Here is a 59,436-nt window from a genome sequence, read left to right as displayed (position 1 = left end):
TTCTTTCTATTGTTTTATATTAATTTATACAATTTTAAGTTAAGCGGGACAGCTTTCTGTTTAAGAAAGATACTTATTTTATTCAGTTAATTTTGTTATTTTGTATTAAAGTGAATTGCTGGATAATAATTTGTTTTCCATGTGTTCATGGCATTCAAAAATATGCATCTAATTCAATTCAGGTTCGAGTCAAATAGTTAAAAAATCGTTTCACTCACAAAAAAAGGGGCTAAAAAAAATTCACCACGCCAGGAAAGGTGAAGGCAATCAGGTTGGCCTGATGAGGTGTCCCTTATTTATTTTTCAGGGAGTTGGCAACACTAGTGCTGAGTGAGTGAGATGGAGACAGGGGCGAAAATCCTGTTTCATAGTTGGGGGGGACAATAAACAGTAAAATTTTAGAGAATAAATCCAGTGGGGGACAAGGAATAAAAGTTTTAGCCTTCCTTTAATACAGCATTTTGACATTTTCATCTCTATCTCGCAAACAGGCAGAAGATCTTTCTTAGAGCAATACAAAACAATGGTATTAGGTGGAAGGTGGCAATAATATGGCACATCGGACATAATACACTGCAAAAACCCAAAATCTTAACAAGAATATTTGTCTTATTTCTAGTTAAAAAAAATCTCATTACACTTAAAACAAGACTCATCAGTGGAAAAAACAACAATTTTCACCTGTTTCAAGTAGATTTTCACTTAAAATAAGTAGAAAAATCTGCCAATGGAACAAGATTTTTTTGCTTGTAATGAGAAGATAAATCTTGTTCCACTGGCAGATTTTTCTACTTATTTAAAGTGAAAATTTACTTGAAACAGGTGAAAATTGTTGTTTTTTTCCAGTGATGAGTCCTGTTTTAAGTGTAATGAGATTTTACTGTTTATTATTATTTTCGATTTCGGTTTCGGCCACAAATTTTCATTTTGGTGCATCACTACTAAATACTACTGCATTGTTCCAAAATTATTAATTCTGTCTCAAATTATTCTAGGGGGGGACAGCTTTACTAATGGGGGGGGGCTTACCCCCCCTGTCCCCCCCGGGATTTTCGCCCCTGCATGGAGATGTCAATTTCCCAGAGGAAACCTCCAAATTAATAAAGTCGTCTGAATCTGAATCTGAAATTCAGCACGATACAAGTTTAACAGCTCACATTTATCACAAACACACAATTTGTTCTTCTGGAATCTTGACCAAGAACTGCCTGGGTGGTTAATTCAGTTTCAACCCCCACATGCTCTGCAAAAGCCTCCCCTCGTAATTCCCGCCCTCCTCTGCTAAATAAGCAGCAAGGGGGTGGTGATTGACAGGCTGCTCGGCCAATCAGCGGCGGGTAAAGGAGCTTTGCGGCGGGGAGGATTCCAGACGGTTCTGGAAGCTCTGCTCGGGATTTTCTCGAACACTCCGCTAGAGTAGAAAAGCGGGGCTCGCTGAGACGCGCTGGGAGGCTGACAGGACACGACCCATCCCGGAGCTGCGGACCAAGGTACATGCATGACCTTTATCACTAAATTCAGAGAGATGCTGCTTGCAAAAGTTAGGTGTGACACGATTTCGTTAACGCTGCTCCTTTAAACCAGTGTATAGTTATGGATGTTGTTGACAACATATTGTTGAAACTAATTATTACTATGGAGGAACACTTTTTTTTTTAAACTAGAGGAGGGGTTTTTCCTTCCTTGCAGCTTTCTAATGTGCAAAACCTGTAACCACATGGCAGGATGCTTGGATTGCCTTTCAAAGCCAAAACTTGACCCACCTTCTTTTTTTTTTTAGTCAGTTTAAAACAGTGTGAAATAGTTGAGGTTGCACGATGCCGTGTGCAGGATTAGTGAGGTGTTCGGGGCCGTGGATCCCCGTGGAAGCTGCTTGAGCCCCCGCTCGCATCCTGGTACCTTCTAGAAGCTGCGCATGCGCCGCGGAGCCGCCAGGGGGAGACTGTTCATGCAGCATTCACCACACTCTTATGCATGGATCTATTTGTCCTCGGAAGTGGGGATTTCCCAGTTCACAGTCGGAATTTTCAACTGGAACGCCCCTCGAAGTGGGATTTCCCACTGGGAAAGTGGGAGAGTCTTCACCACCCCCGAGTTCACATTCCAAGATGGCTGCCCCGGTTGTAAACAGTGGAAGAGAGCTCCGTAAAAATTCGTAGCACTTCATTCTAGTTTTGGTCACACTAAATCAGTTGTATACAAGTATTGTTAGGCATATATATGCTGCTATAAGTGTAATTTACATTTTTCACGTGGTATATACGAACTACAAATTTGCTACATACTTTGTAACTGGAACGCTGATAACTCGGCTGTGACGTCGTTCCCAGTTCCGAATTCCGACTTCCGAGGTAAATGGAACGCAGCATTATGCCTGATTTATGGTTCCGCGTTACACCGACGCAGAGCTTACGCCGTAGGGTACGGCGTACCCTACGCAGTAGGCTCTGCGTTGGTGTAACGCGGAACCATAAATCAGCCTTTATTTTGAAATCGCACGGCCAACGTAACCGTAAAAAGATAAATAAATACAATGAATGAATGATGAATGATTTTTTTATTTCGAACATGTATATAAAATGAAAGTAAAAAAAATAATAAAAAAGATAAACATTTACATCTTCATATAAACATATGTTCGAAAAAAAGGAGTAGGAAGAAGTCTACACTTTTTCCTAGTTCCTACCAATTTAAAACACTATGGATTTACATTATTGCTATTACAGTATTATATATACACAATATCCATATAAATATAATCTATATAAATACTCTGTAAACATGCCTATTATTACATAATTATCCATATAAGTATATAGACAATATAAATATTACATAAATGTTATATCAATATCTAGAAAATACAACTATTATATACATCTATATAAATATACACTATATAAACTACATAAATATCCCTATAAATATATATGTGCTACATACCCAATAAATATATAACATATATTACATCATTTCAACTATCCCTCTCAATAGATAATATATACTACATAAATATCTAGACATATCTTAAGGAAGTAATAAAATTGGACAATAAAAATAATTAATTAATAATAAAAAAATTTAAAAAAATAAATATAAAATAATAATAAAAAATTAATAATTAATAATAACAATTTAAAACAAATATAAACACATAAAATGTAAGTAAAAAAACTGACAAAGTATTCCGTTTACTTTACCGTTACGCTGAGATCTGTTTTTTATTTCTATTTTTTTTTTTTTTTTAACGGTGAAGTTGGCCGTGCGATTTCAAAATAAGAGTCTCATGAATGATGCGGTCATTTACGGAGGCCTTATCTGCTTAAGATGGGTTGTAATTCGAGCCTACACACGCATCTCCCCTCAGAGCAACTGGGGGGGAGCAGCATTTTAAGCAAACTTGAAAATCTGGAAAGGGTTTGAATGGGAAAACTCTGTTTTCATGTCTTGTTTTTCTGGCTTCTGTCTTCAAACACTGTAAATACCTTTTAAAGGCAGATGCCTGTGGGTTTAGCCTCGTTGAGCCGGAGTGGCTTATAGGAAGACCAGTGACAAACTAAGCAATCTGTCACTCAGGCTTCCTTCACAAGCTTATATGCTTACATAACTGAGTTGATTTAATATATAATGGAGGCTAGTTATAACATTTCAGAAGTATGATTTAATATAAAGATGAGTACTGACATTTTCACCTGTGAGCAGCTTTTAAGATTGGCTCGTGTCATTCCAGCGAGGCTCCTAATCGCACATGAAAACTGGAATTGTTAAAGTTGATGGAAAAGTTAATATTTGAATGTGTTTTCCATTTGTAATTCTTGTAAGCACCCGTTCTTAAAGGTAAATGTGTCTGATTTTACTAGATGCCTGAACTACATGACCAAGCGATGGAGGACGAGGCGGAAACCTTTGCATTCCAGGCTGAGATTGCTCAGCTGATGTCCCTGATCATCAACACTTTCTATTCCAACAAAGAGATTTTCCTCAGGGAGCTCATCTCCAACTCCTCAGATGTAAGTTTACCATAGTAATGTTGAACTGTTTAATGTTTTAATTGAGCCTGGATGGCGTAAGGCAGGGGTATTCAACTAGATTCGGCCGGGGGCCACATCTGCAAAAGGACTGTATGGAGAGGGCCGCACAATTTGAAAATGTGGGGGTTTTCAAAATGTATTTTGCACTCAAAGACGAAGACTTATGTATATATAATACATTTGTATTATACATTTGAATATATCTAGTTTACATATGAATTATGTATTAATTGTCTCCAGATTTAGTAATTGTGAATGTTAAAGATAATATTCAGATAAAGAAATATTATTTTGAATGCAAGTTCATTTTGAAACCATGCATTGTGCAAACTTAATGAAATTGATATTGACCTACTTTTAATAAAACACGCCATAATGACAAAGCACCACTTTCCACCAAGATTTCCTTATTTGAATATTATATTAAGCATTGAGCACAACCATTTTAGTCCATAGTAGCCAGTTATAAAAATATTATTAAAAAAAAAAAAAAAAAAAAAAACATTTTTTTTTTTTTTCAACAAACACCCCCTTTTTTGAAATATGACCAGGGGCCACATAAAAGCTCCTGGCGGGCCACATGTGGCCTGCGGGCCGCCAATTGAATATCCCTGGCGTAAGGTAACTTGGTAGAAATTTTTTGTATCGTAAAATCCTAATAATGGATTGTTTTTCTTTTCTTTTCTTATTACAGGCCCTGGACAAGATTCGTTATGAGAGTCTCACTGACCCCTCCAAGCTTGACAGTGGCAAGGAACTCAAAATTGAAATCAGACCAAACAAAGAGGAGCGCACCCTGACCCTGATTGACACAGGTATCGGCATGACCAAGGCCGACCTGATCAACAACTTGGGCACAATCGCCAAGTCTGGCACCAAGGCTTTCATGGAGGCTCTGCAGGCTGGAGCCGATATCTCCATGATTGGTCAGTTCGGTGTGGGTTTCTACTCCGCATACCTGATCGCTGAGAAGGTCACAGTCATCACAAAGCACAATGATGATGAACAGTACGCCTGGGAATCCTCTGCCGGAGGCTCATTCACGGTTAAAGTTGATACCTGTAAGTAATATAAACAGTATGAGCACTTGTTGGTTATTCGGTGCATTTATTTTAAGGTGGACTAACTTAAATATCCTCCATGTAGCTGAACCAATGGGGCGTGGAACAGTAGTGATTCTGCATTTGAAAGAAGACCAACTGGAATACCTTGAGGAGAAAAGAGTCAAAGAGATTGTGAAGAAGCACTCGCAGTTCATTGGCTACCCCATCACACTCTTTGTACGTATTCAGTTTGACAACAAATGGTGAAGTTCTAATGACTAAATAGGTCTGCAGCTTAGGGATGGACGGTATGGACTAAAAAATGTATCACGATAATTTCTGGCATTTATCCCGATAACGATAAAAATGACGATAGAAAAAATACCAATTCAACTCCACGTTTTTAACTATAAATCTATCAACATTCAGTCTTTGGAGCCCCCAAAACACTGCTCTAAAAGAATAATAAATGCTACTAAACTACACCAATTAAAGTGAATTAATAAAAACCAATTAAATTAGTACACCTGTACTGCAAAACTGTAATGACTCAAATGAAACAAGTTTGAAATGTAAGAACAGATTCAACATTTATTCAAACTGTATGGCTTAAACAGTGGGATAACAGTGCAAACAGCAAAAGTACCATTGTCCTTCAAGTTTTCGTAGCTTATAAAATCACAAAGTAGAAAAAAATACAACCTGAGAAATAAAGAAACAGCACAAATAAATAAAAGCCATCCTTTGCGCTCACCGTACGTTGAGCGTCGCCGCTACGCTGTAGGCTCTGCGTCGATTTAACGCAGAACCATAATTCAGGCTTCACACAAAAACGTCATCAATGAGAATTTATCGTTTTTACCGCGAGATGACAAATTCTTACCGTGGGGAATTTTTTTGACGGTATATCGTGAACGGTAAAATATCGCCCATTCCTACTGCAGCTAATACCTACTTTATGCCTGTCAGGTGGAGAAGGAGCGAGACAAGGAGGTGAGTGACGACGAGGCAGAGGAGGAAGACAAGGAGAAAGAGAAAGATAAGGATGAAGATGAGAAGGATGAGGACAAACCTGAGATTGAGGATGTTGGTTCAGATGAGGAGGGCGACCATGACCATGACCACGACAAGTGTTCAGACAAGAAGAAGAAGAAAAAGATCAAGGAGAAGTACATTGATGAGGAGGAGCTGAACAAGACCAAACCCCTGTGGACCCGCAATCCTGATGACATCACTAATGAGGAATATGGAGAGTTTTACAAGAGTCTCACCAATGACTGGGAGGACCATCTGGCTGTCAAGGTCAGTCTTACTTCTTTGTAATAATAATTAGAATGTATATTTGCAGTTTGACTGTTTTTTTTTTTAATATTTAACAATATAAAACAGTAATTAATACTTAATACTACTAATACTTTTTTTTCCAGCACTTCTCAGTCGAGGGTCAGTTGGAATTCCGCGCCTTGCTCTTTGTCCCCCGTCGCGCTCCATTCGACCTGTTTGAGAACAAAAAGAAGAAAAACAACATTAAGCTGTACGTGCGTAGGGTCTTCATCATGGACAACTGCGACGAGCTAATCCCAGAATATCTCAGTAAGAAAGTTATCCAAGGTTCTCATACAAATAAATAATGCATGGTCTTGGAGAAATGCAGATTTGTTTAAGTTGTTCCTTCTCCACATCAGATTTCATCAGGGGTGTGGTTGATTCTGAGGATCTGCCCTTGAACATCTCCAGAGAAATGCTGCAGCAGAGCAAGATCCTGAAGGTCATCCGCAAGAACCTGGTCAAGAAGTGCATGGAGCTGTTCACAGAACTGTCTGAGGACAAGGACAACTACAAGAAGTTCTACGAGCAGTTCTCCAAGAACATTAAGGTACGTGTACGCACGCTTGAGTCAGTCTTAGTATTTTTCATAAACGTGTAGTCTGATGGGTGAAAAGGAGAATTTGGCTTGTAAGAAATTTAAATACCATCAGAACTGACTGCTGCTTTTTAAAAATGTTCATCACTAACAGATTGTTCTCATTTTAGCTTGGCATCCATGAGGACTCGCAGAACAGGAAGAAGCTGTCAGAACTGCTGCGGTACTACACGTCATCCACTGGAGATGAGATGGTTTCCTTGAAGGACTATGTCACACGCATGAAAGACAATCAGAAGCACATCTACTACATCACTGGTGAGGATTTTTTTTTTCTTTTGAAATCGTCAGTGCTTAAAGGAGCTTGAGGCTCCTTTTAAGAAATGAGACTATCTAGCGCCACCCTTCACCACGACGGCCGTTGGGGGTACTGCAGCCAACAGTGAAGCCGGCACGGGAGAACGGGGAGAACGTGCATGCAGCGTCATGTGACGTCACATCCGCAGCCCAGCGCGGGAAATTCGGGACCGAATTGCAGCACATTTTGCAGCACACAGCCTGTTCAAGGCAAAGGAGAGATACGCTAGAGGGCTCATTCTTTTGGGTTTGGGACGCTTCATCTGACATTACTGACAAAACTTAAAATATATACAGATTTTTTTCATAAATCTTGCCACAATCCGGCCTCAAGCTCCTTTTAAAAAAAAAAACAAAAAAAACATCTTGTCAAGGTTTGGGAAACATTGTGTTGATTTAACTGCTGTCATTTCTTTATTTCAGGTGAAACAAAGGACCAAGTTGCTAACTCCGCCTTCGTGGAGCGCCTTCGCAAAGCTGGCCTCGAGGTCATTTACATGATTGAGCCCATTGATGAGTACTGTGTCCAGCAGCTGAAGGACTTTGAGGGCAAGAACCTGGTGTCAGTGACCAAAGAGGGTCTGGAGCTTCCTGAGGATGAGGACGAGAAGAAGAAGCAGGAAGAAAAGAAGGCTCGGTTTGAGAACCTCTGCAAGATCATGAAGGACATCCTGGAGAAGAAGGTGGAAAAGGTAAGCAATTTATCAAAACACAACTTATGACGTACATTAGGGATGGGCGATATTTTACCGTTCACGATAAACCGTCAAAAAAATTCTCCACGATAAGAATTTCTCATCTCGCGGTAAAAACGATAAATTCACGTTGATGACGTTTTTGTGTAAAGCTGATTTACGGTTCTGCGTTAAATCGACGCAGAAGGAAGGAAGGAAGGAAGGAAGGAAGGAAGGAAGGAAGGAAGGAAGGAAGGAAGGAAGGAAGGAAGGAAGGAAGGAAGGAAGGAAGGAAGGAAGGAAGGAAGGAAGGAAGGAAGGAAGGAAGGAAGGAAGGAAGGAAGGAAATGAGCCTGAAAGAAAGAAAGAAAGAAAGAAAGAAAGAAAGAAAGAAAGAAAGAAGGATAAATTCCTGTTGATTACGTTTTTGTGTAACAAACATGGCGGATCTGAGAGCAAGATAGATTTAATAAATAAAATAAAAACTCCACCTTTGTAACTATAAATCATTTATAGTTACAAAGGTGGAGTTGAATTGGTATTTTTTTTATCGTAATTTTTATTGTTATTGGGATAAATGCCGGAAATTATCGTGATACATTTTTTAGTCCATACCGCCCATCCCTAACGTACATATCCATACACAGAGGGATAATATACAGGTTTAACAATATTAATACTTGAATCTTTCTGCAGGTCACAGTCTCCAACCGCCTAGTCTCTTCCCCCTGCTGCATCGTCACCAGCACCTACGGCTGGACGGCTAACATGGAGAGGATCATGAAGGCTCAGGCCCTGAGAGACAACTCCACCATGGGCTACATGGCTGCCAAGAAGCACCTGGAGATCAATCCTGACCACCCCATCATGGCAACTCTGAGGCATAAAGCAGAGGCTGACAAGAACGACAAATCTGTCAAGGATCTGGTCATCCTCCTGTTTGAGACCGCCCTGCTGTCCTCGGGATTCACTCTGGAAGACCCTCAGACACACGCCAACCGCATCTACAGAATGATCAAACTGGGGCTTGGTAAGTGAAACTGTGCACGTTCATCACGCATGGATGTAAACCAATGTGTGAGTGAAGAAACTTCTCTGGACATATTAACTCATCTGCTGTTTTTTGAACCAGGGATTGATGAAGATGATGTGACACCAGATGACACCACCTCTGCTCCCACTGAGGATATGCCTCCTCTTGAAGGGGATGATGAAGACACATCCAGAATGGAAGAAGTGGACTAGGCCTAATTTAATTTCCTGCTAGTGTTCAGAAGTAGTTAAATGTACAGTTAAAAATTAAATGTTAATGAGTTTGGGATTTCTCCCCTTCAGTACCACCTTTTAAAATTAAGTTATATTTGCACTGGCCATGTGCAGCTCAGATTTATTCCTTTAGGCCTATTTTTATTTTTTGTATGTAAGTTGTATGAATGTGGTTTTTTTTGTTTTTTTATTGACATTCCAATGTTTGCTGTTCTTAAACTGTAAATATATCAGGATACTGTCAATTGGAACGGTGCAATGCAAATAAAAGACTGAATATGTGAACAGATTTGGCTCAAATGTGTCATAGTGAAGAATTAAAGAACGGGAACGTTCTCTCATCTCAGCATGTGATGGATTAAAACAGTTTTAACTAATGTGAAATTGCAACAATATCACAGAAATCAATTGTGACATGGACATTATGAAACAGAACTAGAGGAACCACTGTTATAACCCATAATGCTTCAGACTTCACACCCATCTGAAGTGTAAGCATATTACCATGGCAACAGAAATGAACGGGAACTACCTGTCCTCGGAGAACTGGTTACAATGTGAATTACACTTTACTCCGTCTGCTGCTGGTTTTATATCTAAAATTTGAAAAACAATGTGTACACTGACAATTCATGATTTTAAGGTTGCAGCTTTGCTTTGAGCCTTTAAGTGTCTTTTTTGGAAAAATAGGTTCTTGCCCTTTGGGTGGAGAAACTACAGATGGTTCGAGGGGAAATTGGACAATATAACTGTAATGACACAGCAACGAGGAAGTTGCCAGCAAGGTTTCACTTGTTTACATTTTCTAGGACACTAGCAGAAGGGCGTACACCAGTTAGAGTTGCTACAGAGATGTATACAGTGTTTAAAAACAGGAAACTACATCTACAGCCACTGAGAAATGTCTAAATCCCTTTAAAAGGCTTTGCAAATAAAAATTATGTGAAATCACAGGTGAACTGCAAATTATTTTCTGGATAATTCATTTCAGTTGGTAGTTAAATATCATAATTTCTATATCAGAATCAGAATCAGGTTTATTTGGCCAAGTCAGGTCAAACAAGACAGGGAATTTGACCCTGTTATTTTCGCTCACTGTACAGTAAATAGTCAAATGACAGCTCTTATTAACATATATACAATTTTTTTTTTAAAGTGAAAGCTGCAGCAGTATGAGGTAGACATGGTTATTGATAAATATATATATATATATATATATATATATATATATATATATATATATATATATATATATACCAAGCAAGTTGAGGCAGCGTTCAGTTATTCTGCTCCTCACCGGTGGAACAAACTTCCTGTAGACCTGAGGTCTGCTCAAACTGTCAGCTCCTTTAAATCAGGCCTACAAACATTACTGTTTACTGAAGCGTACTCTTAAATTAAATACTTACCTGCTGTACTCTACTGCCCTTACCTTTGAACAACTTGTGCTTTTTATTATTTTACCTCTTTTCTTATCATTTTATTTAATTGTATTTGTTATTTACTGTTTAATTGTGTCTTGCCGCTTTTAATGTTGATGTAAAGCACTTTGAATTACCTTACCTTGCTATTTCAACATTTAGAGTCATCACCAGAAAAATAACACCAGAAAAATAACTTATTTGACAATTTTCACCTGTTTCAAGTAAAATTTCACTTGACATAAGTAGAAAAATCTGCCAGTGGGACAAGATTTATCTTCTCATTACAAGCAAAAAAACTTGTTCCACTGGCAGATTTTTCTACTTATTTCAAGTGAAAATCTACTTGAAACAGGTGAAAATTGTTGTTTTTTCCAGTGATGAGTCTTGTTTTAAGTGTAATGAGACTTTTTTTTACTAAAATGAGACATTTTAACTAGAAATAAGACAAATATTCTTAAGATTTTGAGTTTTTGCAGTGATCCATTTTACTTGTCCTGTGAAGGACAGAGGCATATTGATAAGTTCAGAAAACTGTTCTTTATTGTTGTATTTTGATGTATTTGATGTAAGCCCAGTGGATATTTAAAGCTTACAGAAGGCTGCATTTAACTGCTGCTATGTCATTCCTGCAGTATTTCTGCAGGTGTTTTGGTCAGTGCTATTATTTGTAATATATTATATTATTTGTAATCAGCACAAATTATCTGTCCCTATATGATAAAATCCACCATGCACCCTGATTTTTTTTTTTACAACTTGAGTACTGGGTATACAAATACACTTGCCTTGCCTATATGCCCAATAAATCGTAAGGACTGTTAATTAGTATAGTATTATACGCCAACGTCAAACATTTGAAAAACAGTTTTGATGCATTGACATATATTGGCATCAAAAGAAAAAAGGGAGAGACAAACGACATTCCCAGTTGTTCCACTCCTGCAGTTTCATCGGGGTTGTCGTCACGCCGGCAGGGAGCTCCTATATCCGTCAGTCTGGGACGCCGCGGGTCACATGACCGACAGCAGCCAATCAGAGCGCGAGGACAGTGTGACCCGCCTAGCAGTTCTGCTGGTGGAGTCAGTGTGCGGGAGAGGAGCAAGGGCGGCTGCGCTGGTACAATGCCGAACAAACCGAAGAAAGATAAGGTGAGAGACGGTAAACTATTCCCAAAGAGGTTATGTTGAAACCAGTAAAGTTTGCACTATGTAAATCGTTGCATTTATTGTTAAACCGCTGTAATAACTAGATAATTACCAAAGCACAGTGTCCCATCATATGGACGTTAGCCAGACAGCAGTCATTACCAGCTAACCGCTATCCTGCCAATGTATTAGTGCTGGCTTAAACTGGACTAAATAGAGAAAAAATGCTAAAGTACAGCGATTTAAATACATATCCAAGTGTGTTTTGTTTAGTTTTGCTGTGAATTTCAAAGTATATATATATGTATATGTGTATATATATATATATATTTATATTTATATATAATTTATATATATATATACACACATAATTGTATATTTGTATACATATATATATAGAATTTATATATAAACACAGAATTATATTTTTTTTATATATATATATATATATATATATATAAATATAATTCTGTATGAATATATATATATATATATATATATATATATATATATATATATATATATATATATATATATATAATTTATATATATATATATATATATATATATATATATATATAATTCTGTATATATATATATATATATATATATAAATATAATTCTGTATATACATATATATATAAATACAGAATTATATATATATATATATTCCCGAAGAGGTTATGTAATTCTGAATCTTATCGTAATTGTAAAACAGTGCAAACAATGATTGGACAAGCATTCGGTCGGTGGGATTTGTAGATCACAGCATTAATTAGTTGTTGTTTTTTTCAAATATAAATTAGACTACAGCCACATTTGAATTTCATTTTTCTCTTGCAGGAGTCTCCTAAATCTGGGAAAGTGGGAAAGGGTGGAGGACATGAAAATTCAGATCATGAGGTAGGCAAATCGAAAGTAAAAAAAAAAAAAAAAAAAATTACAAAGTGTGAAAATAGTATCCACAATCAGTGAAACATCTGTCAATGAACAGGATTAAGATGGATTACAAACACATAAACCTCAGAGGTGGCCTTTAAATAATAATCATGGTGAAACAAACTCGGAGTAACAGATGTTTTACTTAACTCATATCACAAGCTCTAAAGTACATGAGCTTGCTGTAATAACTGATTTACCCGGTCAAAGTAATGCAATATAAAACAATTGCCCCCATGATCTTGTACAGGATCTGTATCATGTACAAGGTGTACTTCTGGAGCAGTAATACACATGTCATGTACGACTCCTGCCAGAACAAATGGAGTCAGCAGTCTTGGGAGACAGATTCACTTCATAGGAAAATAAAATAAATCACAGCTTTGACACACATTGTTTAGTTAACAATCACACATTCTGCTTTTAAAACTAAAACATTTCTTTAATTAATTTCACTTTTATCATTTCAAGTAGAGGATGATATATAGATTTAATAGTGGAAGGCAGAAATGATGGATTCATAAAATACAAAAATTGCAACAACTTTTTTGTTACTTTTTCTAGCTTTTATGACATCTTGAGTTCTCTGAGACTCAGACTTCACAAATTAATAATTATATTCTTGTTGACTGGTGGAAGAAGAAAAGTGTTCAAAATTTCAAAGTACCCATGTGCATTTACTCTAGAGATAATAACTGCTTTCTCTTGGTCCTATTACCTGAAATGCAGATGACAGTTGTCTTTGTATGTTTCACTTGGCCTGAAGTAATCAAAACGTAAAGCATAAACTCCGCACCCAGTGCAGATTTTTGATCTATCACTGCGTAGCATTTTTACCCAGTCATCCACAGTCCATGACTACTGCTCCTTAGCAGATTGTAATCTTGTTTTCTCCTTTTTAAGCATTAATGATTGTCCATATTTTGACCTTTCTGCACACATGCATGTGTGTTTTATATGTCTGCCCTGATACCGTGACTTCTTCCCATAATCAATCTTTGTTACCCTTTTACAATCTTCCCATTTTATTTGTACTTCTGAATTTTTAGACTCATCTGTCTGGGACAGCCAACATAATTTGCTACACTCAGTATTGAATTACTGTCTCGAAGGAGGTTTAAGATCTGTTTTTGTAATCTTATCCTCCACTTGATCTGAATCATTTTATTGATTTTCTTTAGGAAAGACGTAAAAACCTAGAATCTTAAGCTGTTAATTAAAAGTAAAAGTAAATTAACAAGTATTTCCTTCACAAAATTAAACTGTTGAGTCAACATTCTCCAAGAGGGGACGACTCATTATTTCTTGCAAGCGTTTATAGTAAAACAAGGTCTCATACAAAAGACAGGAATGTTCCTGTGGAGTGGAACCATAGCGCCTCCATGAACTTAGGCCTCATATTAATCATAGTGCTGACACATTTGTTCTTCATGACTAAGTTTAGTTTAATAGCCGACTGATTTGTGATGTTTTATTGACAGGTTTCTGCACTTATGTGAACCGTGTACTGGAATTGATTCCTGATCAGAAAATAGTTTCAGCAGCGTTAATGACATTTTTTGACAGAGGGCTTGCAGATTTCAGCATTTTATTTACCACCATGGGAGTTATGGCCGACACCCTGATCGCAATCCTGTATAGATGGAATGTGCTGTAGGTCTGTGGTTGGCTGGTGAGTGAATTGTTTATTGATACAAATTGGGTTGCACTTTGATCTTGCTGCTGTTTGTCCTTAACGCGGTGCTAACTTATAGATTGGTTTAGGGCATCGGGCAGTCATTTGAGTTCATAAATGTCTGGATTATTGCCACACAATTCTTTAACATATAACATTGATAGAAAGTTAAAACATATTACTACACCTTCAAAATCCTTACTCTATTTTTTAGGACACAGTTAAAATATTAAGAGTAGATTTGAAAATTGTTATTTAGTTTTAATATATTTAATCTACCTGGCCTGTCATCAAATAATAAATGACTTAAAAATAAATAACATCATGTTCTAATACTGTACTTTAACTTTTTACCTTTGGGTTGGGTACATCTAGGAGGAAACCTGCTTTGGCCCACATTTCAGACTTTTAAAAATGATATCATAGCACAGATTACCTAATAAGATAAGACATCTTTTCACAGCCAAATGCATCAGGCCTAAAACAAACGTCATGCATTGCCTTCAAAACAACACATCTAAACATTAGAGTCTTAACAGGAATGTACAACTTCCGTTATTCTTCAAAGAACAAGATCTTTGTCATCTCAATGCACTCATGTCACATAGGGTGTGACAGCTCACAGCTGTTAGTGCTACTTGCAAAATGTTGTTTTCACATAGTCAGAACTACCCAGCATCAGTTTGTATTAAACCTGCTGCAGTAAGTTATTCTCATATCCTAAAACAAACTCATGTCAGCTTGAAAATCTACCATTATTTTATGACTCATTTAACACAGTGCATTTCCCTTTAATGTAATATCTCTCAAATGTATCCCTAATGTGTTCTCATGTATTTGTCCCTCTTTGCTTAAATGCTAATAATTCATTTTGGACCTATATAGAAGATCTATTTAGAATTGTCAAATTGGTCTGATTCACCGCACGAATTGTTACAGATTACTTTTGTAATACTGTATTTGACCCAGTCTTTGTACGTTTTGACCGTATAGAAACGTAATTCTTGCCATTGTAAGAATGAGATGTGTACCTGCTGTACTCCACTGCTCTTACTTTTTAACAACATGTGCTTTTTATTATTTTACCTCTTTTCTTATCATTTCTTATCATTTTATTTGTAATTTAATGTTTAATTGTGTCTTGCCGCTTTTAATTTTGATGTAAAGCACTTTGAATGACCTTGTGTTGAATTGTGCTATACAAATAAACTTGCCTTGCCTTGCCTATATACACAGTGAAAAGTATTCAAGATTTAAATTTATTTTCCCAATTAATGGTTAATAATCCTGCATGTTTTTGTTAGCATCCAGCAGCTATGTAGCAAGTGTAGTAATATATATATTGTTTTCAATCAAATTCATTTCGTTTTGCTAAAAAACGTTGTTACGATCCCCGTGTATTTTAACCAGAGGTGTTTCATGGTAAAGTGAGTTTGTGTAATATAAATGTAGGCTTTTTTTACAGTGCTGGTTACGCACCTTATCAAAGAAGTCAGTTAGTTTGTTAGATGTTAGTTTGAGAAGTCATACAAGACAAGTGTTTCCCCGTTGGCTTACCATTCATCCAGTAATATACAATCTGTTCGTGAATCCGTTTTATTTCCCTCTTTCGTAAACTACTTTCTGGTGGAGATTCAGCTCTTGTTTTGCAGTTTTGCACAGACTGTGACCAATTTTAGCCCAATCTTAAATGAATTTGATAAATCCACCCGTGACTCAAACTGACTAAGGTCCACAGCTGCATTCTCTGGAGTCGGCTCTGTGCCATCAGATGCATGTTAACGAAAGGACTCCAGCTCGAAGGCAGGGCAAGCTGTGAGGAATGTGCTGCATTTAGATGATCCCATATCAGGATTAGTCTTATCCTTCAAAATCTCTGTTTTTAGTATTATTGCATACACAGCAGGTTGGTTTGATGATTATTAGAATTGAAAAAAGTATTAACCCCCCCACTGTTAGAGCTTGATATGTTCAGATATACACTGCCTGGACAAAGAAAACAAAAATGAAAAAGGCATTAATTTGGTTGGTAGTATTTTTATTTTTTTAAGTTGGCTCACTAATTGTTTATGTTTATTGTGATAGCTTTCCCATAATTTTCCGTTATGATCCAGGCATATTCCAGGATGACAATGTCAGGATTCATCAGGCTCAAATTGTGAAAGGGTGATTCAGGGAGCACAAGACATTATTTCACAAATGAATTGGCCACTGCAGTCAAAAATGTACTCCATTCAGAATCCCTGGGATGTGCTGGAGAATACTTCACACAGTGGTCCACCTCTCCAGCCACCAGTTCAAGATCTGTGCCAAAAATGAATGAAGCCTTGGACAGAAATAAATGTTGTGACATTGCACAGGTTTATCAAAGCGAACCATTCCTTATGCCACAACAAATATTAGGAGTTTAAAACTGTGTGTGTATGTGTTTATTATTTTTTTTTTTCACAAAATCTTGAAAGGGGGTTTCTGTTTATTCTTCTCCAAGATTCTGTCTCAATGAGTTAGAAGTAATGCACAGACTTCATGCATGAGTTAGCTTGTGGTGACAGGCAAGAAATACCTAAGGAAATGCTTCATTGTTCTTTCATTCATATCTGTATTTTCATATCTCTATTTTTTTTCCCTCTCTTGTTTCATAGAGCTCTAACAGGAAGACTAGCAATAGTGTTCCTCCTACCACTCAGCTGCTAAAGGGGAAGCAGCCAGGTTCACAGACACCTGTCAAAAAGGACAAGAGGCAGAGCTCCACTCGCTTCAGCTTGAGCAACAACAGGGAGCTGCAGAAATTGCCTGCTTTTAAAGGTATTTACCCATGTAACAACCCAGACTCCTCCTAATCACATTAGAAGTAATTAATAAGTGCTCTGTTTTGCAGCTGTTGCATATCTATACAGCAGACACAACATCAATCCTTCAGCTGAGGGACTATTGCCACCTTTTAATGTTTTGTATGTGGTTTAGGAAATGTGAGCAAAAAGAAAACATGATACATTTGGAAGAATTTGCTTTCTAGCATATGGGGAAATACACCATACTTGGTTTTATATATGTTTTATATATTTAAAACCTGTGTAAACACCCTATGCTGTATCCTCTTTTTACGGTAATACTAAGATGAGTATGAAGTTATGCAATAAGTGGAAACAGAGGTCATACATGGCATGGATTTTGTTTTGGATTTAACCCAAGAGTCTATATTTAGTGGTAATCCACAGATAAAGCTTTAACTCCAAGCTCCCTGTGTTTCACAATGTTGCCAGTGACCATATAGAAAAATGTCTGGCAACTATACTGTTGCTTCTTCTTTTTTAAATCAGCACTGTATAGATATACTGTATAATTATATGCTGTGTAGTGTCTAAGGTCAGTGCCAACATAGTGCCAGATGGAAAAGCAAGGAGTAGATACTGCCATTAGGCCTCAGGGCATATTGTCTCTGCATGTTTCTGTTTATGCATGCATGACTGAATGCTCACAGCGGGTCTGTCCTATCACTCCCAACGCTTTAGAATTGATCTGACTTGGTTGAGCCTTAAAAATTGACATTATTTGACTATTATGCTGGTACACATTGGAAGAATAACCTTACAGCTGACTCTAAGTCTCACTTTATAAGTTTGTTTCTCATTTGGATGCAGTTCATTTGGATTCAAAACAATCCAAGGAAGGCTCTTAATACGAACTGCAATGCTCTTAAGTGACACTTTGCCTCGATAAACAAGTAAAGTTGCAACACGTGCCAAAAAGGAGGATAGGGAGGATTATGTCTCCTCAAAGACAAACATTTCCTAGTTGAATTTATTGACGCAACATCAGTGATGTTTGTCAGAACTTTTTTTTTTTTTTTTTCTAAAGTAGGCATGTGTACTTGCATGCAAGTATTAATACATGGACTGATGTATTATTCTGTGTTTGGTACATCCTCCAAAGCTTGACCATTTAATCTTGTGCACAATATAATAGTGTTGCATGTGAAGGGAAGATGACGCAGGTCAAGCTAAAGCAGCGCGCCACTTTAAAGAGCGGGAGTTATGAACTGAGTTAAACTGTCCCCCTTTCTGAAGAATAAATGCAACAGTGCTTATATCTATTGCTGTAGGCAATTTATTCAACACACTGTGTGTTGGAAAGATTAAAATATGATTAAATACACAGATGAGTTGAATCTTTCAAGAAATAATGATAAACAAAAAAAAAGAAATCTTTGTCGCCTGTGCTGTGTCATGAAACTAATACTCATAACTTAAAGTCTGATAAGCGCGATCATTTCCCGCACCCCAGTGTTGGTTTTGATAACATTCTGCTAAACATTATCCCACAGTGGCCTAGTAGATGTTATCACTTGGTCCTGTCCAAACAGGCTGCTCGCTTGGCCTGTTTTCATTCCAGGCATGTTCACACCTCCTGTTGGAAACACATGTCCATGAGCCCGTCCTGCAGAGCCACAAAGTAGGTGCGAGTCTAAAGAGCCTGCCCAAAAACAGCCTCTTCCCGTTAACTCGCCAATATGTATCCTTATGTGTATGTGACCGTGTTAAGTTCTATAGTTTCAGTTTAAGCAGGTTGTTTTAATGATGGTTAAACTGCTTTATACTGAACTCTTTGCATGGTAATGTGGTCATCCATTGCAGGGATTCAGAAAGGTTAAAGAAAAAATGAAAACATTTGTATTTCTAAGTGTGTGTGAGAGACTAAAGTGTTTCTGGGAAACTATATAAAGACAATTTTGCTGTTTTGCTTCTGTGAGCAAAATGGGTGGTTAAATTATTTATTTGAAGGATTTTAACAATAAAAACAAAAGTCAATGTAGGAATTATAAATAAAAAAAACAACAAAATCATGAATTTACTTGAAAGGCTTAGGTGTCTGAACTATGAGACAGAAGGTCTTGAGTTGATTAATTAAGTGGCTGTTAATGGGAAATCTCAATATAATATACAAATGTATATCAGTTTAGTAAAAAATAAAAATAAAATATCTGTATCATTTCATTCTGTTATAAAGCTGGTATGGGATCCTATAATCTTTGGCTTAATGTCATTTTCATAATGGTCTTGCAGTTGTCACTGTATTAAGAAATAAGCTGTTATTTTTTCACCCCACCAGGTGGCAGTGTAACAAACTTTAAATAGGTGTTCATTCGTCAGTTATGACCACCAAAATTAGATTCTCACCTTTTTAGACATAATACTGATCACCCTGCAGTTTTGTAAAGCATATTTACGGACAGCATTTATGATAATCAAACCCATATTTTGTGGTTTTTCTGTAGCACATTTCATACACTAAAGGTACGGTAGCTAAAATGCTTTATAAGTTCATGAATACAACAAGAACAGGATAAAGTATGGATAGTAGGTAGATTTATTAAATAAACTTAACTAAACATCACATTTTAAATGTTATTTTTTTTAAATGAGTCTAATGTGATCGTCAGCTAGTTACTTTAGAACTTTATAATTAATTAATTAAAACTTAAGATATTATTGTAAGTGACAAAAGTATTTCATATATTCACATTTCCTTTTTTTTTGGAAGAATCTCAATTTGCATTCTCAATTGCTTCCAGAAATTGATGGTTAAACATCACTTTTCACACCACTGCAATTAATACTTATTCCTAGACAAAAATACGATGATGCATGACAGAGTTTTATGGCTCATGATTTAGTTTTTTCAGTTTACCTGGCTTCGGGAGATGAGTCAAAAATGTAATTTTGAATGTTGACTGCAGCTCCAACATGAATTTGTAAAGCACTCTCAACCATAAAGGTGGCAGAGAATCTTATCTGATCTTTATATTCACCTCTGATCTGAACCTTTTATACCTAATTTGAATACATTTCTCTGGGATTTCAGTTGGAGCGAGCAGATAAATGTGAGTCTAGAATCTGAACAGAGCTGTGTTTCCATCATCGGTTGCTGCTTAGGGGGAAAATTACGTTCATCCACAGCTAAAAAGCGAGGGTTCTCAGCTGCGTCGATTTGGTCCATTTCTTTAAATAGAACTGCGCCTTAAGCATTGGGAGGATCGTGACATTGAAGATCAGCAGACCTGTAAATGAACTACTCGTCTGTGTATTTTAGGCTGCTCCAACTGTTATCAATGATGATTTAAAGTTCTGCTATAATAAGCGTGCACTCTCACTATTTTATCCCCAAGACTCATGACACTTCCCAAGTTAACTTTCTGTCCACATCATGAAATGACACAGACACGGCGAAAAGTGCATAAGCAGTTGACAGAAAAGTGTGTGTGGAGTATTAACGGGTGTTTAGTGGTGTCTTGGTCCGATTTGATATACATGATATTGGACTTCCTCTTTATGATATACCATAATGTTTTCATGAAATTCCCATTTTGGGTAAAGTATTTTGTTTAAAATCTTTCTAACTTCTTGACAAATGTGGACACTTGCAGAATTGTACATGCTTAAGACTGTGCAAACATATCAGCATTAGTAATCCCCAAGACCTGTGAGTATTACCATCTCAGACACCACCTACACTTCCAAAATAGGAAGTACCAGGAACTGGATGTCCCAGGAGTTGTACTTCTTGGTACTTACTTTGTAATATTTTCTAGTGCTTGATACTTTGTATCAGGAGCTGTAGTAGTTGATTCGTGCAAGTAGAAACAAACAAGTTGTTTGAAAAACCCTGCAAACTTGTAAACTTGTAACTAAGGACTTAGAGGCTCTTTGATTTTAAAACACACTGCTTCGTTTGTGGAACTCTGCAAAAAGAAATTTCCTAACCTAATTATTAACTAATTGAGTTTTTATTGATCAATGCCCTATGCTACAGTCACGTAAACATCATGAGCAACAAATAATGATTTAACTCCTAATGGTACACATAAAATACATATAAATTGGACTTTTCATGTGCAGTAAAGAACAGCTTATTGTTTCTGGATAGTTAGAAAAAAAAACATTCTGTCAAATGTTTTTAGCAAAATTTATTTATGAGAACCAAAATTGACAGTATTCACCACTTTTTTCTTTTTGTTCATTCTTTTTATTGGAAAATGTGTTAGTAGTAAATTATTGGCTTCATTCTTCAATGGCTTTCCAAAACTGCATCCAGTTAAGTCAGGGACATATTGATCAATATGTTGTAGGTTCCAAGAAAGAAACAAAGTTGTCGCAGCAGATTAATACACGGTAAGACCATTTAAGCTCATTAAAGACAGCAGTGTGTCTCTGTTCTCGCTCCAGTGATTGATTTGCTTCGTCTTATCTTGCTTTTTCAAATGGCACATAGATGAGTGCCAGTCATCTTACCATTGCTGTTGTTTTATGTGTTTTTGTTCCTGGTTGTTCTTCCATGGTTCATTATGATCTTTACTGGTTTTAAAAACCAAACACGTTCCACGTTTTGGGTTGTCTTCAGTCAATGCTGCCATGCCAGTGTGTGTTGGTTAACGTTGTGACTGTCTGCCGGTATGACTGACTTCAACCATGCTGAGACAGACTCATGTTTAAATCTGAATCCTATGTTGGTGATATGGCTGTGGCTAATACAGTTGACAACTGGCAGATCTCTGGACCATTAATGGGTTTATCTCAATCTTAAACAAATGGGGCTGCGAGACTATGTGCTTTGCATAAAAGAGGCATACGCCAAGCCTTCTTATAAATAGCTCTTGATAACCTTAATTTGTTGATTACATAGTTTAAATCTTTCTCTACAGAACTGCATCTTTGATGGTTTTGTCATGTTGCAGCATACAAATTATGAACTATATGTATTTTTTTCCTTTTAAAAGATTAAATTGGTATTTTTTCATTGCATCTAGACTGTGTGGTTCTGATAAGGTCTTAACTGGTGAGGCTGATCACATTAGTGGTATCATTGTATCTAAAGCAAATGTGCACATGTGATTTCTGCTAATGTAATTTATTTTAATTTGTGCATGTGCTCTCACAGCACTGAACTGTCTGCATCATTCTAGACCGGTGCTTTTCCTGCACAGCTTGACGGTAAAGGGTTTTGTCGCCAGTGCTGCTGAGACGGAGCGCAGCTTTCTGCACATGCACATCCTGTGCTGTTCAGATTGAGGCTTCCTGCCTTCCTGTTTCTCAGTAACCTACACCTGGGCTTTGGTGGGTTTCTGGAGAGCCAGCTGTCTTGCAGAAACTGACTCTGTGCTCTGTGTTTTTGTTGTGGCAGTGTGGTTTATTGTTTTCAGTTAGTTTGGAAGAGATGAAAACTGTTTTGCAAGCCTCCCAGGCACCAGACAGCAATATAAGTTTGGTATAATTCTACTTGTATACGTTTCCAAACAGGCTGACCTGCAGTCTGTGGTTTGTGTTTCAACACTCTGGACGTATGTATCCGTTTCTGTCCCAATCACAGTAACCGTTCCACCCCTTTCCTCTCAGTCCACCAGCCAATCCCTTCCCTCATGTTTGTTTATGCTGACACCCTTCCCATGTGATTGCAACCAGCCAACCGGGTGGCTGCTGTGGGGGATGACATCACTAACTAGCTGGTTCCCTCCAGCAGCAGGGGAGCTTCATTTTCTGCTCAGTGTTCGTGCTAAAATGGAGGCTGGCTCCTCGCCTTAGCCCGGGCTGCCCTCTTCTCCTCTGTCTCCTGCCTCAGCTCACTGATGTTGACATGTGCTAGACCTGCCACTGGGATGGTTCTAGATACACCGAGCTCTAACGGGCCGTTCCAGCCTGTGGCCCTCATGCACTTCAGAGGTGAGAGTAAGATCTGTGGCTCTTCTGCCGTCTCTATTTGTGTGTATCAGGCAGAGGTTGGCAAAAATGTTTTTGTCAATCAACAGCTGGAGCTACTAAGTTACATTCCATGCAATATCATTAACTTATATAGTATGACTTTTTGTAAAGTTAGTGTAAGAGACTCAGTGGAGTTGTTCTGTTGGTCTTTATCATCTGTTGGCATGAGAATGCTCCGAAGAGGAAGTGGGTGATTGTGTTTGTATGTCAGCGAGGGAAGGGTTTTGCCAAGATGTTGCATAGCCCCCTCAACTCAGCGAGGGAAGCTGAAAGACTGGAACTAGATTAGATTTGTCTCTCCGCCTGCTCCATCTTTACTACTAATGTCTTATGTCAGAAGTCAGGTCAAAGCTTGTTGGTTGTTTGTGTCCGTCTCTATTGTAACGCATTTGGGTGTCTTGTGTAATTTGAGACACAGAAGTAAAAGTGCAGTTTGTTTCTGTGTTTCGAGTCAGATCCTGTTGGCTCAGACATCTTTTTCAATCTGACCTTCAGTTGTGCCGGATTCAGGGAGGAAAACAGAAAGCTAACTGTTTTCTTTGCAATCCGTGTTTCTTGCAGAGCTGATAGAGATGGAAGTGTAAATTTTGCTGCATCGTGTCACTAATTAGCACAAAGCCATTTGCTCCAGTGTGCTTCACTTAGACAAGTTATCTTTCAAACGGGGCTTGTGTGCTGTGTTGTCTTCTGGTGACACCTTGTTTAATAAATTAATCACATATTCAGCAGCAGACAGTTTTGAACCCCTGTTTTGTACTTGGTTGCAATCTGTGTTCAGGACCGACTTCCTGTGTGCAAGCTGGAGCCTTTAGAAGAGTAAAGGTTATGTTCACATCCGTGCAGAGATGCTTGTGTGTGAAGTCTACTGTTGCACAGCATGTCTCTTAATATTTTAGGCCTCCTCAGAAACCCTAGTGCTGTTGTGTAACAGGAGCCAGAATCCTCTGCTCTCATTAACCCACGGTTTAACTTCAGGGGCGGGGAGGGAAGGGGGTCGCTTGTGAAAATGTAAACCTGTAATTGTAACTATACATTGAAGAAAGAAAATTCAGCAGTAAACCACTGTCAAAATAGAAAAAAAATGCATGTTCATAAAGTTAACCGATTTGTTTCTTTTTCTTTTTGAACTTTTGCCTGAGGGGAAAAAAAACAACTATGTCCTTTTGTGTTTGTCTGAGACGTTTTTGAATTTCATTTTACCCAAATTAAAACATACCGAGCTGCAGTTTCTTCCTCTTTATCGCACTGGAAAAGGATATCTATTTTCAGCGTTGGTGCTGTACAGATGGGCCGTCAGCACTCGTTTCACTGCCAGCCAAGCGTGGCTTGGTTTCAGTCTTGATAGTCCGGGTTGATGGATGGCTTGTTGAGGTGAAAATTAGGTTGCAGTCTTTTCTAACTGTTTTATTGGGATGATTCAGAGTTTTATGCAGGATGTCCAGATCTATCAATATTTTTAAGGATGCGTGGGGTTGTGTGCTTCATAGAGAGGCTGTTTTGCGGCTGTTTGTACTGAATTGTACAATACAGTGTAAAAGAAGTGTAGATGGAGATGCTTACTGGAGCTTGGGTGTAAATTTAACCGGTGCAGAAGTTGATATGTCTAAGAGTGATCGATTAGACAGTCTTTATCAGTTGTCAGTTCCTTGTGTTGCTTCACTTTGACACCCAAGAGTTTCCTTTCTCTCTAAAGATCGTATATACAGTATTTCACTTTGGATCACTTTAACATCATACAGAAACATAAAGCAGATCAAGATTTCCAGGATGTGGTTGACAAAAGGTCAAAGGTGGACTAAAAAGGCTACAAGCACTGGTTGAATTTTGTCAGTATCTGATGCAAGAGAATGAGAGGAAATAGTTAAAAACACAGCACAGCATACTTTTTGATCTTATCAATTTAATATTTTAATTGTGAAATGGAGAGGACTGTCTTCAAGTGAAGGAAATGTTCATTGATGAATTTCCAGAGTTGATAAACTTCTGTTGAAGAAGCTTGAACACGTTGAAAAGTGGAATCTTCTGGTTCTTTCACCCAGTTGCAATTTTTTTCCACAATCACTGTGCGGTAAGAGGCTGACGTGCAATATTGGGTGGTTTTTTGTAAGAAAACCACACTCTTAAACGATTTTGTTTATTATGGCTCATGCTAAAATTAGTCACGTTTCCATAACAGTTATGTAAAAGAAAATCAAATCTCGATAAAGGTAGTGCTGCAGGGGGTCGGTGCTTCGATTAATTGCTGTTTTTCGAATAAGCGTATTTCTCGTTATTCCCTATGTCGTCATGCAAGACTTTTCTTCAAAACAATGAAAAAGAAAATCTCAACATTGAAGAAAATGGACTAAAACTACTTTAGTTTTTGACAAATTGTTGCAATTGCTGCACAACTACATCGTATTAATGAGGCCAAAAACGGCTGAAAAACTAGATTTTGAGGACTTTAAATTGACTGGTTAGATCAGATCCTGCGCCTGCCAGAGACGTGGAAATTCGCAAAAGGCGTTTTCATTACACTTTTGCGAGGAGGTGAATTATCAAATCGCCTGAAAAATCCCGGAAGCAAAACATTTTTTTTTTTCAATATTTGGGATTTTTTTCTGAATTAGTGCCGTTTCTATTATAGGATTTCTTTTTGGATATTTGGTGTTTCGCAAATCTAGGGGTGATGGATGCACCTATTGATACATCTGAATTTATGAAAAGGCCTTTATTTGGACTTACTTGGGGGGAGTATGTGGTTTACATTCAACATAACCTCCTTCTTCTCAGCAAGAAATTAAAACTACAGAGAACGTTTTATTCAGTAGACACTAAACTGCCGTGTCTGGTTTGCACTTTGTGCTCTCTGTGTGTATTTCAAGGTTCCAGTAAATGTCTTAACAAATTACTTTCCTCATTGGTCATACAAAAATACACTCAGCGACCACTTTATTGAGTTGTTTAGTCTGACGTCACACCCTTTCAAAATAAGGCTTCCGGGTCCTGACGCTCTGACAGATAAACAAAACGAACGACAATGACGGACCCGGTGAACTTGTTTACAATCACTTCTTTCTTCACTGAGGTACCAGAGAGAGTGAAAAACTTTTGATGTAAACGAAGATGAAAAACTTATGTCAGTAAAGTTATAGCAGGTTTTCTTCAACAAATCCTGCGTTTCTCTCTGTCTCCTCCCTCTTACAGAGTCAGACACGCTGTTTCATTTCCTCATTCACTCAGTCTGTAACGAAGCTCATTCATTAGCGGAGGTTTACTGTCTGTCACAATCTAAATCCTGGCTGGATATTAGTTTGTTACTCGGTACTATCTAAAGTTACCGCTTTTACGCGCAGCAGTCATTTCTTTGAACAGCGGTTCAAATATTAAACAGCGTGAATTCACTCAGCTCAGAATCAAACCTCTGCATGCCCTTCTTTTAACTCTGTGACTCTGAACACAAGACGGCTGTCAGTTTGTTAGAGCAGCTCCTGCACTGAAATGTTTATTACACATGATGTGTTATTTCAGTTTAAATTCAAATAATCGGTATTAAGCTTTAGACACGTAGGATCAATGAATAATGATCTCTATCACTCATGACGTAATTGATCGCGCTGGTGGAACATAATTATTATAATATTGTAGATTATATTGTAGCGACCCTCTCTGCCTGTCACCGGAATGCACGGGATGTCATAATGGTGCGTGCCGGTGGTGGGTAGAGGGGGTGGGGGGGGGGGGGGGGGGGGTTCAGAACTCCGGGTTTTCTTCTTCTTTTGTTCTTGTTAAGGGGTTGTTTTAAGTTCTACCGGAGACGTTAGACGTTAGAGAGTCTGCCGTTGGGATGGTCAGAGAACCTTGTTGATTGTTTTCCTGCTCGGTAATAAACTGGCAAGAAACTACGAGCCGTCTCCTCCTGGTCTGTCACTCTCATTACAATATCTTAATATTTCTGAGTGAGCAGGATCGTGGTGCAGCTGCAGAATGTAGACCTACGTTAGTTTAAAATAATAATTAATATGGTGCATAATCTGAACGTGTTTTAACAGCATTTCAATGACAATGTTTAAATTTACTAAATTTGTTGAAGTTCAGGATTAGGTTCAGAGTTTCTTATCAACTGCAGCCATTTCCTCTTCTCTTTCTCGTCGCAAGGAGAGCGGAAGAATGACAGTGGTATCAATGTCTTAAGACTCAGATCTGTTGTTACAACGGGGAACACAGCACTGTGGCATGTTTGAATGACAAGGAGCAGGACCCGGAAGCCTTATTTTGAAAGGGTGTGACGTCAAGACTAAACAACTCAATTAGGCACAGCTGGTATACCTGATAATGAATTGCCTGTAAGTATAAATTGTGACTCTTGTGTTAATGCTGATTCCTTTTATGATCTTTTTATGATAATTTGAATAATTTGTTTAGGTCCGTTTTGCTTTTGTCATTGAAAAAAGTGCTGTTTTTTAGTCTCTGTATTGTAAATGTAAGTGCTCTTAGTTCTGCTGATGTATAAACATGACACAGAGGGATTTCTTCTCAGTAACAACTGCATTTAGATCCTTGATTGCAGTTCAGTTAAGTGTTTAATGACTGTTGTTGGGTTTTCACTTTACTTCCAATTGGTATTATTCATTTGTACGACCACTCGTTTGCAGCTGATGCGATCAGCAGATCAACATCTTATTATTTTTCTTTTCCTTCTCCAGAACAGCAGTATCCCCATATCATCTCTGATTAGCAGTGGTCACTCCTGGGCCAAAGTCCTATCTGCCTGTGGTTACCATGGTGATGCATGGGACACATGCAGCTTGTTAAGGGAAGATTGACCCGTGACTAACAGAGCAGATTAATGCTGCCCTGTAGGCAAGCTTTATAAGGTGATATTTTAATCCCCATGTTGCATGAAAATAAACGAGCACTTTCTTTGGTTTTACGGTTCTCCTTTTAGCTCGTGGATTAGATCAGCTGTTCTTAATTTGCAAAGAAGCCATTTGTCTTTGAATCGTGTTATTTTGTAGAAGGTGCTGCAGACATTTTATGAATGTCAAGGCAACATTTCCCTCCTAATTTAAAGAGGTGTGTTCTCGTGCATTAGACTGCAATACTGCTGGTTGCTCCATGTAGTAAATATTGATCATGGTGTTGTATGTAGTCTTTCTCACTGCTGATAAGAACTTGAGGCAATGTTATAGCTACTCTGACATAGCAACAATGGCTTTACAGTGCCTGTGGTTTTAGCATTCCATTCTTTCAATTGCATAACTTCATACGTTGTATAAAGTTGTGTGAGTAAGGCCCGTCAGGACCCTTTTACTTGCATAATTGTGGTTAAATCTGAAACTGTTCTAAAGTGCAGAATAAAAATCCACTCCCTGTTGGCTGTTGCTTGAGCAAGTGTTTACACCCGTTACAGCCCGTCTTGAGAAATCTGAAGTCAGCTCCGTCTGCAGAGTGCTCTTACTGCGGAAACTTTGAGGATTTTCTTTTTTAAAACTGGGTTAATGATGGTACGCAGGCAGGTGGAGCTCTCCGCTCCCTGGGGCTGATTTTAGAGCTTGTGCATCATTGATGTCGGTGTGACTCTGACTTTGAAATGGTAAATGGTTGATTTAGCATTTGCATTAGATTTTTGGTAATGAATATCATGAGGGCATGGGAGTCATTACTCCCCTCAGCTACAACAGATCAAGCAGGGGTGCACTTTTATGCATTAAATATATATATTTTTAAATTAAGTCAAATCTACATTCATCTTTATTGTCTTTTGCACTTAGAGCCCAGGTTCTGTTTGGGGAATTGGTGCTTCTGTGCAGAGTTTATGCATGACTTCCTCAATCCGTATTACAGTTTCAGGTTGTATTTCTGGATGCAGCACTGGGTTGTGTTGAGTGACAATAGTTAACTGCAGGTTAAGCAGCTTCAAGTCCGGTACGAGAGGGCCTCTGTCTTGCATGGTTTAGATCAGGGGTCAGCAACCCGCGGCTCCAGAGCCGCATGCGGCTCTTTAGCGCCGTCCTAGTGGCTCCTGGAGCTTTTTCAAAAATGTTTTTTCTTCTTTTTTTTTTCTTTTTTTCCTTTTTTTCTTTTTTTCTCTTTTTATTTATTTTTTCTTCTTTTTTTCCTTTTTTTAATTTTTCTTCTCTTTTTCCCTTTTTTTCTTTTTTCTTCTCTTTTTCCTTTATATCTTCCGTTTTGCTTTCCTTTTTAATCTCGACATTTCAACTTTTTCTCGAAATTTTGACTTTTTTCCTAAACATTTCGACTTTTTTCTTGACATTTCGACTTTTATCTCAAGATTGTACTTCAACATTAATGTTGACATTTCGACTTTTTTTTCGAAATATCAACTTTTTTCTCGACATTCCGACTTTTTTCAAGATTGTACTTCAACATTAATCTGGACATTTAGACTTTTTTCTCAACATTTAATGTGGACATTTTAAAACATCTTCCCCCAGTTCTAACTAATATAGAAACATACAGCATGTGTTGTCTTCATTCTAAGGCTTATAAAAGACTCCAGACATATTTGTTTTTTATGTTTTTGGTCCAATATGGCTCTTTCAACATTTTGGGTTGCCGACCCCTGGTTTAGATGTCTCCTTCCATCAATACTACTGATTCAGATGAATGGATCATTATCTGTTTGTCATCAAGGTCTGCACAAGTCGCCTAATGATAGACATTTGTTTCAAGATATTCTGAAGCAATGAAACATCTCAAGCATGCAGGACAGCGGCCCTCAAGGAGTGAACTTGAAGAGCCCTGGTTCACAGGTTTACCAAAGTCATCCAAAGTCCAGTTGGCTACATTGATCACAGTGATGCGATGGTTTATCACGCAGAGCCGTCTGTATTGTTTTTTTTGTTGTTTTATCCCCCGTATAACAGAGAGGAAGTTGTCTGATGTATGGTGGCAGGTTGACAAACCATTCAAACGTGAGAAACCTCAATTTATGAGGGACAGTTTGTCAGGAACATTTTTCATTATTTAGAACAGTGGTTCCCAAACTGGGGGGCCCGCCCCCTACGGGGGGCGCAGCGCTATTGCAGGGGGGGGCGCGACGAGGTTGGAAGGTACATTAATTAAAAAAAAAAAAAAAAAAAAATTAAGATTTTTTATTTCTTTAAGATTTTGCCTTCTAACATATGTGCAGTGGGAGAGAGAAAGGAAATAGGGGGGATCTGTAACATGAAGCAAGCCCACCGCACTCACTGAAAAGGTGTGGGGATTAAAACTGACATTTCTGCAATTTTGATTATTTGTTTAGCTGTAGCTGCTGGTTTTTTTTCCTCGGGGAGCTCGTTATTTTTGGAAAAAAATATGTTGAAAGTAATGCATACTGTATTGTACAGTAAAAAGGAAAAAAAAGAAATGTGTTGCACACATGAAGCAAGCCCACTCACATCACTGAAAATATGTGGGGATTAAAGGTGTAATTTTTGTAGAGCAAATGTTAAGATTTTGGCTCCTGTTTGTTGTTGTTTCAATCTCTGGGAGCTGGTCAGGTTGAAAATCTATTTTTACAGAGATGGACAGTTTTTTCGCACATATGTTCAATATATGAAATAAATTGCAGTCACATTTGAATGCAAAAGATGTGTGTGTCTGTGTTGGGGTCGGGGGGGGGGGGGGGGTTGAAAAATCTGTTATGTACAAAAGGGGGGCCTGGCAAAAAAAGTTTGGGAACCACTGATTTAGAACATTACACTGCACTCACATTTTATCTGATACTAAATTCATTAGCATGTGTCGTGCTGAGATTTTGTTCCTGTTCTTCACGCAAAACAAGACACGCATTAATTTCAGCCTTTCCTCTATTTCTGTCTCCCAGACGTTCCCCCTGCTGAGCAGGAGAAGCTGTTCATCCAGAAACTGCGTCAGTGCTGCGTCCTCTTTGATTTTGTCTCGGACCCACTGAGTGACCTGAAATGGAAGGAGGTGAAGCGAGCCGCGCTGAGCGAGATGGTGGAGTACATCACCCACAACAGGAATGTCATCACCGAGCCCATCTACCCAGAGGTGGTGCACATGGTCAGTGTCCCAACATCCAACAGGGACTTTTTGCATTGGGATGTCAATTATTTCCTACCAGAAAATCTAATATTTGACATTTACAAATGCTTTAGAGATGAACATGACATTGATTATCTGAGTGCTTTATAGCTCAGTTCAGACATGCATGTACACAATGTTCCATTCATTTGTTGATTCATGATCCTACTGGCTCCAACTGGGCTCTTCTATAACATTATAATCTCATAACGTTGGCTCAAGTCAATATGTGCATTACTAGTAAGATGTGAGTCTGGGTTAGTGGGGGTTATACACAATGATAACACAGTTACTGGGGAGCATGTTGTTGTTTTTCCACAGCAAACTAATTTGTGTGGTAATAACTGAAACATTAAACAAAACAAAACAAAACAAAACAAATGTAATCCAGCGCTTAAAATAGCATCACCCTGCTGAGCATGCTCAGTGTTAATGAAGCCAACAAAGGTTAAAAGGCTGAAAATGAAACTAGTAGCTAGGGCTGGGCGATATATCGAGATTTTAATATATATCGATATATTTTCAAATATGATATGAATATTTGGTATATATGGTACGAGACAATATCGTTTATATCGATTTAAATTTTTTTTTTTTTTTTTTTTTTTTTTTTAAATTTTGATATAGCTTATTTTGTGACAAATTGACTTGAATGTTTTATTTGAGATTTGCACAAATGCTTTGTTATTTGCACAACTATCAACCTCAGTTGAAAAGTCTGCCTGTTACTGTCTACACTGTATTAATTGTACAGTGTATTTTAATTTAATTGTTATGCAGGAAAGGGATATTTGTTTTATTTCATTCAAGAAGCATTTTTATTCTATATATGCAGGCAGTTTATTTTTATTTCATTTGTTTTATACATGTTGATATTGTGCAGACCTCTGTTAATAAAGGAACCTGTGTGACATTTGGCACGAGGCTTTGTATTAAAACTGACTGTTTTTTAAGGGTTTGCCTTAAAAAACGGCTAACAGAGATGCTATGCTATAATGCTTTGGGGGAAACCCCAATTATGGCACGGAAAAAATATCGAGATATATATCGAGTATCGCCATTCAGCTAGAAAATATCGAGATATGACTTTTGGTCCATATCGCCCAGCCCTAGTAGTAGCTGTCGTTCATTGTTAATGGATGCAGTTGATAACAATTTAAAGAAAGAAAGAAAAGTCCAATATCAGTTAAAATCAATATCTGCAGGTCAAGCGTTTAAAAAAAAAAAACAGAATAATTTAAGAAACTTCGGCCCGTGCATCTCTAGTGAAATTATATCCATGAGAATCCACAGGTTGTTATTAAATAGATGAATAACCACTGTCCAAACATTCCCTTTTTCGTGTTGAACCTATCAGAGTTGGCTTCATTGACAGCTTTTTTTTTTCCTGTCTCATTGCATCCAAACAAACAAATCAGAGAAAATGTTAGTTTGAGATGCAGCTGAAGTGTCTTGTCTCTCTCGGTTTTTGCATCGCACGTCATCAGATTTTTGCAACCAGATGACTGCCTCAATATTGGCGGACAGAGTCTCTAAATGATTTTAGAAGTGGAAAAATTGGATTTGTGAATCAAATTGACAATATAACTGTTTAAAAAAAATCCAAACACTCAGAAAAGACAACTTTAAACTTAAGTCATTTATTTAGACTATTTGTCAAAACTGTTTATCTCTACAAGACACTTTTGTAGAAGGTAGAGGGGCAAGTGAGAGCTAGAATCAGCGAAGATGAACGTCATAAGACTTGTGGTAGTTTACTTTCCATAAATCTCATCACCTTCTTTAAAGTAATATTTGGTTCTGTCTGTCAGACGCACATCACAGACCACATGCTACCTGTCAAATGTTGTATTTGTTTAAAGATGAGAGCCTAGATTGTCCTTCTAAATCAGCTCATCCAGTCAGGCTGCTGTCAGTGTCGCTCTCGTAATTATCAGAAATGTGTTTTTCTAAGGTTGCGATGTCAGCGTGTTCCCGTCATCAGATTTGTTTTGCCGAAACCAAATTAAAAAGCCTTTGATGTTTTATCAAAGCGCGATTTCAATGCCATATGGTAAACTGCAGATGATCAAGGTTCAACCACAACCACACCGACAGACAGACAGACAGACAGACAGACAGACGCACACACACACCACCTCAGTGTGAGATCAGTATAAAAATAAAATACACTCTTACCCCTGTTAGCCCCTTTCTCTGACCCCCTTCAAGACAGGGACTCTTTGATCTCCAATAATGGCTTTTATCATCAAAGTGTGGGGATGGACATAATAAACTCCTCTATGGTAATGAGGAGGGCATTTTTATGTTAACACACAAGCCTTTGTTCCTGTTAAACACCTCAGGGTTCAAGATTTGGACCAATATTTTCATCAGGCTTTTGGATGTGAGGACGGTAGTTCCACTTTTTTGTGTAAAGGATGATCCATCGATTCCATATAACCTCGTCATCCTGCTCCAGTGAGCTGCAGCCTCTCACTGACAGGCCACGTGATGCACACAGATGCACGCAGACACAGGTCAGATGGACGAGTTGCAGACAGGTTTGAGGTTTGAATCAGGAACTATTTTTCTTTATAGATTTATTATTCAGTCCCTGCTAGGAATAGGTGATATTTTACCGTTCACGATATACCGTCAAAAAAATTCTCCACGGTAAGAATTTGTCATCTTGTGGTTAAAAACGATAAATTCCCGTTGATGACGTATTTGTGTAAAGCTGATTTATGGTTATGCGTTAAATCGACGCATGGAAGGAAGGAAGGAAGGAAGGAAGGAAGGAAGGAAGGAAGGAAGGAAGGAAGGAAGGAAGGAAGGAAGGAAGGAAGGAAGGAAGGAAGGAAGGAAGGAAGGAAGGAAGGAAGGAAGGAAGGAAGGAAGGAAGGAAGGAAGGAAGGAAGGAAGGAAGGAAGGAAGGAAGGAAGGAAGGAAGGAAGGAAGGAAGGAAGGAAGGAAGGAAGGAAGGAAGGAAGGAAGGAAGGAAGGAAGGAAGGAAGGAAGGAAGGAAGGAAGGAAGGAAGGAAGGAAGGAAGGAAGGAAGGAAGGAAGGAAGGAAGGAAGGAAGGAAGGAAGGAAGGAAGGAAGGAAGGAAGGAAGGAAGGAAGGAAGGAAGGAAGGAAGGAAGGAAGGAAGGAAGGAAGGAAGGAAGGAAGGAAGGAAGGAAGGAAGGAAGGAAGGAAGGAAGGAAGGAAGGAAGGAAGGAAGGAAGGAAGGAAGGAAGGAAGGAAGGAAGGAAGGAAGGAAGGAAGGAAGGAAGGAAGGAAGGAAGGAAAACAAGGAAAGAAAGAAGGAAGAAAACAAGGAAAGAAAGAAGGAAGAAAACAAGGAAAGAAAGAAGGAAGAAAACAAGGAAAGAAAGAAGGAAGGGAGAAAAGAGGAAGGGAAAAAGGAAGGAAGGGAGGAAATGAGCCTGAAAGAAAGAAAGAAAGAAAGATAAATTCCCGTTGATGACGTTTTTGTGTAACAAACATGGCGGATCTGAGAGCAAGATAGATTTATAGTTACAAAGGTGGAGTTGAATTGGTTGGTATTTTTTTATCGTCATTTTTATCTTTATCGGGATAAATGCCAGAAATTATCGTGATACATTTTTTAGTCCATACCGCCCATCCCTAGTCCCTGCACAACACCTGATCAGTTATTGTCAGTGGACACGAGTCAGAGAGCAAATCCTCAGTCGGCATCCACATTAATACATTTTCATATTAAAAAAACGTAACAAGATGGAGCAGCAAGTACTTCTCGTCCAATCTGCAGCAAAGCTGTTTTCACTGGTGAGCATGGATGGATTTATATTTCATCATGAAACCAAAACTCACATTTGGATGCAGATGGATTTCGTTTTGAAACGGCGTTTTGGAACAATTACAGACTAACTTGGGTTTAATCTCAGTCATGGGTTGCAGGTCAAGATTTACAGGCAGTCAGCATGTTAACCAGGTTTTATCAAACGTAACAGCCTAAATGCAGCAGGAGGAGACTTTAAGCTCCAGCCAAGTTGTCAAATTTTGGTTGTGAATAATTGGATTCAGTCTGGACACCTCCTTTAGCTGCATTTTGATAAATGGCATCTAAAACTGGAAACCCCCCCCCCACCAAAAAGAAAAAAAGCTCAAATAAAATAAACACCACATCCCTTGCATTCCCACAGAGCTGTAAGGTTCAAGGTAGATAAGGCAAATGAATGAATTTGAAGTGTGTTGCTCCTCCTTGATATCCTGACTGGTGCTTCCACATAACCATGCTGATGAAACCGTTATGGCAGCTAGTGCATTTCAGTCGTACATATTCATGTTATATTGTGTAAATTTCTGTGAGGTTTCATATGTGCATGAAACAACTGGAGATTATGTGTTCTGGCTCAGATTCAGTCCTCCTTCGTTTGATTCTCCGGTAGAAACCCATGAAGAAGTGACTCCAAATATGAAAATCTTTTGATGTTAACGGGCATAATATGTTTTTATTTATAGCTTGGAGTAGGGCTGGGCGATATGGACCAAAAGTCATATCTCGATATTTTCTAGCTGAATGGGGATACTCGATATATATCGATATTTTTTCTGTGCCATAATTGGGGTTTCCCCCAAAGCATTATAGCATAGCATCTCTGTTAGCTTCATTTTTTCTGAGGCAAACCCTTAAAAAAACAGTCAGTTTTAATACGATGCCTCGTGCCAAATGTCACACAGGTTCCTTTATTAACAGAGGTCTGCACAATATCAAAATGTATAAAACAAATGAAATTAAAAAAAACTGCCTGCATATATAGAATAAAAATGCTTCTTGAATAAAATAAAACAAATATCCCTTTCCTGCATAACAATTCAATTAAAATACACTGTGCAATTAATACAATGTAGACAGTAACAGGCAGACTTTTCCACTGAGGTTGACAATTGTGCAAATAACAAAACATTTGTGCAAATCTCAAATAAAACATTCAAGTCAATTTGTCACAAAATAAGCTATATCAAAATCATTAAAAAAAATAAATAGATAAAAATTCTCGATATAAACGATATTGTCTCGTACCATATCGCGTTTGAAAATATATCGATATATATTAAAATCTCGATATATCGCCCAGCCCTAGCTTGGAGTATAACAGTGAAACAATAAATCTGAGTCTGAATTATCGTTGCGGTAAAACTCCTGGTTTCTGGGGTAAAGACGGGGGGGCACTGAGGAAAAGACCCCATGTGTTTTTTGAATGCAAGTTGAAAAGCGGGCTATATTGAATGCATGACCTGGATTGACTGAGAAATCTGTGCAGCTGGTTAATGAGCAGATCTGTTCTCTCCCCAGTTTTCTGTGAATATGTTCAGGACTTTGCCTCCATCGTCCAACCCCACCGGGGCAGAGTTCGACCCAGAGGAGGATGAGCCCACGCTAGAGGCAGCATGGCCACATCTGCAGGTATACAGAGCCCTAAGAAATACACGCTTCCACTGAAATCTCTGTCTGAAATCTCCTCACTGCTCTTCTTTTTTCCCCCACAGCTTGTTTATGAATTCTTCCTACGGTTCTTAGAGTCACCGGACTTTCAGCCCAACATAGCCAAAAAGTATATTGACCAGAAGTTTGTAATGCAGGTGAGCGTTAAAGACTGATTGCCTGCATGGCTGTAAAAACTTCACTCGTTGTATTTATTTTGCTTGAGCACAGCTTCTCTCTTTCTCGGCTGTTTTACTCTCAGCTCTTGGACCTGTTTGACAGTGAAGACCCCAGAGAGAGAGACTTTTTAAAGACCACTCTGCATCGCATCTATGGCAAGTTCCTGGGCCTGCGAGCGTACATCAGGAAACAGATAAATAATATATTCTATACGTGAGTATATTTTAGCCACACTGCGAGTTATTGTGTTGCGTTTGGGTTTTTTGCAAGTAATTTGCATATAGTAAATCTCTTTTGCAGATTCATTTATGAAACGGAGCACCATAACGGAATAGCAGAATTACTGGAAATCCTTGGCAGGTACGATTTCTGTGGTCTTGTTTTTGGTTCTTCTATACTAGCTGGTAGCTTGACTAGTTCGTATTGGCAGACGTGCATTTTCCCTCATCGCCGCCTTTTTGTTTTTACAGCATAATCAATGGATTTGCATTACCTCTGAAAGAGGAGCACAAAATGTTCCTGCTGAAAGTCCTGTTGCCTTTGCACAAAGTCAAGTCTCTGAGCGTCTATCACCCACAGGTAGCTAGCTTCAGTCTTGTGTCACACTCTGCATATTCCTGTGTTAATGAAAGAAAAATAAAACCAGTATGGTGATGAAAACTGTGTTGGAAGTGGAAATATTAAAAAGGGTTTCTTTCTTAGCTGGCCTACTGTGTCGTACAGTTCTTGGAGAAGGATAGCACCCTCACAGAACCGGTGAGACTCGCATTCACTGTTTCGATTGACTTATCTTTGAATAGCATTTTCCTCTTATACTTAATTTCTATTTTAATATTTAAGATGATAAACACTATCTGGTGGTGTGTCTTTGTGAATATGTTGTCAGCTGTGTCTGTACTTTATCATTGATCGTTTTCTTTAAAGTGTCATTAGCAGATTTAATAGTTAAACAAGTCACGTGTGGAAATACTGATCTTTATTAAGCCTTGTGGTCCTTTTGTGTGTGTATGCAGACGGTAATGGCTTTGTTAAAGTATTGGCCAAAGACCCACAGTCCAAAGGAGGTGATGTACCTCAATGAACTGGAGGAGATTCTGGATGTTATTGAACCATCAGAGTTTGTCAAAGTCATGGAGTCCCTTTTCCGACAGCTGGCCAAGTGTGTGTCGAGCCCACACTTTCAGGTCTGAATCCAATCGCACTTACTTGATTTGTTTCAGTTCACATATGCAGGTGGGGTTTTTTTGGTGTTTTTTCTGGCTTCTGTGTCTTCCTATTGTAACTCTGCCACAAAACTGTGCTGGCAGGTGGCCGAGCGAGCTCTGTACTACTGGAACAATGAGTACATCATGAGTCTGATCAGCGACAATGCTGCCAAAATCCTGCCCATCATGTTCCCATCCCTGTACCGCAACTCCAAGACCCACTGGAACAAGTGAGTCTCCACAGGCTTCCCGTGTAGGCCTGTGTTGAAAAAATCGATTTCCCAATTCTAAATCGATTCTCATATTAATTCCTAAAAATCGATTCATATGTCTAAAGATCGATTTATTTATTTATTTTTTGGGGGGGATTTTTTTTTAATTTTCTTTTATTTATTTATGTTATTTTTTTTTCATCATTACATTCCAACTTTTGGTTATTTTTTTGTTTATCCCCAAAAAAGTAATGTTTTGTTGGACACGAGAATAACTGGTGCCATGTTTTTGCCTTTAAATATGTTTAAAGGTATGAAAACATTAAAGTGTTCAGTTATAATTGCATAAATTGTCTATATTTCATTACTTTATATACTGTCTTGGGGTTACATTTGCAAAAAATGCTAAAAACCAAATTCTCAAAAATTAAAAACCAAAATAGACCGAAAATGGAACAAATAAAAACGGAATGTGGGAAAAAATAAAACCGATTTCATCCATCTCTGTTTCTTCCCTGGATCTGTTTGGTAATTCTGACGCACAACGTTTCTGAAAGCAGTTCTATCAGCATTCTGGGAGCTGATTGGTTCTTACAGCATCATCAGCTGCCAATACTTGCTGTTTAATCTCAATATAATACTAGTAGTAATATTTTGCATAACTACAGTCATATAATTCATGCAACAGCTCAAAAAACTGTTTTAATAACACTAACCCAAATCAATATTGGATCGAATCGGATCAAACCTTAATAATCGATTCTGAATCTTAAGAATCGGAATCGAATCAATTCTTGACATTTGAATCGATCCCCAGCCCTATTCCCGTGTGTGTCTCTGAGCATCATATCTGCACAGTTCAAGTATAGAAACAAGCCAGTCATGGACGTGTTTGTGCATCTGCAGGACAATCCATGGTTTGATCTACAACGCTCTGAAACTCTTCATGGAAATGAACCAGAAGTTGTTTGATGACTGCACCCAGCAGTTCAGGGCTGAGAAAAGCAAGTGAGTGATCTAATGGCACATCACATCCACATTTTCAGTGCAGCTATGCTCGTCTTCGAATCACCCCCCTGCTGCAAATACCTTAGAAAACTAACAAGATGACGGTCGGCTAACCGCTGACTCACTCTGAAAATGCTTTGAAGCTGACTGTTTTGTTTGTTTGGTGTGAAGAGAGAAAGCCAAGTGGAAAGAGCGAGAAGACGCCTGGCTGAAGATCGAGAATCTAGCAAAGTCAAACCCACAGGTGAGTAACACACGCTGCAGTAGTTCTGCAGACCTTCAGTTTTATAATTCAAACTCATTGAGGCACCAGATGGAATTGTAAATCAATTACCGTATTTTCTGGACTATAAGCCGCTACTTTTCAGCAAAGTTGCTACCGTGTTAAAAGACACTGTACACTGCAAAAACTCAAAATCTTACCAGGAATATTTGTCTTATTTCTAGTTAAAATGTCTAATTTTTAGTCAATAAATCTCATTACACTTAAAACAAGAGTCATTACCAAAAAAATAACTTATTTGACCATTTTCACCTGTTTCAAGTAAATTTTCACTTGAAATAAGTAGAAAAATCTGCCAGTGGAACAAGACTTATCTTCTTATTACAAGCAAAAAAATCCTGTTCCACTAGCAGATTTTTCTACTTATTTTAAGTGAAAATCTACTTGAAACAGGTGAAAATTGTTGTTTTTTTCCAGCGATGAGTCTTGTTTTAAGTGTAATGAGATTTTTTTTTTGACTAAAAATGAGACATTTTAACTAGAAATAAGACAAATATTCTCGTTAAGATTTTGAGTTTTTGCAGTGTAGGAAAGGATCTATTTAGGTACAAACATGTACATCATTTACAGTTCAAAGTCGTTCTGTACATGTAGTAAATATCTAATCTAACATAAATATCTGTGGCTTCTACAGTTCCTCAAATGTTCCTTGTTTTTTCTGTGTGCAGTTTCTGGTGTTCGTTGACTCTATAGGACCAGGCAGTCCGATGGACCTGGAGACGGACGGGCTGCTGCTAGACGACTTCGGCTTGCTGAAGAAAAGGGTAGAAGAAGAAGCCACGCAGGTCTGTTGGGCAGGGAAGATGAACATATGGTTGCAGATGCATTTTTAACTATTTTCAATAAACATCACTTCGGTTGAAGCTAATAAATGATTGAATACAGGAATTTAATTGTACAAATTATAACTTGACGTAAGCGGGCTTGATGAGTATTTACATAGTCCAGTATTTCTCAATCCTGGTCCTTGTGGGCCCCTGTCCTGCATGACTTAGATGTTTCCCTGCTTCAGCACACCGTGATACAAGTACCTGTGTCATCAACAGAGTTGTGCAGACCTTGGTGACAAGCTAATGGGGACCATTCATTAGAATCAGGTGTGTTGGTGCAGGGAAACATCTAAAACATGCAGGACAGGGGCCCATGAGGACCAGGATTGAGAAACACTGACATAGTCACATGTTCTCTGTTCAGGCTGCAGTGTGGAGGTAGAACGATTACTCAACATTGTCGACAAAAATCAATCATAAAAATAGTCGCCAAGGAATTTCATTCGTGTATTGTCGGCAAAAAAAAAATTCAACAGAGTGAGGAATCGCCTTCATTCCTATCTCTGCTTAGAATTGCATTATGCACAATAGCAAAGTTAATTAAAATATGTATTTTAAAATGAAGTGTCCATATTTCTTGTCTATTTTTAATTAGAACATGATTTAAAACAACCTCATGCAAAATTAAAAGCTGAGAACTAAACAAGAGCCATTTAATAATTGTGAGATTCATAATCGGATTAGTCGACTAATCGTTTAAATAGTTGATGACTAATCGACGGTGAGACTGGTGGTTAGTTGCAGCCCTACTGCAGTGGCATTCACACTTCCTGTCTCCACTCAACTATGGCTTTGTTCAATTTGCATTGTGAACCTGATTTTTAAACTTATCTGATCAGAATCCTGTTTCAGTTATAAAGTCCCGTGATCAGGTCCGGTCCGTGTCTCTGAACCAACCAAAATGATGGCTGTGAACAGTCTTTCCTACTGTTGCGAATGGTTATGTGGAACTGCAGTGCAAATTTGACAAGAACGTGCCAGAGACCGAGGGAGTTTTATCTTCTTCATCGCATCAGCTGTCGGCCAAAACACCGAAAGCGGTGTGATTTTTCCACTCTGAGCCCGTCACTTCCATCACTCTGGTACACGCTGTCGTCTGTGTGATTTACTAATGACACGAAACCCTATTTGAAGCCCTGCTTGAGCTGCTCAGATGGAGATGCATCTGTGGAAATGTGATTGGAATCACAGTCGAAACTGCCTCCATATGTAGCATTTCCAATCCTCCACTAAGCTCAGGTTTCTTTTTTAAAAATGGAGATAGGATCAGTTCATGTCTGATACCGAATTCAGATAGAAGCTTCTCCATTTTTATATTTTCCTGTTTTTTTTTTACCTGTTTTGTGTTTCCTGTCATTAAATGCCGTTATTTACCCTTCATAGATAGTTTTGCTTTGGATGTTAACCCATAATGAGCCAGTTGTTTGAGCGGAGTTACACTGGGAAGATTACCGTATTTTCTGGACTATAAGCCGCTACTTTTTCATAGGTTTTCAACCATGCGGCTTATACAAAGGTGCGGCTATTCTGTGGATTTTTCTTCCACCGCTCGGGGCGCTCTAACTGGAATTAGAATAAACACTAAGACAAAATAAATGTAAAGAAGAATACGCTACTTCTTCTTTAGCAGATAGAAGTAGGTAGAAGCAGATTTCAAACAGATAAATAGATAAATACCGGTTATTTTCTCTTGGTTCTGTCCCGTTTTAATCAGCAAAGTTGCTGCCGTGTTAAAAGGCACTGTTAGGAAAGGATCTATTTAGGTACAAACATGTACATCATTTACAGTTCAAAATGGTTCTGTACATGTAGTAAATATCTAATCTAACAACATAAATATCTGCGGCTAAATATCTTTTTTTTTTTTAAAATAGAGCGGATGCGGTTTATATACAGGTGCGGTTTATAGTCCAGAAAATACGGTAGTCGTGTGGGAGACGAGGCAGAACTGGACGATCGCAGAAGGTTTTGTTACCGATAACTTTTTGTTTTTGCTCACAGATCCAAAGAGATCAGCGACGAGAACGACCTTTAATGAGGAGGAAATCAGAGCTCCCCAAAGACATCTCCACGGTCACAGCACTGGAGTTGCACCGAAGAGCCGATGACATGTTTACCGCGAGTGACGGCCACTGAGAACGCGCCCCAGATCCAAACCGTAAACCAGCAGCGGCATCCACAGAGGAACCACAGGCCCCCGGGAGGCCAGCACAACCCTGGACGCAGAGTCCTCAGCCCTGCACAGATCAGAACAGAACAGGCCCAGCACCAGCCCACACAGAAAATACTCCCCTTTCGTCCTCCTCCAAGCGGCTAAAGCTTCGGTGCTGGACGCTCCTGCATGACCACCCTGAATTTGATCTAAGATATCCATCTAAGTCCCGACGTTCGTCGCCTTCAGCTCTTTCGGTGTGTTGTTGGGGTGCCATGCTGCCCCCTTCTGGTCGTTCTTCTCAGGTGTTCTGTTCTTTGTGTGAGATGTCCAATCTTGTCGCCTCTGCGCTCTAGATGTCAGGTGCTTGTAGGAAATCCAGAGCCCTTAGCTGTAACTTCACAGAGAGAGTGAGCCGATGTCAGTCGTTCAGATAAATTCAGTATCAGCTTTTTTCTCATAACATTGAAAAAAGACAGATCTTTGTATTTTTCCCAAAATGGTATATTAGGAGTACCTCAGAGAAAAAAGTAAAGTATTTGTTGCTTGTTTTTTTTTTTTTTTTTCACTTTGAGGATTAATTTATCGTCCCGTACAAAGATAAATTCACCCAGAACTCAGTTGAACCGTTAGTTGAGCAGGACCGGCCACATCTCTGCTACTCTGTGGAGACCTAGCTTTGGTGCCAACTTCTCTAAATAAAAAGGAAAAAAAAGCATTTTTTAACTGTGTAGACTTGAGTTAGCACAATTCCTGATGCTCATCTGTTGCTCGGGGGGTTTATTTCATGCTCAGACACGCCGGCCCGGCCCGGCTCGCTGGCCCGCTCACAGGAGCGGCGGTCATTTTAAGCTGGACGCTCGCATGCAATCCGTCGTAGAAGCGTCGAAAACACGGTCATCGCCATTCAGAACAAGTCACTGTCTTTGATGAGGCTTATGAGGGGTGAAGGGGATGGAGTCGCTCACGTAGGATTTACTCGCTGTGCGTCGACAGAAGTCGAACAGAAAACTTCTCGATTTGGCTTTATTTTTTTAATCTTCTCAAGCCACTCCCTTGTATTTAAAAAAAAAACTAATAAAATAAAACAAAAAAAAAACCATTTAGTGGTGAAGAGATGTAGTTTGAAGAGGTCAAACATCAGCCTTTCCTCCCGCAGTGCCTTTTGTAGTTGAAAGGGGTTTCGACGGCTGACTAGAGACCATCACCGTTTAGTTTCTTGCACTCGGCACACCTCAAGCCGCTTGTTCTCCGTCTCCTTGATTTTATAGCTTATAGCTAAGAGAGTATCGGCAGAGCGGTCTCCTCCAAGCCACAGCAGCGATTTAAGCACTTCCTGATAAAACTTGAACGAAAACAAAAAAAAAACACAAAACAAAGCAAAAGCAGCGAGGAACTGAAATCCGTGATGCTGTCCGTCTCGGCGCGTGCGGCCCCGCCTCCTCGCGGTGCCCGTCGTCACGAGCTCGCCTCCCCCGTCGTAACCTCTCCACTCCTGTCCCTTTCTTCTCCTCATTCGTTAGGTTATTTAATCCTTTCTGGCCCAACATGCACATCCCTCCCCCTCCTCCAGTACGTTATTTGGACGTTCCTGTAATCTGCTTCTGGATGCTTGGTGGTTTAATTCCTCCACTGCCTGCAGAACCCACGCCGTTGATGAACTGAATGTGCAAATTGTAAGCTAAACTGCAGTCACACTGCTCTGATCTCTCCGTGTTTGTCTTGAAGAGCAACAGTCACCGAAGACAAAGTACCAGAACCCGAACCCAGCTGGCGTTTCCAGCGGTTCCCTCCCCTCAGTAACGGTGTCGTCGTGCGGCTGCAGCACAGTACTGGTGACTCTTGATCTAGAAATGGCTTTAATACCAGCTTCTCTGGAGCACTCTTCATTTTACATAAGCTTTCTTTTTCTTTTTCTCTGGAAAGAGTTATTACTGATGCCCTTTAGTATACGTCTCATACTAAACAGCATCATTTAATGTTGTACATATAATGTACTTTAATGTTATATCTATTATGCTAGATTTCATATTTTGTACAAAATACCCCATGTACAGAATTCAGAGGTTATTAGCAGCTGCAGACAGTTGGTATGTGGCACAAAGTTCAACACATGGAACTACTTTCATTTAGTAACTGAATAGAATTTGGATAGTTTTTTATCTTTGTAATCAAACATATTTTCTGTTTTTTTGTTTATTTTTTTCATCCCCAGACATGTGTTGATCCTACATACATGAGCTTTTTGTGTGTGCTTTTATCCAAATTTCCAGTGGTGTACATCTATCTATATACAGTACAGCAAATAAAGAGAACATGTGAGTTTTATATTTTCATCCTAAAAAAAAAAAGTGGTGTGAGTCTTTATTGGTTGCACTTTTAAAAAAATAATCTGGAATAACCCGTTTAAATTAGATTTTCAGGGTGCAAACAGATGCAGAAACTGCCCCTGGACACTGCTGTGCAGAGGTGTCAAGTAAGCTAGTACAAATACTTTGTTACCTTACTTAAGTAGAAATTTTGGTTATCTATACTTCACTGGAGTAATTATTTTTCAGACGACTTTTTACTTTTACTCCTTACATTTTCACGCAATTATCTGTACTTTTTACTCCTTACATTTTAAAAACAACCTTGTTACTCTATTTCATTTCGGCCTTTAAAAAAAAACTATCCAGTTAAATTGCTCCATCCGGATAGAGTGAATTTGGTTGTGGTTGTTTCAGATGTTCTTGTCCAGTTTTGTTCTTACATCCGTTCCCTCAGATTCCTGCAACTAAACTTGGATGTACATTCCAATAAACATTAGGATAAATGATAACATGCCTCTGAAGTTTGACTTTTTGCACCATTACAATACTTATAGGCAACTAGTCATCATATCTTCTGCTCTCTGAAACACATGTTAATGCTCAATAGTACACATATATGCTTCTTTAATATATTTGCATTATACTAAGATGCATTAATTTTCAATGGCTTTTGTCCTTAATGGCTTTTTTCCCCCTTACATTACTTTTACTTTTATACTTTAAGTAGTTTTGAAACCAGTACTTTTATACTTTTACTTGAGTAAAAAACTTGAGTTGATACTTCAACTTCTACAGGATTATTTTTAAACTCTAGTATCTATACTTCTACCTGAGTAATGGATGTGAATACTTTTGACACCTCTGACTGTTGGATAGGGGTATAACCAATCAGAGAGGAGAATGTGACGACAAAATAACCAAAAAAATGGCGTGCGGTGGAGTCGGAACGCTGGTGAAAGGATCGTCGTCTTTTTCGCAGTTATAACCTGTTAATCCAACAATTCTGTTTGAATATCCACTCTTTTACAGGGTTTGCCTGTATGAGGCGTAGCATAAAAGGCCCATCCCTGACCCACTGCGATTGGTACAGGATGTACCGGTGGAAATGGCTGCCAGTGGGAGTGGTACCAGACTGAGTTCATGGGAGAGTTTTAGGAGAAGTGAGTGACTACAGCTGGCCGGGCTGATGGTAAACATTCGTTGGGGAGAGGCGACTGCTTGAACTCCAACAAAACAGTTTAGTAAAGTGAATTAAACATTTTCAACCATGAAAAAACAAGCAGGTCAGACTGGAAATAACACAAAAATTGTCAGTGCTACAGTACATGCACTCATGAATACACATCTTTTTCATTTTCAAACACATCACAGGACTTTGATGTGATATGATCTAAAAGAAAACAGTAAGGGGACAGGGCCAGATTATTTTAGGGATTTGGTGAAGATGGGTGAAGGCAGTACTCGAGTTGAGGAGGGATAGCATCCCCCCCTGAAATAAAAACGGTCCAAATCATCCCCCTGTAAAACTGCCATCCCCCCTTTCCATCCCTTATGTCATTTCATCAATGAATGTGGTTTTACTGCTATTTCAACATTTAGAGTCATCACCAGAAAAATAACTTATTTGACAATTTTCACCTGTTTCAAGTCAATTTTCACTTGAAATAAGTAGAAAAATCTGCCAGTGGGACAAGATTTATCTTCTCATTACAAGCAAAAAAATCTTGTTCAGGTGAAAATTGTTGTTTTTTCCAGTGATGAGTCTTGTTTTAAGTGTAATGAGATTTTTACTAAAATTAGACATTTTAACTAGAAATAAGACAAATATTCTTGTTAAGATTTTGAGTTTTTGCAGTGATCCATTTTACTTATCATGTGAAGGACAGAGTCATATTGATAAGTTCAGAAAAGTGTTTTTTATTGTTGTGTTTTGATGTATTTGATGTAAGCCCAGTGGATATTTAAAGCTTACAGAAGGCTGCATTTAACTGCTGCTATGTCATTCCTGCAGTATTTCTGCAGGTGTTTCGGTCAGTGCTATTATTTGTAATATATTATATTATTTGTAATCAGCACAAATTATCTGTCCCCATATGATAAAATCCACCATCCCCCCTGATTTTTTTTTTTACAATTCGAGTACTGGGTGAAGGTGTTCCTCAACGCTGGGACCAGCATGTATTTGCCAACTATACGACGTAAAACCACGCTTTTGCACACTTTCCAAACACGTCTGATGAAGAAGAGAGTTCAGGTGTTTGACTGGCCTGAAAAAACATAACGTAACAACCTGCAACCGCTGCAACCGCTGCACCAGCGTACAGGATAAACAGCACACAACAACTGGATCTCTTCATCACCAGAACTCCTCTGATGTGGTGTAAGAACAGTGGCAAATTCTCAAAATGGTCACAGCTTTACTGTCAGGATATTTGTGATGTGTTGCAGCCCTAAGTTGCAAAAACGGATAGTGAACCGCATGTAATCAAGCTGAAAAAACAAAAAACATCTGTAGCCGATTCCAAGCAAAGTAAAGTAAAAATGTAGGTATTTGCTGCCACCTGCTGGATAAAAGCAGCAACTATTAAATATTCGTAATAAACCTTCAAATCCAAGATAAAAACATATTATCTAAAGAAGCCTATTCTTATAACAGCTGCTGTGCCTTGGTGTTTTATTTGACACATCTCTAAATTAATTTCTAAGCTTTTAAATTCAACATTCAGACACTCAACAGATTCCCTCCTTTTGATGAAAATCATTTTAAGAAAGGTTTTTTTTGCACTTTAAAAATAGTCGCAGTCCATTAAGGTTTGGCAGAAAAAAATACAGATCACATGTGGGATTAAATTAAATTTTCAGGACTGAATCTCACTTGTTGGAAGGACATTTAATTGTTATTTATTTAGCCGGGCACGGTTATCCAACCGGGGGTTTTGAACATTATGAAAGTCATCTTTGCTGTGTTTTGCTTTTTTGTTTTAACACATTCCTGACTAAATCGTCACCACGTTCTGGTTCCAATCCTGAAGGTCCACATTTTTTTTTACCTCGTATCATTTGAAGGACACGGCTCACTTTATCAGTGAAGAGATGTTGCTAGGTGCTGCTGCTCCAACACGCTCTAAATTTGCTCATCTGAGGTCATTTAAGTTCCCCTATTCATCTGAAGGCAACAGTGAGGTTTTGCAACCGCCCACCCTCTTGTGTCTAGCACCCCTGCTGGGATCCGCGCTGAACTCAAATGAACCAGCAGGGATTTGGAAAAGAAATAGACTTGCACATTTTTCCACTTCTGAAATGCAAATACGGGCCGGTTGTTGAGACGGTGAAATATGAAAACACCAGAGAGGATGCCTAAACTATTGATTTTTCACATTCTTTATTAATGCATATTGCCTTTGAAGGATTCCCCTGATTGCCAGATCAAACATCAGTTTCTATATTTACATGAAAGAGCAAAACATTGTTGCATAATAGTCCTTGTTCATAAATGTCTTACTAATGAGGATGCTACTCTGTCTTCCACAAAAGCCCCCCCCCTATCAAAAAAAAAGACAAAAAAAAACAAAAAACGTGCCTCATTATAAATATTATAAACACATTGTCCTCAAATTATCTAAGAGGAAATATTCCTCTGTGCTTGATGCGTCACTGAAGATCAAACTACGTCAGTGGGTTTTGTGGGTGGTTATGAGGCTCAGTGTGTCCTTCCTCCCATTAGATGAGGTCACATGGGTTCACTGGTTTTGCCTGCAGATGGAGCATCACAGCTCCTCGCTGGAAGTGTGACGTGTTGCTTTTTTGATCTGGATGTTCCGAAAAGCCCTCCTCGACTCCGTTTCCTAATCTCGCTGCGCAACCTCCCTCCCTTTCCCCCCCCCCCCCATCACCCTCAATCTTTTTCGCAACCAAAAAAAGCATCTCGTCACGACAGGAGATGTCAGAACCTATCGCCATGGAAACAGCGCTCAAAAGTTTGGAGCGTCGACCCTCGTTGTGACTGCATCCAATCAGGTTTTTGGGAGAGCTCTCAGTGCTGCATTACTTGAGTGTGGAGTCTGGAGTGGGTACATCTGTGTGGACCTGACACCGCATCCCTGTGTGTGTGTGATGTGACTCATCACATCACTCAGGGGTGTTTAGATCCAGCTTCTGTCTGTGGTTTTGCATCCGCCGCTTCATTTTTCCTTCTCTCACGCAGGCGCTGTAGCACTCGACGTCCTCTGGAGTGAAGTGACGAGTCCCACCTTGTGCTCCAGCCCGTCTCCCTGTGAGGACGGAGGGCTCTTTGATGCCTGACACTCCGCTTCAAAGCCCCCCCTGCATCAAAGCCGCGGACTTGGGATCGGGCCCCGCAGCAGCCCGGCATCCTGCTGTAGACTCGCGCTCACACACAACACCCGCCTAACTTCCTTACAGGGCGTCACGACAGGACAAAGCTGGAGAAATTAAGATTGTAACAGCTGAGAGAAAAATGTGGTGCAGCAGAATCTGCACTTTACATAAGGATTAAATTATTATAAGCTCTATTTAGAAAAAAAAAAACTGCTGAATTGGTGTCAAATGGGCTGTAACTTCAGAAAAAGACAGACAAAATGTATGCTTTTTTAAAATTTTTTGTTTGTTTTTTTTACAACCAAAAGCACATTTTATTTTAGTTTTTAGATTTGACTGCTTTGTGTTTTTTTTTTTCTTGAGGTAACTCATTTTCATTTTTAAATCATGACTTAGTTTTAGACGACATGAAAAGATTTTTTTAATCACTGTCATGATACCTGTTGAATTATTTCACCTGTAAAATAATTTCCATGTGTTTAAAACAAAAAAAACTCTCAAATTTGACCGTTCTCTCCAAAACGCCCTTTTTCTTTTAAAAACACATCAAACGTTCTAGATTTATCCTTACTTATATGAATAAAGGCCAGAGTAAAAAGTTTCAGAATATATCATTCATTGCCTGAATTATTAAATATTTTATTCCTTAAAAAGGAGCAGAAAATAGATTTTTATAGCTTTTCAGCATCTCAGATTGAATGATTGATTAAAAAAAGAAAAATATATCCAAGATCCAAGCTCTTAAAAGCTTTGAAATGGCAACAAAACATCTGATCCTGGCTCTAATATTTAATTTTCTGCTTTCTAAATTTGTGTAAAAATCACTGCATTTTTATCCATGAGACCTAATTTAAGTACAAAAAAGTGATGGTCTAAATCTAAGAAGTCATCTGGAAAAGTTTCTAAGTCATAACAGAGCACAGTAAACCTAGATTTATGGAAGTCAGAGACCAGCATCACTCTGTGACTTTCACCTCCACTGGAAACCTCGTCTGCCCCAAAGTTTAGCTTCTTATACAGAGAGGACTGATCGGCCAAATGAGCTTATTGCCGTCCGACAGCTGATGTTTGTGCGTTAACCCTGGAATGCCTCTAAACAAATGAATTATGCAAGCAGGGAACATGTCCGTGAAGGCTTTTCCAGATAAACTCGGCTCTGAGAGGCTTATGAGGCGTCTGAAAGCGAGCGTATTGTGCAGACTTCACTGCACACTGTGGAACCAGCTACTAAATGTTCTGATTTAATGTCATGCACAAACAGACAAGTTTTGATTCATTCTTTTTTTTTATGTCTTAATGTGAAAATGCAAAAATGAGAAATATCTGATATTGATTTTTTTCTCCTCTTTTGTAACAGTTTGTTGACAAATTATGTGATTATGACTATTTGGTAGTTTTGATGCAATTACCTCAGAAACATTTCCTCTTGACTTTCATAACCAAAACCAAAAATATTTTCCTGGTAGTGTGAAGACTTCTATTTGTAATGATCTATGGGTACTTGTAGCTTCATTACCTGCCTTCCTTCAAAATCCCTCTCTGCTAATTAACAGAAGCTAATTAATATCCTAAAGGCGGTTTACTCTGCATATCTCACCGTGATGATGACGATTGAGATGGCTCCAATCTTAAGCTTCAGAAAAAGAAATCCCCAGCAGCAGCTTCCCCGTGCACTGCGAGCCTTCATTATCCCGTATTTCTGGGTCACCTGGGGACAACCTAATTGTCTGTTGAAGCCCCTCAAAAAAACACAAACACACATACACGGGCTCAATGGCTGTACAAGGGACACAGGTAATTGTCTGAGTGCATGTGGTGCAGCTGAACCAGAAAACAGCACGGAGATGACGGCCTATCCCGACTGTCTGGAAGCCTCGGCTCACGGGGTCAGGGCACATCCGAGGGACGCGCTGGGCTGGAAAACGCTGCGAACAGATCGCTGGCTCGGATCTGCAAATACACCAAAAAGGACAAGGGGATTGGAGGGAGGGATACCAACAAACACAGGCACGCTCAGTTCTTTCACACTCTTTTCAACTCTTTTTTTTTTCTCCACTTGGCTGAGCGGCAGACGGATATGCGGAAAGCGATGCAGGCAACCTTTTGCAAAGAGGGATGCTCAGATGAGAGGTTTTGTCGAAACGGCTCTGGCGAAGGCTGAGTTTCAGCATGTGCATGGGTGCATTTGTTTGCTGAGGGTGTTTTGCTCAACGAACACAAACAAGATACCCCTGATATTTTCAGGGAACATTCATTTTGCATTAATGATATCAAATCAGTTGCAGTGATTTGCACAAAATGACATTCTCCATAAGTTAAAGAGATGCACCAACATTTTGGGCATTATGTATTTTAGCTTAAGTGATAGAAATCAAATTAAAAACAACATTTTTATATATTTTTGCAATGTTACAGTCCAGTTTAAGGCTCTTTCTAATGTTAATGGTGCTTTAATATATCTAAGTTATTTGTTCTTTCATGAAAAGTCTTTGCTGCCAAAAATCTTTGCAGACATGACGAACTGAGCTCTGTGGATTCAGAGTCATCCAGATCCTGTTAATCCTCAAAGGCTTGAAACAAAGTGGAAACAACTGGACGCCTTTTCCCTGGTTCTCGAAGATGTTTCGCCTCCCATTAAACGTTTGAACCACAAGCCTGATTTAGTCATACCTGCATTCTCTTATCAACGTCAGTTTTGAGGGGTTAAGAAGGCGTCCTCAGTGTAGATTGACAGGTGAGGGCTTGAAATCATGAAGTCACTGCAACCTTGTCCTGTACGCACAGAGATTTGTTGAGACTCAGAATCTTTTCATTAAGTGGTTTTGATGATGACATATTTAAATTATATACTAGTTTACTTACAATAAAGAGGGTTGGTTCAAAATTTCAGAACAATTAAGTAATTTGTTCCCGGTGTTTATTTATTTATGTTCCAATTAGAAATCACACATTTCTGACACGACATTCTCAATGGGCTGTTTGTTCAGCCCATCTGCCAATATTTGGGTTAATCAGACATGGGCGGAGTTATTATCTGCCATTATGGAGTCACCCGGAGCCCCAATAAAACAAAAACTAGGCCTGTGTTGAAAAGATCGATTATCCGATTTTAAATCAATTCTCATATTAATTCCTAAAAATCGATTCATATGTCTAAAGATCGATTTAAAAAAAAAAAAAAAAAAGATTTCATCATTACATTACAACTTTTGGTACTTTTTTGTTTATGCCCAACAAAGGAATATTTTGTTGGACACGAGAATAACTGGTGCCATGTTTTTGCCTTTAAATATGTTTAAAGGTATGAAAACATTAAAGTTTTCAGTTATAATTGCATAAATTGTCTATATTTCTTTGTTTTATATACTGTCTTGGGGTTACATTTGCATGAAATTTACATTTACAAAAAATAAAACCGATTTCATCCGTCTCTGTTTCCTCCCTGGATCTGTTTGGTAATTCTGACCTACGATGTTTCTAAAAGCAGTTCTATCAGCATTCTGGGAGCTGATTGGTCCTTACAGCATCATTAGCTGCCAATACTTGCTGTTGAATCTCAATATAATACTATTATTAATATGTTGCATAACTAGACAGTCATATAATTCATGCAACAGCTGAAAAAACAGTTTTATTAACAGTAACCCAAATCAATATCGGAATCGAATCGGATTGAATCAAATCGGATCGTGATAATCGATTCTGAATCTTAAGAATCGGAATCGAATCGATTCTGGATATTTGAATCGATCCCCAGCCCTAACAAAAACGCTGCTCTTTCGACAAAACCGACATGTGAAGCTCTTTCCATAAATACTGTGCTTCACGCCTCTGTTTTGCATCCATGTGAATGTGATCGGTGTATGTGTCAGATGATACATTAATTATCCTGTCTTTGGAAAATATTCAGAGACATAAGTGGTCAAGTTCAAGTTTTGTGGGTGTACCCTTGATTTAGTGTAAAAAATGTACTATTGTTGCAGCTCAGAAAGGATTAGAAAAAAAAGTACTGTAACTCCACACGTCAAGCGTCAAACTTTGTTTCAGTTTTACACCCTGCCTAATCTCAGGCTTATGTTCTTACATGGGATTTGCCCCCTGTACAGGGGGCTCCGGGGTATAACGAGTCTGGCAGACGCAGCAGAGGCTTTCACATCTTTAGATTGAATCATAATGTTAATGAGAGCTCAGCGTGAGTTGGGATGGAATGATAGATGTTTTCAGTCCATCACAGAATCCTTTGAGTAAAGAACATAAGTACTGACAAATAAGGAGAATGGAGGAAAGAAAAATATCTTGAAAGACCAACAGTGGCTGTGTGACTGTCATGGATCAACAGATACACTCCACTGACAAGCCCCTACAAGACAAACACAGCAGCCGGTTCTGCTGGCTTTAACTGAAGGGTGCAGGGGTCTCTGAATGCTGGGAAACATGTAGAACTGATTTCAGGAAGCTCTGTTTATAGAGTTTCTCAAACAACGACAGAAAAATCTGTCCAGAGGGTGGTGACGACGCCATCAGCTCAATAACAGCTCAATACACGGGCAAGATGACCAGGTTTCCAAGGAACTTCCAGAGAAAAAAGGGAATGAAAATCAAATCCAGCTGAGCGAGAATTTGTTGCACGACTCTGGTAATTAAATCAGCTTGCTTGTTGTGGTCCAAATATAGAAGTTGTTTAGACCTCTTATATAGGGTCGCCCCATTTGCCATGAGTTAACTACTTCTCATGGTTTTTCCATCACTCACTCAGTACGTTTACATTCACTAACAGAAAGTCGAAATGTTGCCTTAATCCGACCAATATCAGATTTTTAAAAGCCATGTTTACGCGTTAGCCAGGCTGTAGTCGAACTGAACTGAAGCTCTTGAGATCAAGCTTTTAGTGCCAGATAATGCGGTCCTAATTAGAGTTATCCCGGATTGTATACCCACGCTTAGCCGAGCTAGTGACGGCCCCGGGACTCCCCCTTCTGGAAGTGACGACACCGTGAAAGCCAGAATATCAACACAGTAGGAGAAGAAGAAGAACAACAAAGAAGGAACCGGAAGAACGCCAACGCAGAAGTGCGTGTGGCGCTACCTAGCATCACGGAGCTGAATGCAGCTCACTCAATAATCGATTGTCTTCTCGCGCATGTATACTTGGATTTCTCTGAAACTCCAGTTTAGACCTAGGCTAGATTTAGATGTGCATGTAACCGCACTGACTGTATGCAAATAAACCTGCATTACACAAACCCCTTTTCCAACAACCAGGCTTTCTGTTTCCACTGACAGAGAAATGGCTCCGGGCCAGAAAAAACGTTTCCAAGGTAGCACCAACTCTTTGCTGGGCTAGAGGAAAGAACTGCTAACGTAAGAGGAGGGTGGGGAGTCGTTAAGACCAACGGCAATAGCAAGACTGTGGGACGGTGCTATTTTCAAATAATATGGATATAGCAAAGCAGGAGTGGTCTGTGAAGGAGACAAACTTTCTTTTAGCGATAGTCCACGGAGGAAGTCCAGGCGAAAATGGAGGGTGGTACGCAGACCTAGTCCGTATTTGAGCAAATACGTTGTTGTTGCTTCAATTTCCACGAAAACACAGCGACGTTACTGACCTTTGCAGACGTAATGACTTTCCAAAACACCCCGGGCTATGGAATAGCAAACCGGTTCTCAGCTGGTTTGCAAGTTGAACGCTGTGGAATCTGGAGCTCTGGAACCGGTTTGGTAGAAAATGTGTAACACAGGAACCAGATCTGCTCATGATTTAAGATCAGTTATTTCAACATGACGACGTGTTCTGAAAGAGAAACAAGCATGAAGTAATACGGTTGCAATGTTGCAGCGCTCGGCGTTTGCACACTTTGGCAGGTTGCATGAAATAATTATGAGTAGTTTGTGTTTTACCTGCAGTAGACGGTGTTAAAAGTCTTAGTTTGGAGAATCAGATAAGAATTCTAATGGGCCCAGCGAGGAGCCAAAGCATTCACCGTCTAAAACAACTCTATCAAACACTGAGCTGGTGATTTATTTCCATTTCTCATGTTTTTGCGGAGAAGGACGAGCCACCGCAGCACATTGCATTCACTGGCCCAAATGTCAAATGATTCTTAGCATGATGAAGAAGTTTGGAAAGTGAAATGCTCTGTGATGCTCAGTGACACAATAAACATAAAAAGACTGTATTTCCAAGAGTGATTCAGTCCTTATAGTCAGTACTACCATATGATAATGCAACAGCTGTTTTGCTATATATATTTTTGCCCTTGGGGGGCCCCCCTACAGTTCTGGCGTGGTCCAGGATTGTCGGAAATATTACAGTATGTGAGGATTTTTACCAGGTGAGGCCCAATATAACCAACAAAGAAAGCCAAAAATAAGGAACCTTGAACCGACAGAGACGACTAAAAGAGAAGTATTTAAGTTTCCATTATATTAACACAGTAGGAGAAGAAGGAGACGAACGACAAAGAAGGAACCGGAAGAACGCCAACGCAGAAGTGCGTGTGGCGCCACCTAGCATCACGGAGCTGAACGCAGCTCTCTCAATAATCGATTGTCTTCTTGCACATGTTTACTTGGATTTCTCTGAAACTCCAGTTTAGACCTAGGCTAGATTTAGATGTGCATGTAACCGCACTGACTGTATGCAAATAAACCTGCATTACACAAACCCCTTTTCCACCAACCAGGCACCAACTCTTTGCTGGGCTAGAGGAAAGAACTGCTAACGTAAGAGGAGGGGGGGGAGTTGTTAAGACCAACGGCAATAGCAAGACTGTGGGACGGTGCTATTTTCAAATAATATGGATACAGCAAAGCAGGAGTGGTCTGTGAGGGAGACAACCTTTCTTTTAACGATATGGTCCACGGAGGAAGTCCAGGCGAAAATGGAGGGTGGTACGCAGACCTAGTCCGTATTTGAGCAAATACTTCATGCTTCAATGAGATGCTTCAATTTCCACGCAAACGCAGCAACATTACTGACCTTTGCAGCGACCTTTGTAATGACTCTCCTTAACACCCCGAGCTATGGAATAGCAAACCGGTTCTCAGCTGGTTTGCAAGTTGAACGCTGTGGAATGTGGAGCTCTGGAACCGGTTTGGTAGACCTAGGCTAGATTTAGCTGTACATGTAACCGCACTGACTGTATGCAAATAAACCTGCATTACACAAACCCCTTTTCCACCAACCCGGTTCCAGGGCTGGTTCTGGGCCAGTGCTGAGTTTGAAACCAAGCTTTCTGTTTCCACTGACAAAGAAATGGCTCCGGGCCAGAAAACCTGGTTCCAAGGTAGTGTCATGCTGAGTGCCAGGCTGTGTCTAATTGTTTGTTTATTATGTTATTGTGTTAAACATTTTATTTGCATGCATGTTTTTGTTGCTTTGTTTAGTTATTGTTCTTTGAAATGTAACATTTTCTGTGTTTTTGAGTTGGCATGCAATTACCTGTTTTTTGAGTTGATTAGACACAGCTGAACACCATTAAGGCAGGAACCGGAGTCTGACTGACAGCTGCAGTGGCCAATGAACCACTGCAGGCTGGCCCCCCCAGACCAATGGTGGACCAGGGGAGGGTTCCCTTCCCCCTAGATATTCAAGGGAGATCCATTGGAGCTGGAGAGTGGAGGAACGAGAGTGGATGGACTGTGGTGGATTGACGGAGAAGGAACTGTGGTGGCTGGACGGAGAATGGGCAGAGCTGAGCAGGATGGACTGATGGACAGAGGCCCATGGGGGCCCATGTGGTTGGGGAGCCCCCGGCGGACTCGGACCGGGGATCCCTGTTGGCGTGGGCCTGACTGCCGATGCTTCCAGAGGGGGCGCTAGAGGACAGTGAGCCCGGAATGGAATGACTGAGACTGTTCATCTTTTAACCTTTTAACCTTTTATGGATTGACCATTTTAAGAACAGTTCTCCCATTTTTAGTGACATTTTCCCCACCCCTGATTTTATAACCGTCTTTGCGCAATAAATGTTTGTTGCTGCACCCCTGCTTTGTTTGTGGGTTACTAAGCGCTGCTCACCCTCGAAGAACGAACTTATTAAGAACCACCAGTTTGACAGTAGCACCAACTCTTTGCTGGGCCAGAGGAAAGAACCGCTTATGTAAGAGGAGGGGGGAAGTTGTTCAGACCAACGGCAATAGCAAGACTGCGAAATAGGGACATTTTCAAATAATATGGATGCAGCAAAGCAGCAGTGGTCTGTGGAGGAGACAACTTTTACTTTTAGTGATATGGAGGGTGCTATGCGGACCAAGTCTGTATTAGAGCAGGTTGTTGCTTCAACATTCGCGCCAATGCAAACGCAGCGATTTAACTAACGTTTGCAGCAACGTAAATTAGGTTTACAGGGACATAATGATGTGGCTCCCCTTAGCACCCCGAGCTATGGAAAAACAAATCGGTTTTCAGCTGGTACGTAAGTTGAATGAGTTGTGAACCAGAACCAGCCCTGGAACTGGTTTGGTGGAAAAGGGATATCAGTCTGGCTGGAACTCGCCCACTAGTGAAGTTAGCCACGGTTACCAGCTGAGGAGCCGCCTGCAAATGTTTACAGCAGAATATCCCGTTTCAGATGGCGTTTCGGTGGCAAAATAAGAAATGATTGCTGCGTTTAGCTGATGCTGGATGTTAGTGCAAACTGCTGATACCTTCGCTAAGTTTCATAGATTGATGACAGATTTTAAGGAGATTGACTTTAGCAAGATTGTTGGTGCTTGGCCCAGACATTAGTCTGAATTTATCATTAGCAGGTTTGCTAACAAAGACGATACTGCGGAGTAGACAACTTTAACATAAAAACAAAAAAACACAGCAACGACCCAGAGCAACCTTCGCTAGCAACAATAAAACATTCTATACGACTCCAGCAAGAAAATGGTAGGTTCAGTCTCACCCTCGCATTGTGTTTCCTCTCCATCTCGCCCAGACGTATCCGTGTCGTGTCCGCATCGCTAGCTCACTCTTTCCTCCTTGCTTCCTCCGTCCTTGCCCTTGGTTTCTTCTCTGACACAATGGTTGTTAAGCCAGTTTGCTTCTTCTCAGGTAAATGCGCTGATGTGGAGCTGCGCTGCTAACTGCGTTTGTTATTTTTTCTTTCCCGTTATCTCAGACGCCCAGAGTCTGCCTCTGCTGGACGTTTGATCTCCCGTTGATGATTTTTCTTTTCTTCTTAAAAATGTTGCGCGTGCTCAGGATGTGGGATTTAACCAAATTGAAGAATAATTGTATTCTGTTGGGTTTCTTTCCCACAGGCGGTTTTTATTAAATGTTATTAAGTGAATTTTGAATCTGAACTTTACTGGAATAAATTGGATTAACTGAATGACAGTGAAATGGGTTGAATTGATATATATCAGCACTGGGTGGATTATACTTACATGGACTACTGTCAACTTGTTTCTTTCCGCGTAAAATGCCTTGAAATTACTTTTGTTGTGAATTGGCACACGAGTAAAGTGAATTGAGCCGAAAGGCGAAAACTGTCTAATTTTAAGGTACAAAAAAATTGAAGTTTTGCTTTACATGAGGCGGTGGCTTAGTGGTTAGCACTGTTGCCTCACAGAAGGTTCCTGGTTTGACTCCTGGGCCCAGTGGAAGTCTTTCTGTGTGGAGTTTGCATGTTCTCCCCGTGCTTGCATGGGTTTTCTCCGGGTACTCCGGCTTCCTCCCACTGTCAAAAAAACATGCATAGTAGGTTAATTGATGATTATAAATTGCCCGTAGGTGTGAGTGTGCCTGGTTGTCTGTCTATCTATGTGGCCCTGCGATAGACTGGCGACCTGTCCAGGGTGAACCCCTGCCTCTCGCCTGTAATGAGGGATTGGCTCCATCAGACCCCCATGACCCTGCAATGGATAAAATGGATGGATGGATGCTTTGAATGAAAAAAGATGTTAGTGCTGTGTTTAGGGTTGCCACCTTTCAGAAATAGAAATAAGGGACGCCCTGATTTCAGCAGCGCAGGAGCCAAAAAAAAAGCCCCAAAACTTCTAAACTGAATAAAAATGTATTTATTTTTATATAAAATTTTTATGTAAAAAAACAAAATGCTTTAATTTAAAGTTTAAAGTGCTTTAATAGCATTGAACTTGCATGACTGTAGAGACAGACAACAATATGGCAACTGAAATAGCCTCCTATGCTATGTATGTCCACATCAGCCAAGGTGTAGAACAGGTGAAGAATATGGTGTAAAACTTAACTTATTTCAATAATTCAACTAGAATATGGTGTAAAAGTTAATTTATTTCAATAATTCAACTAGAATATGGTGTAAA

General features: G+C 39.2%; 2 protein-coding genes across 3 annotated transcripts; both read left to right on the top strand.

Annotated features, from left to right (window-relative positions):
• The first annotated feature begins 1,337 nt into the window (after positions 1–1,337).
• hsp90aa1.2 (heat shock protein 90, alpha (cytosolic), class A member 1, tandem duplicate 2) lies at positions 1,338–9,522 on the top strand. Its single transcript, XM_061707229.1, has 11 exons — positions 1,338–1,490; positions 3,861–4,010; positions 4,726–5,092; positions 5,178–5,311; positions 6,044–6,376; positions 6,502–6,667; positions 6,760–6,950; positions 7,109–7,256; positions 7,719–7,987; positions 8,666–8,999; positions 9,102–9,522. The coding sequence occupies exons 2-11, from the start codon at positions 3,861–3,863 to the stop codon at positions 9,212–9,214; spliced, it is 2,205 nt and encodes a 734-aa protein (XP_061563213.1). The 5' UTR covers positions 1,338–1,490; the 3' UTR covers positions 9,215–9,522.
• A 2,206-nt stretch (positions 9,523–11,728) lies between these two features.
• Positions 11,729–44,890, top strand: LOC133418663 (serine/threonine-protein phosphatase 2A 56 kDa regulatory subunit gamma isoform-like). Of its 2 annotated transcripts, XM_061707481.1 has the most exons (16): positions 11,729–11,807; positions 12,648–12,707; positions 17,061–17,223; positions 30,985–31,184; positions 36,510–36,620; positions 36,704–36,796; positions 36,901–37,031; positions 37,119–37,178; positions 37,289–37,397; positions 37,521–37,574; positions 37,832–38,002; positions 38,126–38,253; positions 39,142–39,243; positions 39,415–39,487; positions 40,195–40,311; positions 42,358–44,890. In XM_061707481.1, the coding sequence occupies exons 1-16, from the start codon at positions 11,781–11,783 to the stop codon at positions 42,490–42,492; spliced, it is 1,734 nt and encodes a 577-aa protein (XP_061563465.1). In that variant the 5' UTR covers positions 11,729–11,780; the 3' UTR covers positions 42,493–44,890. The 2 variants fall into 2 exon arrangements, with proteins under 2 accessions (XP_061563465.1, XP_061563466.1); XM_061707482.1 differs by lacking the exons at positions 11,729–11,807; positions 12,648–12,707; positions 17,061–17,223 and adding an exon at positions 22,930–23,132.
• Positions 44,891–59,436: the final 14,546 nt, after the last annotated feature.

The sequence above is a fragment of the Cololabis saira genome, chromosome 18, assembly GCF_033807715.1.
Source record: "Cololabis saira isolate AMF1-May2022 chromosome 18, fColSai1.1, whole genome shotgun sequence".
Taxonomy (NCBI): Eukaryota; Metazoa; Chordata; class Actinopteri; order Beloniformes; family Belonidae; genus Cololabis; species Cololabis saira.
This window is presented reverse-complemented; position numbering and strand designations above follow the sequence as displayed.

Coding starts and splice junctions, on each gene's coding strand:
- hsp90aa1.2 (XM_061707229.1), top strand. CDS start 3,861: ATGCCTGAACTACATGACCAAGCGATGGAGGACGAGGCGGAAACCTTT. Junction 6,668..6,759: donor GCTAATCCCAGAATATCTCA/GTAAGAAAGTTA, acceptor TCTCCACATCAG/ATTTCATCAGGGGTGTGGTT. Junction 6,951..7,108: donor AGTTCTCCAAGAACATTAAG/GTACGTGTACGC, acceptor TTCTCATTTTAG/CTTGGCATCCATGAGGACTC.
- LOC133418663 (XM_061707481.1), top strand. CDS start 11,781: ATGCCGAACAAACCGAAGAAAGATAAG. Junction 37,032..37,118: donor ATAAATAATATATTCTATAC/GTGAGTATATTT, acceptor TCTCTTTTGCAG/ATTCATTTATGAAACGGAGC. Junction 37,398..37,520: donor TGAGCGTCTATCACCCACAG/GTAGCTAGCTTC, acceptor TTTCTTTCTTAG/CTGGCCTACTGTGTCGTACA.